The sequence below is a fragment of the Eubalaena glacialis genome, chromosome 4 (assembly GCF_028564815.1).
Source record: "Eubalaena glacialis isolate mEubGla1 chromosome 4, mEubGla1.1.hap2.+ XY, whole genome shotgun sequence".
In the NCBI taxonomy this organism is placed as follows: Eukaryota; Metazoa; Chordata; class Mammalia; order Artiodactyla; family Balaenidae; genus Eubalaena; species Eubalaena glacialis.
The window spans coordinates 167241850-167310614 of NC_083719.1; the positions used below are offsets into that span (position 1 = coordinate 167241850).

Consider the following 68765-nt stretch of genomic DNA (forward strand, 5'->3'; position numbering starts at 1 on the left):
CTTCTCAGTGCGTGACAGCAGAGGAACAAGGTTGTCCAGTCAGAGATGTGTGGTCACCCTCTCAGGCCGGAGAAGCCACCCCCTTGGATCCCAGTGGCAGCCCAGGCCCCACTTGGCCCTCACTCCAGTGCAGCAGAGGAAGCAAGGCACTGGCAGGGAGGCTACCTCCAGCCTTGCTCACTCAGTCCTGTACTCCCAGAGGCAGCAGGGTGAGCAGTGGCCAGGCATTGGGTGTCAGGCAAGTAGCCAGGACCATTAGGTATCCCCTTTTAATAGGGGCAGGCAGGGGAGGGTTCTCTGAGGGGTGACATGAGCCAGTCCTGTGTGGCAATTATGGCAAGGGAACTTCCAGGCTGAGGGAAGAGCAAGGGCCAGGACCTTGAAGATGGAAAAAGTGACTTCTTGTGATGTCCACTCCTTGTCACTAGAGAATCAAGCTCACACATCTGAGCACAGCCCTCGAGGTCTTTCATACCATCTCCTGGCCTCCAATTTGCTCTTTGTTCACACATACACATACAGACACTCATGCACACATACATATATATACACGTACACACACTCAAATACATACACAAGTTCACACACGCACGTGTGCGCACGCACACACACACACACCCCCCCCAGAACATGCTGGACCCCTCTGATAACATTCTGAACTAATGTGGGCCATGGATAGTTTTTTTTGTTTTTTGTGTTTTTTTGGCTGCTTTGAGTCTTTTGTTGCTGTGTGTGGGCTTTCTCTAGTTGCGGCGAGCTGGGGCTACTCTTCGTTGTGGTGTGCAGGCTTCTCATTGCAGTGGCTTCTCTGGTTGCGGAGCATGGGCTCTAGGCGCACAGGCTTCAGTAGTTGTGGCACACAGCCTTAGTTGCTCTGCGGGATGTGGAATCTTCCTGGACCAGGGCTTGGACCCGTGTCCCCTGCCTTGGCAGGTGGATTCTTAGCCACTGTGCCACCAGGGAAACCCCCATGGCTAGTTTGGAGGAGTGATGGAGCATGTGCCAAACCTGGGAGTGCCACCCCACCTGAAGGGCCAGTCTCAGCACCAGCCTGTGGCCACTTGAGGGCCCCCCAGCTGACAGATGACTTTGCACAATGTCCTGAGCTTCTCTGGCTCCTCTCTCCATCTGTCCAGTGGGTGGATTGGCCCAGAAGGCCTCGGAGTTCCCAAAGCCAGCCATAGCCTGACTCACCCAAACTCTGTAAACAAGCAACACACAGCTTATTTTCTTCATCTGTTAATGACAAGATGAAAATCCAAAAATCCTGTTGCTCTGGGAGGGGTGACAGAAAGCCCATCTGGCCAACACCCATCCCCATGGCCAGTGATCTTTCATTTCCCAGCTGTGTTTTTAGGAGAAAATAAATAAGACTCCAAAAGCTGCCAACAGGGTGGCTCTGCAATTGTCCTTGGCAGTGACCCCACAGAGAGCCCCCAGTGATTATGCTCCCTTGCCCTGGCTGGAGCCCCACCCATTGGTCCCTGCTGGGGCAACTTTAGTTCAGATCATGGGGCAGCAGCAGCAGTAGACCCCTTTCCATGGATGGCCCAGCCTCTGCCTGGCCTATAGCTCTCAGACCCTCTCTGGGCTTCCCCACTGTCCTCTGAGCACCTACCCTATGCTTCATGGTTTGCAGAGCCCATCCTCATCTGTCCTCATAACTGCACAGGAGCTATTATTTCTCAGCCCCTTTTTACAAATGAGAAAACCGAGGCTCAGGAAGATGAAGGGGCTTACAGGGTCACAGGCCAGCAAGAGGGAACACCAGAAGTCTGATCAAACCTCTGGATTTGGATTCCTTGGCATTCTCTCCCTTTCCCCCTACACCCTCCATCTCTTCAAATCCAGGTCCCCAGCTCCAAACTCTGTCTCCAGCATAGTCCCCTCTCTGAGCTCCAGACTCATGTCCCACAACCTATAGACCCCTCTGCTGGGTGTAGGTGTCCACAGTCACCTCAGGTTCAACAGACCCCAAACAGTTGTCCTCACCCCACTCACCCTGCTACCATCTTGTATTCCAAAGACCAGCAAATTGCTCTCCTGTTGTCTCTAGAGCTGAATACTGGGGGCCATACCAAGGGTCTCTTTCTCCCCACTATCCTCTTCTGGTAACTCTCCCTGGGCAACCTCCCAGGTCTCCCGCTCACCTCTCCTGTCACCCCAGGCCTGCACTGAACCTACCCACCCAGCCTCCTACTGCTGCAGAGATCTTTCTAAAGTGCAAAGCCCACTAGGTCACTTCTGCTTAAGGACTTCCACTGAGCCTCTGTGAAGTTCTGAACTTCTGACTGAACTTCAGAAAGCATTTTTATGATTCTCAGCTGATTGAAGATCTTATTTATATTTTTCAATTGTATACTTTTTTTCCAAGCTGAGGAAAACATTGGCCATCTAAGAAATGGCCCATCCTACAGCTTAAGTATAGTCAGGGTGTTCAACATCACTTCACCTGAAGCTGGAAGCATTTGTTTTTGAAGTTGTACATAGTAATAATATGTCATTGTAGATGTTGAAATGTTTCTATGGTACTAAAAGTTGTATTTTATCAAAAATTAAATTTTTTAAGAAAATAATTGGACAGTAAAATAAACTTTTCTTCTTGTCCCCCCCCAAAAAAAACAACAACAACAACAGAGGAAACCCCAGGCCCCTGTGCTCCACCTACTAGCCCAACTTGAGGTCTGGTTCCACCTGGGTGGGCTTCCAACATACCTCTCTTCTGCCTTACCTGTCCTACTGGTTTGTGAGAGACAAAAGGCTACCCCATTAGCCATGCCCGTAGTCTGGTAACAGCACCTCAGATTTTACTTGGGTATGTCCACCCCTGCCCTCACTCCCTCAGACACTCAGCAAGTGTGAGGGATGGATGTGGACCACCTAGCATCTTCCCCCTTTCCCATCTGGGGACCTTCCCTTTTGCCTCTCATTCCAGGTGGCTCTGGGTTGAACCCTAGTCCCCAGCTCCCAGTTCAGGTCCATGACTGGGGAAGTGAACTCACTTCTCACCCCTCACCAGGGTGGATCATTGTATAGACCCCAACCACCAGGATAGGGCACCTGCCTGAGCCCTGAGACCACCCAGAGGCAGGCTGAGTGGGAGACAGCACCGTGAAGACACTGTTCAAGCCCCTGGATCTACTTTCAGAAACAGTAAATTTCCTTTCTTTTTTGCTTAAGCTGATGTTGTAGTCAGATCAGGCTGCTATAACAAAATCACTGTAGACCAGGTGGTTTAAACAGCAGACATTTATTTTTCAGAGTTCTGGAAGCTAGAAGTCAAGATCAAGCTGCTGGCAGATTTGATTCTTCTGGTTCCTGGTGAAAACCCTATTCCTGGCATGAAGACAACTGCTTCTCAGTGCCCTCACATGGCCTTTTCTTTGGTGCATGTGCATGGAGGGAAAGAACGTTCTCTCTTCCTCTTCTTGTGAGGGCATTTATCCCTCAGGAGGATCCCACCCTCAATGACCCTTGCTAAACCTAATCACTTCTTAAGGGCCCCACCTCCAAACACCATCACTGAAGGTCAGGGCTTCAACATATGAATTTGGGGGGACACAATTCCGTCAAACGTCCAGTCTGAGGTACTTTCCTGCTCCATGAACTGAGCAGAGGCCTGAGGCTTGCACTGTGTGGGACTTCAGGGTTGGCAACAGAAGGCAGGAGGCAGGCTCAGGCAGAGCCCTGTGCTTGGCAGAGACCTCAGGGGTCCCGTTACAATGAGATGTCGAGGTGCCCAGTCAGAGGATTATAGGGATTTCCTTGTTGACAAATGAGAGAACACAGCATCACGTCCCAGTCATCTTCAGTCAGCAAGGTATGAAAGGCACCTGGCACAAAGTCACATGATAGCCAGGACCCCTGGCAGGGGCAGTCACCACAACCTGCCTGTGTGCTTAGGGAGCTAAGACAGGGTTAGCATGTCCCTTCTAGGAAAGGCTTCTGTGGTTAACTGTTATCAGTGTCTCTGCCACGATTCCACATATGCACATGGACATGCCCGGCTGGAGGCAAGGGATTCTGATGTCAACCTGTTTTCAGTTATTTTTGCTCACCTGTGTCGGCAGACCCACGAGCATTTCCAAAATATTTCACTCCACAGACTGAGCCCAGTCAGCTTCAGGACATGGGATGATTTGCACCCCTGTAGGACACAGAGGCTCTTGTTCTCCTTGCCCCAGCTTCTCTGTTTAGGCGCTGGCTGGCCAGGCAGGCTGTGCCAAGAAGGCCAAGACCTCAGCTCAGCAGAAACGCAGGTGAGGGAAGTGCCAGGGGCCACCAAGAAGAGCTGGTGGTGTAGGGGATGCTGGCCCCATCATACCCCGTGGGCACTGTCCCTCCCCAATGAGCCTCTGAGGGCCCCAGAACTCAGGGACCTGGTCCTGGAAGGCCTGCATGTGCCCCACAACCCTCAGACTCACAGCACCAGCTAGGCCTGAGTCACAGACCTGCCATCGGCCACTTTCCAGGCAGGACAGAAGACCCACACTGCTACTCCCAGGCGAGGGGCCCGCCTCTCTGCTCCCCAGGAACACCTCAGCCTTAAGGACAAGGAGCCTTTCCTGCCAGCCTTGGAGGCTCTTGATTTTATTTTTGAAGGGAATGATGAAAATGTTCTCAAATTGATTGTGGTGATGGTTGCACAACTCTGTGCATAAGCTTAAAACCATTGAATTGTACGCTTCACACTAGTGAGTTGCGTGGTGTGTGAATTATAGCTCAATAAAACTGTTACATATGAAGCAAAACACAGTGAGGATTACACACTACATAGCATCTTTGTAGCTCTCTTTTCTACTGAACCACCTAGCCTGTACCTACCTGTGTTGCCATTTCATGGTGGATACTCTCCACTCTTCATGTAACCAGTCCCCTGTCTATATATATTGCCAAATTTCTCACTAGAAAGTTGTATTCATTGACACTTTCTCAGGCAGTGTGTGAGAGTGCCTGCCGTCTTCATCTTATGGAAGAAGAGATTGCTTTGCTCAAGACCACACCATGAGGCTGCAGAAAGCCAGGGCTTATAGCTAGTCAGCCCAACTCTGGGGCCAGTGTCTTCTCTGCTGTCACAGCTGCCTCTGGTTTGCACTGGCATCTCCATTCCCTCCTGGTCTCCACATCTCCTGCTTGCTCCAGGCCCTGGGGTGCTGCTTTTCCAGTAGCACGTGGTCACCACACAGCCTACTCTGTCTGCTCTGAGCCAGGCAGGAGACAGACATCCAAAGGAGCAGTTACGCAGGGCCTGGCAGGGTGTAAAAACACTTGCCGTTTTCAGACCATCCCAAGTGGTGGAGGCAAAGGTGTGGGGGAGATTTTGTATGTTTTATGGATTACAAATTTAAAAGTCTTAGAGATGTATAACACAAAGGCACTGTGTAGACATTGTTAGTATACTGATTTGAATCAACAAGTTATAAAAAAATATTTTTGAGACAATCAAGGAATATTGACTACATTCCAACATATATCAATGTTGAAAATAAGTTAAGTGTCTGATAATATTAAGGTATTGCTATTAATTTTGCTTGGTGTAATAATGGAACTGAAGTCATAAGAGTCTTTATTTGTAAATACACATAATAAATTTTAAACAAATCAAATCATATCAGGACTTGTTCCAGCAAAACAAAACAAAAGCTGGAGGGATAGGTGAGACAAGGTCAGCTACATGTTGGTAATTCTTGACTCTGTGTGATAAGTACTTGGGGATTCATTAGACTATTTTTGAAATTTTTCGTAACGAAAATATGTGTATATATTTGTTCATATCTGCTAAGATCAAGAAGATTTTCTAAGGATAGTATTGTTAAGGAAAGGAAGTTAAAAACTGCACAATCTGGTTTCCATTTGCAGGAAAAGGAAGAGCGTTTTTTTAGACGGGTTATTTCAGAACATATGTAAGACATTGCCATGCCAGCAATGGGGAGCCCTGCTTTATTGTCCCGTTTGTCTTGTCTCTGAAGGAGGTGTTTTCACCAGTAGAGGCATCAAGGTCTTTCCTTGTGTCAGCTCAGGCTGCATAGAGTAAATCTCTGTCCCTAGCAACAGAGCCACTTCACTGATGCAAAGGTGGAGAACAGACACCCAGCCAGGGCTCCTGCATTCTCTGGCAGCTGGTTTCCTGGAGCACCGTAAGGTGTGAGACCCCCAACTCCCCATATTGCACAGAAAGTCGAAGTTTCGGTAACAGTTGGCTCACAGGCTATATAAACAGGTGGTGGTGCTACCTGCATCCTGTGAGAACCCTCAGTGCATTTCACAAAGATCAGTACTTGGAGGACCATGCCCAGTACATGGAGGACAGAAGGACCTGCCCCCACAGTGTACTGCACGGGAAGGTAGTGAATGCCTACTCAGTGAATGAGCAGGCTGCCTGGAACCCTCCAAGCAGGGGCCAAGGAGAGGGCACACAGGGCAGTAGTCCTTGTGGGCAAGGGTCAACCTCACCAGCTAAGGCAGGGCCCCTACCCAAGCAAGGACAACGTGCCTAAGAAGTCCAGGCATGCACAACTTCAGGAAGGACTGGGTCCACATGCACAGATCTGTTTTCCTCTGTTTTATTTCCACTCCTGGATCTTCCCCACCGGGGTCAAGCTGGTTACAAATGGCATCCCAGTCTTACATTCTAATACCTTAGTAAATTCACCGGAAACAAAGTCCCTCTTTTCTGATGGGTCCGGCAAAACTCCTCCAGTATGACACTCACTGGTTCTCATAGACCTGATTTAGGTCCCTTGTCCAGCCCAGACCCAACCCCTGTGTTCAGAATATGGTGCCCTCATTATCCAGGCCTGGGTCATGTGCTCACCCCAGGAGCCAGGCAGCAAGCCAGCCCCTGTGATCCAAAAGGCTGAGAGTAGAGAAGGGGTAATTCCACAGAGGAATCCAGGGTGTTGTCCCCAAAGGGGAGGGAAACAGGCCCAGACGTCTCCTCTGCCCATCGGTCACTCCAGAATGCACCTTTGCCTGCCTACCTAGTGAACACCCAGACAGTCCCTCCCTGAAGCCTTCTTCCTGCACCAGCAGGATCTGGGAAGGTCTCACATCCCACTGCCTCAACAAACATGTAAATGAGGCCACACATGGGTCAGGAGTAGCTCCAGTAATGCTCTGGGGCCCGGTCCCCTGCCTGATGGGATTGGACTGACCCTTACGTAGGATGCCCTCCATCGCCCTGCAGGGTGGCCTACCCAGAAGCACCCCCTCTCCACTGATGGAGAGGGAAACCATCAGTGAAACTCTCCATGGAGAGTCCTGGACCCTACACCTCCACCTTCTGTCCTTTCCCGGGGCTCTAAGAATCACAGCCAAATGCCGCTGCTAGACTGGATGACTTGGAGGGACACTTGCACTACCCTTGGAGAGCCCCATTCTCCACTCCCCCACCCCCACCCGGGAATCTGTAGGATATCAGCAGTGTGAAGGAGTATCTGGCCCAGTTGCCTTCGGGGCCAGGCAGGAAACCCAGGCAGGTAGGACAGGCAGCACCAGCCTAGGAGGAGAGACAGGGAGAATATGGGGGTCAAGCTCTTCTCGGGACACTGCCACACTCAGTGATGGGCAACTGTTCCTCAGCGTGGGGCCCGGATTGCCAGCTCTTCTAATTGGTCACAAAAAACTGGAAGTCCAGGGCACAGCCTGGGCCCTTTTTAATCTTGGCTTAGTAGAGGGGAAAGCAAGGAGACAAGAATGCATATCAGAGTCTCTGCAGGGATTGGTGGCAGCTAGAGTGACCAACTGTCACAGTTTGCCCAGGATTGAGGGGTTCCCAGAACGTGGCAACTTCAGTGCTAAAACCACAACAGTCCCTGGCAAACTCAGACAGCCCAGGTCACCCTGGGTTGTGCCCTTGGACGGAAGTATTCAGAGCATTTCCTGAAGGGAATGTGCAGGGTTAAGGAGATCAGTAGGGCTGGGTCAGCTTCAGGGGGTACTCAGCCCAAGCATAACCACTCTGTCAGGAGCCAGAGAGGGCAGCTATGGGAGAGGCCGCCAGACAGAACCTGAGGCCTTGGGGAGAGGATGGCTACTCTGACCGTACCCCCCACCCCAGGCCTCCTGCTGGGTTTCTCCCCCTGGCTAGAGCCAACCAGAAGTCAGAGGGCTTGGGACCCCAGATGAAGGCCAGCTTCCCAGGGCACAGAGCAGGGGGAGGGATGAAGAGTGAATCTGGTGCCTTTTTGTCTCTGAGATGCTTGCCTGAAATAATATACTGCTTGGCATGGGTTGAGCTCTGGTAGTGCCATGCAGGCGTTACCATCACCAGCTCCTGTGTCTTGGCCAGAGAGCCTCCAAGGCCTGCACTCTGTGGGGTGGGCCTGCTGCTCACCACTCACTGCCATCCCACAGCCAATGCTTGATGCAATCTCAGATTTTTGCTCATCCCACACAGAACCACACCCTCTCCTGGCCAAGCAGAGCAGAGACCCAGCTTTCTCTGGGCGCAATGGCACCAGAGGTACATCGGGTACAAAGCCAGCATTCCTGGGTCAAATCCAGTCTTCACAGGACAATATGAAATTCTTTCTAATCAGAATTCAAACATCAGCTATGAAACAATTTTTGCAGTAGGGTGTTTTGCCAAAAGCCCGCTTTTGGTTTCAATGTTCGTTGGATTTGCTGGCAAAATAACCACTCGTTTCACACAACTGAACAGATTTAATAAATTCTTTAATAGAAGATTATTAATTTATATAACTTCAATATATAGTCATTAGAAGGGGAAAAAGTATGAGAGACATAACAGAGTATAAATCACCAGATTGGGCCGACACCTACATCCAGATTCAAACAGCAGCTGGTAAGTCCCGTGTAACAGTAATCTGGAGTCCCAACTGGGAAGGATCCTGGGCGGTGCGTCCATCCCACAGGTGAGATTTCAAATTGCAGTTCTGGGGACTTCCATTTATAATCCCAGGCCGCAAACTGTTATCATCAGTTTGCGCGCAAAAACGCAGCTTTGGTTCAATCATAACAATGCTGTTGGTTTCAACGTGTGAGTCACAGGATTTTCTAGATCCGGGGGGACTGGCCAGGTCCCCAGGGCTCAAGAAATTCTAAGACCCACTCCCTTTCTTATCGTAAGTGCTGCTTGACTTGTTTATAACAATTGTGTGTGGGCAGGCACGCGGTCCAGGCAGGGTCACAGGTTGGTCAGAGGCCTACTTCTGCCTCTGAAGCCTGAACAAGACTACTTTACTACTTTTCCCAACATAGGGCCATGTTGTTGTTTAAATAATTACTATATATGCAAAAAAAAGAGCGTTTGTAGTAGAGGCAGGGGGAGGTGGCATAAAACGTTGACAGTGATTAACCCTTAAAAAATTTTTTATTCTGTATTTCCTAAAATGAATATGTATTTCTTCCGAAGAATGAAATTATAAAGATTTATAATTAGCCCTATTTTTTAAAAAATTAACTTACAATTATAAAAGAATACACAAGTTCAGCCTTGTGGCAGACCTCCTCCTCAGTACCTGCAGGAGAGAGAAGGTGAAACAAGTTCTCCAAGGAACTCCTCAGGAAGGTCAGCTCTGTGCAGCCCCAGCCTGTGCTGAAAGGGTGGTCTTCTCTTGCCTCAGAGCTGGGGTGAGGTGGGGGTGGAGTGGAACCATCTGGCGGCCAAAACTTGAGCTGCACAACCGTCCCTCTTTCCCATGCCCTAGCCAAGCTTCTGAGGCCTTCCTCCCCCAGGCCCTCCCTCTGTAGAAGGATTCCTGCCTCACTTTCCCACTAGCTCACCATTTTTGGCTGTCCTTAAACCCTGGCCCTTGGCCAGTCTCTCAGACTCTCCCTAGCCATGGGCTTTTTGTACCCCACTCATCCCCCATCCACCTACCCCAGCTCCCAGGAGGGAGGGGGTGGAGGGCTGGTGGGTGGCTTCCTGCTCCACAACCAGGTCTGGTCTCATGCTTTGCTGCTCCTTGTTCTCCCCATCTCAAGTCTGAGCCGAGGCCCAGCTGTCCTGAGTCAGGGTACTCCATCTAGGTATGCCATCTGAGGTCTGGCCCAGGCTCCCTGAACCCCATCTGCTGTGGGGACCACTCAAGGTGCCCTTAGAATCTTGTGCCTGCCCCCAGATGGACTGATCCAATACAGGGCTCCCAGCTGCAAGCACCAGTACCCTGCATCCCCAGCTCCCTGGACCCTCCCGAGGCCTGGGAAGCACTGTATTCCACAGCTCTGGGCAGGGTTGGGTCTCTGGACAAAAGGAGCCAATATCGAGGTCTGCCTGGCATTTCTGCTCCCAGAGGGGTACAAAGAGATAAAGAAGAACAGGTCATCATCCCAGGTTGCCCAGTGGCCACAGCCCAGCTGGGGCAGTTGGAGACTGGAGGCAAGGTCCCTGATGGGAGTCCTTGGGAGCTGGTAACAGCCCAGCCAGAACTCCTGCAGGAGTTAGAGAGTGGCTTCACCATACCACGACCCTGTAACACTCCCTAGGCCCCAGCAGAAACGTCACAGGGAAAACAGCTGAACAGGGCTTATATCAGCCTTCTGGGAGATAGCAGGCACCTTCTGTGTCTTCCAGAATAGCCATGGGACTCAGCTGTACTGTGTATGGGGTGCAGGAGAGCAGATCTTCAGGTTGTTTGGGAGAAACTAGATCAATGACCAAATCTTCTGACTATAAAAGTTGGCTTGAGGTTGGAAAAAATGTGCAGGTGAAGAAGCCATGTCTGTGGCAGCAGTTTGCAATCCCAGTGTGAGGTCCCACCCTGCTGGCCAGAGGGGTCAAGGTCACTCCCAGCAAGTGGGGTCAGAGCTAGCCAGGGTGATCAGTCTGGGCACTAGACACCTAGCACCCACTGGGAGTAAGCTCAGAGCCCTGCTCCACCAGGTCCTGTGGGCTTCTGGCTCCAGCTGCTCAGGCTTACCCTTCTGGAAGCACAGGTATGGGGCCAGGCTGGGGAAGGTGTCTATGCATGGTCCCACATCCTCCCTCCGCTGAGAGGGACCAAGCCTTGGTCTCCGGATCCAGACCAGCCCCCCACTTCCTGGCTTTGTGACTTTGGTCAGATTGCTTCATTTCATCAAACTTCAGGGGCCTTCTGGGCTGCATCCGGACAGGTCCCAGACAAGGCGAGAGCAGGAAGGGGCTCCAGCCAGCAAGACCTTATGGGCTGGGGCCACCAGCTGCCTAATTGCTCCCCTGGACCTCAGATCCCAGTTCCAACAGGTTGAAGGAATCAGGACTCTACTTGGTTGCAAATGATAGAAGTCACTTCAGAGTGCCTCAAGTTGAAGATGGGAATTTATTGAGCTCTGATACTGAGAAGCCTAGCGATAGATCCTGGCTTCAGGCCCGGGTGAACCCAGGGCTCCAAAAATGTGTATCTTTCTCCATCCTAGGGATCTGCTTTGCTCTGGATTCTTCACTTTCAGACAGTCTCTCCCCACCCAACCCCAAAGGTGACAAGAAGGTCCCCGGCATCACCACTCTACCCTCTAGCCAGCTGTGCCACCGGGCAAGGGACAAGCTCATCTTTTCTGCTGATTTTCCCATGTCCATAAGCAGATTGATAAGGGCCCAGCATGGGCCACACACTAATCCCTGAACCAATGCCAGGGCCAGGGGTATCTAGTGGTTATGTGGCCAGGCCCAGGCCACTGTCCTCCCAAAGGTCTCTCAGGGGCTGGTCCCAAAGGCAGGGCAGCAGCTGCAGATACCTCCACAGGGGTCCTAGCATTCACGCTCCTCCCCACCAGAGAACTGTGAACCCCCGAGGAGGATAGGGGGCAGATGTGGACCCTGCTAGGACCTCAGGGTTCCTGCTGTCTTGGTGCTAGCAGAGAGCCTAAGAATATCATCCTATCCCCACCTCAGTTACAGAGGGTAGAGGCCCTGGGGCAGAACAGCCTGATCTCCCAACTCAAGCTCTAGCTCTCAGCCATGGGACCTTTGCACATACCAGTACCTCCCTTTTCAAGTCTGTTAACTTCCTCTGGCAACTGCCCTGACTCTATACTGACCTGCACCAGCCCCAGCCTCAGGCCCAGCCAAGTTCCAGGCAGCCTGGCACCCTCCACATCAGCCAGGCCTGTCCCTCCTCCCTATATCCCACTTGGAACCATCCGGCTCTCTGTGACACTAGACTAAGTGTCTGCTGCCCACCGCTTTTTAAGTGCCACGAGGGCCCAAGCTGGATCTATTTTCACGCACTATTAGGTCCCTAGTACCAGGACAGGCATGAAGCCGGCTGCTTAGGAAAGAGGGAACGAGTAAGTGAAAGTGACAGTGCACTGTGGAGGGTGAGAAGCAAATGCGGCAGCTCCTGAACCAGCTCTGCTGTTTCCTAGCAGGATTACTCAACCAACCCGCTCCTTACTGTCGCTAAGCCTCAGTTTCCTCAAAGGTCCAATGGGTGCAATAAACGCCTACTCCTGCCAGGGCCTGCAGAGCCTTGTGAAGCTAGAGACGGATTACATTAGGAAAAATGCTCTAGAGAAGACGTAAAAAGCTTCGTTTTTTCTCTAACAACACAACTGAAGAGTATCTGTTTAGAATTTCAGGACTATTTTTTTTTTTAAGTAAAATAAAAAACACCAGATGGCTTCGAAGTACGCAAATGTTGGGCCCGTTCTCGTGACCTTCCTCGTGAGACCCAGCCCAAAGTACAGGGGGAAGGGGAGGGAACGGCCGGGAACCAGGCGGGGGAACGCAGGCCTCTGTGACTCACGGCGGGGCCAGATTAGGGCTCCCGAGATTAGGCCGGCCGAGCGCAGGCCAGCTGCGCGGAGAGGTCAACCAGCGCCCCTCTGGGAGGAGGCGGCTTCCTGGGTTCCCCCAGCTTTGCTCCATACTTGGGCAATCCCGGCCTCCGACTTCCGGCTCTGCAATAAATCCCAGGTTCGAGTTCTGACACCGCCTCGGCTGCCCAATTTTGGCAAAGTCCCTTTCCATCTCTGAGCCTACCTTGTGCTACGTCTCTGGTGCCCTGAGAGGAGTCTGGCACACAGAGGGGCGCACACCCGGAACACGTGTTATTATGCCCGACATTGTACTCTGTGACTTACACAGACTGCCTTAAACAGCATTACGACCCGGGAGGTAGGTTCCATTGTTATCCCTATTCTACAGACAGGAAGGCTGAAGCGCAGAGCGATTCAGTCCTCTGCCCAAGTTCCCACGTCTACTCACTGGTTGAGTCTGGGTCTAAACTCAGGAAGCGTGCTGCCCCCACCAGCCCGTTTCCAGAATCTAACGCCGGACGCCCACGTGCTACAGCCGGGACTTGCGCCTGGGAGCCGCCCCTAACCCGCTGCCCGGACTCCTGGGGGCCAAGTGCCCGCCGTTGTCACGACAACCGGGGGCCAATGGGAAGCGGGCAGGCAGGAGGAGGCCACGCCTCGACCCCGCCCCTAGAGGAGGGCTACGAGCTATAAGGGCCAGAGGCCGAGCGGCGGGAGCTAGAGTCCAGGAGCGCGAGGAGCGCACGGGGCTATCCAGTGTCAGCTGAGCGTAGAGGCCCGGAGCCGGGAAGGGCGCGAGGAGCGGCCAAGATGTGCGGTGAGTGCAGCGCCCACCTGCGGCCCCCTCCGTGGCGGCCGCGGGTTCCGGCGCCCCGGCCTCTCAGAGCCTGGGCCCAAGAGCCGGGCCCTGGGGACTGGAGGCGGCGCGAGATGGGGGCGTCGATTTGCCCTGGTCCCCGACAGAGGGGCTTTCACGGGCTGGGCCTGCCTCCCCTTGCCCCGGCCGCCGAGTGGGTGTCCCAGGGAGGGGTGAAGGGGAGGGTGCCCAGCCCCGTTCTCGAACCCACAGAGGGGAGGGAATTGGTCCTGTCCTAGGCCTGGACCCTCGAAACACAGAGGTGTGTCCGCACCCCATGTCCAGTGAGGAAAGCGCCCCCAAGTCGCCCACAAGGCGGCCAGGCGCAAGCTAGCGCGCATCCCGGGCGCGGGGTGCCCAACGCGGCTCTTAGCCCATCGCGAACACCGATGAGAGGCGACCACACCTGCACCGTCCTCGTGGTGTCGGGAGCAGCCCCTGGTACGCTCGGGAAGGGCCTGTGCGTCCTCCTCGCGTCCCAAAATGAACTTCTTGTCCCTAGAAGGGTTGATTCCGGATTGCCGCCTCTTCGCTGGAAAGAGCTCTCGGCGAGGCGCGGGGAAGAAGCAGCACCTACCGCCGAGCTTCGGGCGGAATCTGGGAGAGGGAGCCCTGGACTGGGAGCGGGGTCGGGCCCCGGCGTCTCGAATACCGCGGTGACTGGGCGCGGTCCCTCAAGGCTGCGGGACGGTGGGGAGGGCTGCCCGGCCCTGCGCGCACATCTGCAATTCCTTACTCTCCTTGCTGGACCGCCTCCGCTGGCTGGGGAGAGGGCCGAGAACTTCTGCTGGGACAAAAGGTCACTGTGCATTTTTTTTTTTTTTTTTTTTTCCTTGAGTGGGATTCAGTTTCCCATTCCAGCCTCCTGTGGCTGGAGGACCTGGTGGAACTTTTGAAGCCATGAAAGGCCTCTGTCTGACCGTGCTCAGCGCTGCTGGGGTCGGGTGTGCCAGCAGTGAGCCGTGGGCCAAGGTCTGTACAGGCCTTGTTTTTGAGGCCAGGCGCTCCTGAAAAAGTGAAAAAGGACCGACTGACCAAGGAGCAGGCAGCTGACTTTTGGGGTGCAGCCTCCCCCAGGCCAAGCAGACATCAATTTAAATTCCTGAACCCTCAGCAAAAATGTCAGGACTCCTGGGCGTCATTGGTAATGTACATATAGGGCTGCCTGTAGGCATTCCTGGGGAGAGAGATAAGGCAAAGGTGGCAATTTTGCCAAGAAGCTTTGGGTTCCAAACTCCTTAGTGTGGCATTCAAGGCCCTTGGCCACCTGGTGGTTTTAGAGCCAGACTGGTGCGCCAAGACCCTCCCACTGGGTCTGCCCCTCCAGCATGAGCAGCTTCCCTCCTTCCTCCTCTCAGATGCCCTTCCGCCCCTACCACCACCCTAGCCATCCTGCTTCCTATGTACATCCACCTTTCTCTGTTGTCCTTCTGAGCCTGGGGGCGCTCAGACTCTCAATTCTGAGTTTGTTCTGCTTTCTTAAAGGGCTGCTGTGTTTTTGGCCCCTAGGGAAAGGATGAGCTTCGGTTTGTAACTACCTGTGTCCTCCCAACAGGGCTCCCTGCTGGCACACCCCACCCTCCAGCCCTCAGTGAAGTCGGGGAGTCTTGTGGAGTTCCTGCATGGGAAAGTTATTTCCTTTTCAAGTAGCCAAGAGAAAGTCTCAGCTGGGTGCTAATGTGCCTTTAACATCGTTCTGACACTTGCCTGAGCACCCCTTGCACAGAGGAAGCTGTCCTGGGCTCAGAGCTCAGAGCAGCAGATGGCTAAAATTGAACCCATTGGTTTGGTTTGTTTGTGGTTTTTTTTTTTTTTTTGGATAAGATCTGTGTATATATGGCAAGTGATATTAGTTTTCCTTTATGTTTGTTTTCTTTTGTAATGAATTTATTTAAGTTTTAAAAACTTTGGTCAATTTTATAGAAAAATATTAAAGAAATGATTGTGCATTTGGTACAAGGATAGTGCAAAAACCGTGAAGGTGCTCCTGGAATAAGCCACTTACCCTCTTCACTTTACATTTGGGGAAATTGAGGCCCAGAGAGGTCTGTGCATACCTTTGTCTGAGCAGTTGTTTTAGATCTTTTCTCTGGACTGGCTGTAGCCCTGCTGGGATTTGCCACCTTGAAGCCACCTCAGAGCTCAGATCTCTGGGGCTGGTTCCGCAGTGGTCAGCAGGGGTTGAGCTGAAGGCCTTTCCTTATCAGTTCCTGATGACCGGGCTCAGAGTGCCTCCTGCTCTCCCTTGTCTTTGCTGCTTCTCCCACAGGAAGCTGGACCCAGTTCTAGTTGACCCTCCACACACTAAGCAGATCACCCTCAAAGTTTTAATGAACTGAGAGTTTATCTGAAGCGACACATAGGTACTCATGGGTGGTTTTGTTGACATCTGGGAATTGCTGGCATTTTGCTGACTTTCTGCTGATAAAAAGGCTACTATATTCCCTCTCCCTCCCTCCTTTCCCCACTCTAGAGAATAACTGCTCCTGGAGAGGCCCTGTTTTCCAGGCCCTGGAGCTCTGTGGGCATGGTCCTCCCCTCAGAGAAGGGGCAGGTAGTTGGAGGGGCAGTCCAGAGGCTGACCAGGGACGGAGTAACTCATGAGGTAAATGCTGCCATAGAGGGAAGACCTAGGGCACGAGCTGCAGCCTGGCAGCCCCATGCCAAACCGGCAGCCAGACATCTTTCTGTTTGGTGCACAGAATTTAAACTTTGTTTTTTTTTAATTATTGTAGTTACCAAATAACACAATTGGGAGATTTCACATAAATAGGTAGGATTTTGGCTTCTCTTGAAAAAATCCGAAGATGAGCAACTCTGAGTCCATGTTTCTGAATAGTTTACAGTGATCCCTGGGATGACAGGTGCAAGCTCCCCATTTCTCCCACCCTGACCCAGCTGCCGCACTCACTGATGGTACCTGATGGCCCCCATGCAGTCTGAGGTTGGGACCCCAGCACAGTGGAGGCAGAGACACTGACTTTCCCCAGAAGAGAGGGAGGGACCTGGGAGAGTGTCACAGGCCTGATTTCATGTATGAGCTCTACAGAGAGAAGAGGGTGATAGGTGTGCCAGGCTGAGGGCACAGCATATGCAAGGGCATGGCGGCATGCATGCTTGGGGATGTGACAAAAAAGATTGCATGTCCCGTCTATGAATTCTTAAATCTTCCCTGTCCTTCATTACTACACTTAGTCATCTATGAGGCGGGAAAAAAAGACTTGAAGAAGAAAAAATTCTTAGTTTTTGCTAGAAGGTAAAGCCCTTGCCTTGAATTCATCATCTTTTGTATTAGCTCCTCTGGCTGCTGTAACAAATTGCCACAAACTTGCTGATTTAAAACAACATAAATCTATTTTTCTCACAGTTCTGGAGACTAGTTGTCCAACAATCAGTTTTACTGGGCCAAAATGGAGGTGCCAACAGGGCCCCACTTCCTCCAGAAGCTCTAGGGGAGAATCTGTTCCTTGCCTCTTCCAGCTTCTGGTGGTTGCCGGCATTCCTTGGCTTGTGGCTACTCATTCCAGTCTCCTCTTCCATGGTCACATCACTTTCTCCTCTTCCATATTAAATCTCCTTCTGCTTCCCTTTTATAAGGACACTTGTTATTTCATTTAGGGCCCATCTGTATAATTCAGAATAATCTCCCATCTCAAGATCCTTAACTTAATCACATCTATAAAGACACATTTCCATTTACAGATACATTCTGGGAGTTAAGACCTAATATTTTTTTTTTAAATATAAATTTATTTATTTATTTATATTTATTTTTTGGCTGTGTTGGGTCTTCGTTTCTGTGCGAGGGCTTTCTCTAGTTGCGGCGAGCAGGGGCCACTCTTCATCGCGGTGCGCGGGCCTCTCACTGTCGCGGCCTCTCTTGTTGCGGAGCACAGGCTCCAGACGCGCAGGCTCAGTGGTTGTGGCTCACGGGCTTAGTCGCTCCGCGGCATGTGGGATCGTCCCAGACCAGGGCTCGAACCCGTGTCCCCTGCATTGGCAGGCAGATTCTTAACCACTGCGCCACCAGGGAAGCCCAAGACCTAATATTTTTGAGGACGATTATTCATCCTGCTACAGTTGGGTTCTTGCTTTCAGATGCCTTCTGCAAGAATAGTCCAGTGTTGCCAATCCCAGATGGCTACAAGAATGTTGACCAGAGGGCTACCAGCATCGCCTGCACCACACACACCCAGCTCCTCTGGTCCCAGTCATAAGGTGAATGTAGGCATCAGTTAAATACCCCTTCCTTCACTGGCATCATGCCACACACCCAGATGGACCAAATAGTGTTCATACTTTCTCTAAAAGTCAGTTCCAATGTCATATAAATATCGTGCATCTTGCTCTCCATGTGTGTACGTGATACCCTTCCCACTCATCTCTTCTCTGCAAGAAACAGGCATGGTTTTATTCCCCAGAATCAAGAGGGGCCAGGGCACACACACACACACACACACACACACACACACACACACACACACAGTGTGTTTACTGCACAGCAGTCTTTCAGGAGAACTTGTCAAATGCTTACGGGGGCTCACTTGCCTCTTGTCTTAGGTGAGGAAACAGCAATCCAGGGAGATTACTTGGCTCGGGAGAGCTCATCCTTTTGTCCCAAACTTCTTTTGGCTCTCAGAACCCTGTCATATTTGACACTCCCTTCCTCCTTATAACAGTTCAGTTCATGGATGGATGCCTCAGAAGAGACTGGACTGGAGTTGATGGGGCACAGACTCTGGGGTCAGGACGCCTGGCTTCTTGCCTCTCCAAGCCATAGGAGCCTTGAGAAACAGAGCCCCCTACACAGTAGTGTGCAGATAAATGTTTAACAACCGGCTCTTTGGTTTGCCAGTTTCTATGGTGTGAATACTCTCACCATGGCTAATTTCAGGTCACCAGCTTGAGGTCCCTGAGCATGGAGTTGGGAAGAGATGCACACAGTTGGCTCTTCGGAGCCAGTCTTAGCAGCTCTCTAACACCCCTGCCCCTACTTATGGGACTTTTGTGGCACTCTCTGGAGGGCTGCAGAGAGGCCAGCTGGGCGGCCAGCTGGGCAGGGGCTCAGCACGGCCTGCCACCCTCCTCCACATCCTCCTCCTCCTCCTCCCCATCATCATGCCATTTCCCCATCAGTCTTATTCATCAGGAGTTTCCCGAGTTCTGAGAAACCTTCTGGAGATTTTGTGATATAAGATTAGTAAATAGTGCTTTTAAATTGAGGAGTTATTTTTATATTTAGCAAAATTTGCTTATAAAGGAATAGTAACTTGAGGTTACAAACACTCTTGGGAGAACGTTCTGAAGATTCATTAGGTGCAAAGCCAAGTAATTTAATCTAGTCATCTGCCTCTTTTTAATTTTCAAAGGAAATATTTCACTGGAAAAAAAAAGTCTGGCTTTTTCATAGCTGAATTTGGCAGTTTGAACTTCTTTTTTTTTCTTGAAAGTTTTTTTTAAGTACAATTAAGAGTATTTGTATGTTGCTTCCCCTTTGTTTTGGTGAAACCCTAACGGGACAGGGACACCAGGAATTTTCTATTAAAAAGAAAAATGCCTTGCCCACATTTACTGCAAGAAGCAGAGTCCCCTGTTATCTCAGGGATTAGAGTGTTGTGGTAACTTTAACCCTTGGAGTCCCAAGGAGGCCTGAAACAGGGTAAGGCTGTCCCCAGAAGAGCCAACCCCCTCCTGACCCTGAGCCAGGCCTGGGGACTCCTCTGCCTTTGTGAGAGGACCCAGCTGTGCGATCTCCACCTTTACTCTCACTTCTGTGAGGAAGCAGCAGAAATTGTCCTTCCCACTTCATGAATAAAGTGGCCTTCCCCAGTCTGCACAAGGGAGACCTGCACATCCAGAGAGGCCATAGCTTCCTTTTGCAGCCCTTGCTCCTGGCCCAGCGGCCTCCCCTCCCTGGGGGCCTCACCTGGAAGGGTATACTGCCCACCTCCCCTGGCATGCCACACACACACTCACACACCCAACACACTCACACACACCTGACACTCAAGCACAAACTCATGCACATAAACGTACTCTCACACACATACACACTCAACACACATACCTGACACTCAAACACACACACACACACACACACACACACACACACACACACACTCAGGAATTTTATGAGGCATAAATCCAACTGGCCATGTCTTCCAATTTGGGACTTAGAATAGTATCTAATCTCTAGTAGACTCATGGACTAAGGAGGTCAACCTCTTCAGTTCTGAGAAGCATTGGATGGTGGTGGAAAGAGTGACCTAGGTCTGGAGAGGGTCCCATCCTGGCTGGGTGGTGATGTAGCTCCAGTGGAGCAAGCCCTACCCTGTATGAGGTACAGGTGGTATCTCTGCCTGGGACTGTTCACCCTCAATCACAGTGAAGGCAGTGTCTTTCATTGGGAAGCTGATCCTTGGAAGGATGGAGAAGTTTTCCAAAACGATAGGCACAGAATCATAATGTGGACCCTGGCCCACCCCCTGTAAACTTAGACCTTCTTACCTCATCCTCCAGGCCCCAAACAACCCCTCCCCCCATCCAATACCCCGAGCACCCCAGGGGTTGTAGAGAAGGTTCCAGGAGTTCAGTGATCCTAGTTCTGGCTGGGAATCCAGAGACATTGCCCATCTTGTCATTGTCATTATCTGTCACTTGAAGGTCAAAGCGCCCCTACCTGCATGGATGGACCTCTGTGGTGCTTTTGGTCCTGAGTTCCTATATGATCTCTCAAGCCATATTTGGAGGGAACATTAGAATTCCCAGACCCCCAAGGTGGGCTGGGCTAAGGGACCACAGTCCCCTCTTAAAGGGCTCGTGTCCATCCTGCATCACATCTGCAGTCTCTTCTGGAGTCCCTCTGAATTTATCTGGGTTTTTCTACCTTTGGAACCTTTTCTCACTCACTTTTCCCATCAGTTTTAAGAGTGGGACCCTGAAAAGCTGTTTCGAAGCTCTGGATGCTAGGATGGCAGTGTAGGCAAGGGATATACACTGAGCTGCAGTGGTTGGGCCAAGGCAGCCTCTGCCCCAGGGCTGGGCATCTCTCCAACCAGCTTGGAGGTATTTCGCCATCCCTCTTGGGCAAGGGAGGTGTGTAGTGGGAGCCAGCCTTGCTGTGGTTGGCTCTGCCCTGTGGGGAGGGGGCTAGATGGGAAGAGAAAGGTGGAGTTAGAAGCAGGAGTGTCCCGGGGAAGGAGTGACCTCCCAGGGGTCAGGGGAGGGTGGATCAACATGGCCTGGACCTCACCAGGGGAGCTCTGAGTGTGTCCATCAGGGGCCAGATGGGCATCTCCCCACGGGCCAGGCCCCCTCTGCAAGCTATTTCTCATCCCTTGGAGTAGGATTCTAAGACAGGTCTTATGCTAATTTGGGGGGCAGCAGTGATGAGCCCCCTGCAATCAGGGAGACCTGGTTGTGAATTACTCAACTCTTTGGACTTGGAGCCAGAGATGCCCTGTCTGTCCATGGGAACCACAGCCTGGATATAGGCATTGTGAGGATTAGACAAATGAGGTTCTGAAAGTATTGGCACATGGGAAGGCTTCATGAGTGGTGATAGTGGTGGTTGTGATTTACTTTGCAATCCCACCCAGTGGAGTTCTGGGATCCTTCCCCAGGACCTGGTTCATTTATCTAGAAGGCTCTCCACTCCAGTCCTAGGGTCCTCACCGTGCATGATGGTTGGGGGTGGGTAATGCTGGGGCATATATGCCTTTGTGCTTGAGTGTCTTAGGGTTACCCTTAGAGCAGTGCCTCACTGCCCTGGTGAAAGGAGCTAACACTCAGGGACACCAGACTCAGCACTACCCACCTCTCTGGCCTTTCTGTCCCTCGTGCTTACACTTGGGGGTTCTCTCTTTTTGTGCATGGTTGAGGGTGGCTGTCCCCAGCCCAGCTCAAAGGTCACCTTCTCTGATCAACACCTCCCCCCCAATCCATTCATTTATTCATGCATTCATTCATTCAAAAAGTAGTTACTGAGCACCTAAAATGTACCAGGCTCTGCGCTGGGTTCTGGGAATATAGCAAGGAATAAGACAGATTAAACAAGACACGTGTGGTCTCCATCCTCATGAAGGTTACAATCCAGTGGGGAGTCAGACAAAAGACAAGAAGGGAAGTGCTATATAGGAAATAAACAGGGCCATGTGACTTTTTAAAAATCGGGAGAGGAGAAGGCCTGTAATAGGCCGGGTGGGTGAGCTGTCGGCCACCTTTGCAGAGAGCCGGTCCAGGAGCCTTCTGCCCCTTTCCCACCTCTCAGCTCTCAGCCTCTCTGCCTGCAAGTCTCCTGAGGGGTCGGGTGGTCCCTGTGCATCATGTCCTCTCATGACTCGCCCTGCAAGGCCCCCTGACTGGTCCACCTCGGCACTTCACAGCACGTAGCACAGTGATGAAGCCCCTGTGGGCCAGAGAAATGTTTATGGGATGATTTACATCTTAATCAATCTGTAACCAGATCACACATTTGGTTTAATCATCATTTCCCCAAGTAGAAAGCCAAAAATAAATACCAGTAAACTGGTACTATTTTCCTTGTGGTTTTATTTAGTGATAATTTCTCAAGGGCTTCCCTTGTGCTGCATTTGTGCCGCATGCTCCCCAGGAGGAGGAAGCTCTTTGCCTGCTCCATTTTCACAGATACAGACACTTAATGTATGTGGCAGGCACTGTTCCTCTTGCTTTACAAAGACTCCCATGAATTCTCACAACAACCCTAGGAAGTAGGTGCTGCCATCACCACGCTCCACTGGGAGTTCAGTGACTTGCTCCAGGCCACACAGAAGCAAGGAGTGGGCTGGGATTTGATATTTGGCGAAGGTGGTAGGCCGTAGCTGCCACCCTCTGTGCTTCTTGCTGTCACAGACCAGTGAGCAGGCGAGGGAGGAGGAACCCAGGCGGGGTGACCCTGAGCCTGTCTTTTTACGCATTGGACCGTGTGCTCAGACTGCTTTCTGCCTTCTTGGGGCTGTTGTCCCTCCAGGTGAGCAGAGCTGGGGAGCCACGGTGAAGTTGATTGGGCTAGCTGACAATCCTGTACCCACCACTCTCTAATTCATATAGCGGCACATGGTAACATACTACATACAGGCACGTGGCAAAATATCCTGACTGTACAAAAAGGACACATGCAGTGGGAAAGGAGTTTCTGCCTTCGGTCCAGCACCCTCGTCAGTGGCAACCACTGCTCCTTGGGTCTTCCAGAAACATGCTATGTGTCTCCCTGCCCCACCTTGGGTAATTTACAGATGTTCTGCAGGCCACTTTTTTCCCTTGACACATCTTGGAGATGTAGCCTGTTTTCCAAGAGAACACACAGCTTCACCTTGTTCTCTGTATAGGGCTGCCTGCATGTGGCCCTACAGTGGCCACATGTGACCGTGCCATCACTTACCTGGGCCCTGCCAGGCATCAGGCTGTCCCCAGTCTTCAGCTACCACAGACAGCGCTGAGCAACTATCCTAATGCACGCACACTTGAATCCCTGCACAGATATCTGTTGGATACATTCCTAGAAGTGCAGAAGCTTTGTTCAACAGATGTGTACATTTTAATGTGAGGGATTGCCAAATTGCCTTCCAAAGAGAGTGTACAAATTTAAACTCTCACTTGTTGTCAAACTGGTGGATCTTTACTGATTTCATAGGTAAAAAATGGATTCTCACTGCAGCTTTTATTGCAGATGAAAGGGATTCCAGAAGGGAATTCTGATATGAATAGCAAACAAAATTCCTGGGAAAGCAGCTTTATTCTATTTCATTATTTTTTTAAATAGTAAGAGCACAGTATAGGTGCTGTTTTATTCACTTTCATCTGGTGGTGTGCAGGGAGAATCCAGCCAAGAGGAGAGAGGAGAGAGACAGTGCTTAAAAGAATTTACTGAACAGAGGTTGGTATGCAAGAGATTTCATGTTAAAAATTAGATTTATGCCTTCTTGCGCAAAGACCTTGAAAACCACCTCTTGGCAGCCCCTCTCACCACAGTAATCAACCAAACGGTGCTTGAGTGGCTGCCAAGCCTCCCAGCTGGGTGTGGACACAGCTGGTGGTCCTGATGGCAAGGACCCTTTAGCCGTTCCAGCCAGTTCCAGCCCACCAGGGGCTCTGGCAGCAGCACCTCCCACCAAGGCGGCTGTTCTGGGTCTCAGAGCCAGAGATGCATACGTGCCTGACGTGAGTTCAGAAGTGAAGTTTGGCGCAGAGGACGGGGAATTGCAGGGGAGAATCGGCAAACATACAGCGCTCTTGTAAAAGAATTTCGGATTTAAAAGAGTTGGTGTTTTTCCTTTCAAAACATTTAAAACAATTTATGCATATATTTGTTTGATGACCACCTCTCATTCTGACTATAAGGATCATATATGTTTTATTTTCCTTGATATTTGTAAGACCTAACAGAGTGAATGCCACGTAGGAAAAAGCCTCTAGATATTTTGAAAAGAATGAATAAGAGGATGAATTCTGGCCAAACAAATAAATAAAAAGAAGTTGGAGAACACAGTAGATTGTATATAAAACTATGTATTATTTTTTTAAGGCATAAAGCCAACAAAGAAGACAAGGCCACTGAACAAAATAGAATAAAAAAAAATATCTTTTATTCCATGCTTATGGGAGAAAAATAGACAATAATTTGACTTTTGGAAATATACATTGTCTCCCCTCAGCCCTCCCCCACCAAAAAAAAAGAGTTGGTGTATGGGCCTTTGTGTCATCGGCAATACCTGTTAGCTCCCCTTTGTGAGGGTGCAGGTATAATTCTAGAACAATTCCCAAGGTGCCAGGAGAGTTTTGCAGTCTAAAAGACTACAAAAATGGTTTGTGAGTTGCTCCATCCTTCATATAGCCATCTCCCATAGCTATGTGCTCTTTACATTGACTGGAATTTGACGCTATCCCTCCAGGGAACTTCCTGATTTTTTTGCAGAAAAATTAATGTTATAGAAAGTTTTACCTAAGCATAGATTATGGTGATGGCTACACAACCCTGTGAATACACTTAAAAACAATTGCATTGTACACTTTAAATGGGATAATATTATGGTATGTGATTTGTATCCCAATGAAGCTGTTAAAAATTTACATTAAAAAGTAGCTGTCTTTTTTTTAATATATATGTAAGGTGACAAAAATACATCCTCTGACCAGAAGTGTTTAGGTTTGAAGCGTAGGGTAAATTGTGAGCTCTTGAAGCACAGATGCTCAGCTGGGGAAGCGCTTCTCACCTGACCTGGAAGACAAAAATAGCTGACTGCCAAAATTACCCTTGGCCATTTTTAAAAGAAAACGTCTGTAACTGCTCAGAAACCACAGTGTGCCTGTTTTTAAATATAAACCCTGCCCCTTAATACTCGTGTGCAAATATATCCTGTGTACAGTAGCATACAGTACCTAGGAATGCAAAATATAATTTTTAGCACTGTATAATTTCATCACCTTTTTTTTTGACTGTGTCTAGACTAATTTTAGGAAGTTAAATTTCATATGATGTGACCCTACTTACTGCTTAGGAATATAATATTTACTTTAATCATTTAGTTTAAATCACTTAGTTTAATCATTCATTCAAATATACTATATTGACTTGAATATAATCTAGAGACATTACAGATATTACAGAGATATGACATGTGGTTTGCTGTATAATCGCGATCATCCCTTAGTTATCTGCAGGCAGGTTGTCCTCTCCAAGGTTTATCTCTGGCAAATTTTTTTCCCAGTTTTATTGAGATATAATTGATGTATAACATTGTATAAGTTTAAGATATACAACATAATGATTTGTATATGTATATATGTATTGGTATATGTTACATATGTATGTGTATATGTATATACATACTGCAAAATGATTACCCCAATAAGATTAGTTAACATTCATCACCTCACATAGTTAAAAGTTTTTCACTGTGATGAGAACTTTTAAGATCTACTCTCTTAGCAACTTTCAAATATACAATAGAATATTAACTATAGCCACCATGCTGTACATTACATCACCAGAATTTATCTTATAACTGGAAGTTTGTACCTTTTGACCACCTTCACCTAATTCCCTCACCGCTCATCCCCCAACTCTGGCAACCACCAATCTGATTTCTTTATATATTGAGTTAGTTTTTTTGTTAGATTCTATATAAAAGTGAGATCATACAGTATTTGTCTTTCTCTGTCTGACTTATTTCACTTAGCATATTGCCCTCAAGATTCATCCATGTTGTCACAAATGGCAGGATTTCCTCCTTTTTTATGGCTGGATGATATTCCATTAATATTACATATATAGGGCTTCCCTGGTGGCTCAGTGGTTAAGAATCCGCCTGCCAGTGCAGGGCACATGGGTTTGAGCCCTGGTCCAGGAAGATCCCACATACCGTGGAGCAACTAAGCCCATGTGCCACAACTACTAAGCCTGCACTCTAGAGCCCACGTGCCACAACTACTGAAGCCCGTGCGCCTAGAGCCCGTGCTCCGCAACAAGAGAAGCCACTGCAACGAGAAACCCGCAACCAAGAGTAGCCCCCACTCGCTGCAACTAGAGAAAGCCCGCGCACATCAACAAAGACCCAACGCAGCCAAAAATAAATAAATAAAATTAATTAATTAATAAAAAAATATTACATATATATTCCATGGCTACTTTATCCATTCATCCATCAATGGACACTTAAGTTGTTTCCATGTCTTGGCTACTGTAAATAATGCTGCAATGAACATGGGGGTGCAGGTACAGGTATCTGGCAATTTTAAAATTTTGCTCAGACCTTTCTGTCATCCCAGAAAAGTGTTGAGAAAACTTAAAAATAATAAAAATTAAAAATTAAAATTGAGAAAATAAACCTTCTTTTAACCCTATTCATCCCCGAGGCAGTGCTGCCCAGAGGTTAGGATCATTTAAGTCCTAAAATCAGGTCTCTTTGGTTCCACTCCTGACTCTGGCCCAGTTCCAGAAGGTAAGGGGAGGGTAATGGCAGGTCCAACCTCTAAGACTGCTTCGAGCTTTGATTGATACCTGTGTAGCAATGCTTAGCCCAGTGCCTGGCATATAGTGAGTTCTCAATAAGATGAGTCCCTTTTCACGATCCATACTATTGCTTCCCTGCTTAATACAGATTCATGGTCATTCTATCCACATACATTTATTGAACAAGGACCATGTGCCAAGATGCCTGTGACCTTGTCGGGGGATGTAGATGTCTCAGGATGTAAGAGCAGGTGAACACTCCTGGCCGGGGACTGGACAAGCCTGCCCTGGGAGGTGGGGTTGGAGCTGAACTTTGAGAAGGGAAGGTTTTCCCATGTAGGGCAAAAGGACAGAGGGGTAATGGGATGGGACACTCACAGAGCAGGATAGAGACAGACCAAGGGTCTGTAGTCTCAAACAGGGGAGTGGAGGAGTTTGGAAAGAACCAACATGATGACTGTTTCTTCCTATTTGGGAAAATATTATTTTAATATATGAATGCAGAAAATAAAGCCAAACAAAATCTTCTAGGCTGGTGGGCCTCCCTTGAAGATAAGGATTCTCTATGAGGCCAAGAGATGATTTTATGCTTGCTGTCGTAGAAGTAGTGCTTATTGATGGTAATGCTCCAAGCAGTAAGGCCAAGTGGAAAGTGGAGCAAAGGCCCCAGCCCCTGTTCCTACCTGTCGCAGGAGGCTGGGGTGACCTCCTTTTGACTCTTCTCAGGTGTGTTCTGTGCAAACAAAGGAGTCCACATAGCGGGGACTTCCAGATGGCCCTAGGTGGTTGCTTTGTTTTGCTGATCTTTTCTATTATAAATGTTGCCACAATGAAAGGCGTCTTCTGCGAGTATGTCCATAGGAGAAATTCTCCACGGTGGAATTGCAAGGCCATGGTGTGTGCGTGTGTTCTTCACATGCTTTGTGAGTCCTTTTGTCACTGCAGGAGGGCTGCATACAATGTCCTTCTAGAAGCAGGAAGGGAGTTCTGCTCTTCTTCCATTATGCCTGGGGAAGGCCACACCTTCCTCTGCAGGCAGCCTGGAAGCCCTTCAGTGATGCGCCTCCAGTGGTATCTGTTTCCCCAGAAGTGTTTTCTTCTAAACATGAACCAAGTGTTTTGTAAACATATGGTTTTCCCTTCTTTTAACAGGAATCTTCGCCTACATGAACTACAGAGTCCCCCGGACAAGGAAGGAGATTTTTGAAACCCTCATCAAGGGACTGCAGCGGCTTGAGTATAGAGGCTATGACTCAGCAGGTAGGCTCTGCAGGCTGCTGCCATATAAACATAATGCTTGTTCATTAAAGAAATTTGAAAATTCCTATAGAAAAGTAGAAAGAAAAAACAAGGGTAAAAAAATATCTATCAAAAGCACCCCCCATCAATATCTGTGTCCCTCCTCTGGTCGTCTGGGGTCTGGGGACGGTAGAGGTGTCATGCAGATATTTATTGTTTTATCTAATTATAATTATGCAATTCTGTAATTTTGTATTCTTCTTCTTTCACTTACCTTGTTTTTTTCCATTACCCTAAACACTTCCTAACATAATCTTTCTAAGTGGCTGCACAGTCCTCCACTGGATGCCTATCGGCTGCACAGTCCTCCACTGGATGCCTATCTCAGAGTTTACTCCTTCATCCACATAACAGGTGGATATTTAGTCTGTTTCCCATTTTTAATTAAGCAGCCTTAGGAGAAAAAGGAGAGCCAGATAATTATATATTCCTATAAATTCTTAATAGAAAGCAAGTCAGATGAAAGATTGCAGGAACACTAGTGCAATGGAAACGCCAGCTAAAGTAGCAGAATGCAAAGTGCACAAATGTCCTTAAATGAGCCCGCTGCCTTTGGTGGCAGACGTGCTGGCACCTCTCCCGCAGGCAAACTCCAAGAATTACCCTGGTTAGAAGCCAAGGTGAGGCAGCCACAGCCTGGGTTCCAGGCACATGTTCCCTGATTGCTGGTTAGCACTGTCACAGTCACAGCCTCCTCTTTCCAAGTCAATATCCTAACACTGTCTAGTTCTCTTCTGGGCAGTAAGCCTGGGGAATAAGAACTAATAAATCCACAGTTCTGTATAGCCCTCACCCAGGGTCATTCCCTGTAATGAAGCATGGGAGACAAAACTTAAATTCCAATACAAAAAATCATGTTTATGTTACAGGTGTGGCAATCGATGGAAATAATAACGAAGTCAAAGAAAGACATATCCAGCTAGTCAAGAAAAGAGGAAATGTCAAGGCTCTTGATGAAGAACTTTACAGTATGTGAAAGACATGCCAAGTCAGAGTAACAAATGCAGCCTGGGTCACTTTAAAATCTTTAATTCCAACAGCATTGGAGACTAAAAATATTAACCTACCCAAGCATGGAAAAATAGGAGGGTTAAGTCCATGTTGCAAAACTGTTTCCCAGAGTGTGGGATGGTTTATTTCAGGTGATGGTGCACTGAGAATTTTTTTTTTCAATATTTAGTACTTCTGTATTTTAATTTTTGTGGCAAATGATACTGCTTTTCCATTTATGGTAGGGACCTGTAATTTTCTTTTTAAAGTAAGTTTATTTCAGTTAAGTGAGTTAGGTTACTGATAAGTACTAATTAAAGCAGGGGTCTGGCAGAATTCTCCAGAATGGGGCCTTTGTTGTTGATGGTGGGATGTACTTTTGGTGTAGCTGATGTGTCTTCATGTAATGAAGTCACCTCATGTAACAGTACCATGTCAATGCTTAAAGTGCGGCAAACTTATTTTTCCTTCATCTAGAACAGGACAGCATGGACTTAAAAGTGGAGTTTGAGACCCACTTTGGCATTGCCCACACACGCTGGGCCACCCACGGGGTCCCCAATGCTGTCAACAGCCACCCACAGCGCTCAGACAAAGGCAACGGTATGTAGTATAGCCTTGCTCCCCTGTCCTAGTGGTTGTGCCTGGCCCTGACCTGTGCCAGGGTTGATCCACACCCACCACCAACTGGCTTCTCAGCATCCCTGTCTTCCCCGACTATCCAAACTGTTGGCACTGGGCCCTAGAAAGGAGGCAAATTCAATCTGGCCCCTGGATAGTGCTGACCCCGCAGGCATCCACAGGAAAACAGTGGCACTTCCCATGAATGCCTTTGGCTCTGGGGACCCAGCCTGAGTGGGACTTGGTGGTGTAAAGGGTTGAAGGCCTGGGCACTGTTCCTCAGTTAGGGACCAGGGTGTTCCAGAGGGCTGGGCACTTGAGGAAAGATTGGGGTTCCTTCCTCGTCCAGCTATACCCATCCCTGACCCTGAAGAGAGTGGTCCTGAGCCAGGGCAGGTGGCAGTGCTGATCTTGTTTAACACCTGAGGTGCCTGCTCCAATCCTGGTTCCTGTAACTAGGGCCACCCAGTTCTCCCAATTCCCCCCTCACCATGTCAGCCCCAGCTCATGGGTCCACATCACTTGCCTGAGCCCCGAGGACAGTTCTTTTTGTGGTGGTTCTCTTAAATGATGTCCCAGTCTCCTCTCATGGGAGAAGGACTGGTAGGTCTGGAGCTCCCACTGGAAGCTCTCAGGGACTCTGTGGTCAGCACCCAGGGGTGTCAGGGCCTCTGGCAGTAGGACACATGGGCATATGAGATGGAGAGAGGGCATAATCCCTGACTCCTCCCAGGGCTCCAAAGGCAGATGAGGGTCTAAGACATCATCTGGGCCTTCTAGTGGGTCTCCACTCTGGGTTGGGCCTGGTCAGGTCAGAAGCCCCCATGACCCACACCTGGGCATGATGTGAGAGGGTGTCCGGTGGAGAGAATGATTTCTGGAGTCAGCTGGGATCCCCCACCCCAAGCCGACTCCAGAATGTGGCATAATGCAGGTTCTTGCCAAGCCTCATATTAGAGTAGGGATCAGACACGTAAGAGTAGTTGTAGGGTATTTACTATTAGCTAAACACTTGACAAGCCTCACTGCCATTAATTGTCTTGGAAGTCAGGCCACAGGAGAGAGCAGCACCTCCCTGGTCAGTGTCCTTTGCCCCTATGGACACTGCAGTGCCTGGAGGCAGCTCACCCTGCCCGATTTGGAAAGGAAAGCCTCCCGGAGAGAACAGGAGGGCCCTATGCACCTCTCTCATCAGAGCAGCCAGAGATAGCACAGGGACCAGGCTATACATACACCTACATGGTCAGAGACTTGGGTAGTGAGGTTTCTTTGCTGGGGACCATTCCTTGCATCTGGTCCATGCCCTGAGCCATGAGACGCCTCACTACGGGGTCAGGCACCCTACACTCAGGAGGGGGACAATAGACCCCACGGTGCTGAGGACCTAGGATATACATCCAACCAAACCCCAAGCCAGATGCAGAGGCTGGTCCCTGGAGCAACAGTGTTACTGAGGTAACACACTGTACCGAGACCATGTGTCCTGAAATGTCGCCACCTCAACCCCAGCCTCCTGCCCACTGAGATGATAGGGTGAACCCCCGCTTCACTGCAGACAATGATTCTGTGTCCCCAAAGCAGCTAGGCTCCAAGGAGATTGCCCCCACACCCAAATTTGGAAATGCCTGCCATGACTCAGGATGAGTAATTGAAAATAAAACAACATGGGAAATAAGAAAAGATTTGTAAAATTTCTCTAACGACTCATCAGTGATATCTGAAGAGCATACTTTTAAGGAAGACTTACACCCAGCAACTACATTGCATACAAAAATTACACAAAGAAGTTTTCACAAAGAAAACACAGATTCTAGGAAACAAATTAATGATGAGAAGTTAAGACAATAGGCTGAGATGAAAGAAAATGTGACAGGGTTAAGAAAATAATGTGAAGAAACAAAGTCACAATAGATATGAAAAAAATGGAGGACGGGATGGTTGTAAAGACAGTTAATAGATAATGAAGGCTTAATCATCCCTTTTGACATAAATACCAAAGCCTATTTCATGCTACTGTAGGCCACAAGTCAGAGCTCAGTGAGTGGCCAGGTTGGTGGATGATTTTTATCAAAAGAGAAATGTGTTATTTCCTCGGGTTTAAATTGTAGTCATGGCAGATGTCAGCTCTAATCTCTGTAAATGAAGTTTGCTTAACACAAGTGTCTGTATGAGCAGAGTTTGTAGGTTTCAAGCTGTCAAATTGTCTTTCTTCACATCTGACTTGAACTTCATTTCTTCATAGCATTTCTCTCTTGACTAAACTTTTCTTCCAGAATTCGTGGTCATCCATAATGGGATCATTACAAATTACAAAGACCTGAGGAAATTCCTGGTAAGATACTTCCCCTGGGTGACATCTAAATCAAGTGGTATTGGTCTTTCCCAGAAATTTTCCAACCAGCTCATTTCCCTCCAGAAAAAAAAGCAGAAGCTGATTGAGGTCCACTCTTGGCCACATCACCACATTAGACACAAAACTCATCCCCAGCTCAGGCTCCTCCCCAGATCTTGCTGGAGGAGAGAGCAGGGCATTCTCATTTACCTCAAAGGCCAGTGCAGAGTCAGAGCAGAATCAAAAGAACATGAACTTCTTTTTATTAAAGTGTCTGCACTGAATAACATACCAACTCATGCACCAAATGGAATGTGGGGTGGGAAGGCAGGCGGCAAGTGCTTCAAGTATGAAGAGGTTGTGGTATTGGTTGGGAGGTGGGTGGATTTGACTCAATGTATTTGATCATTTTGACTGCTGCTATTTTGCAATGTCCAGATTAATGGCAAGGACAAGCTTCTGAGGCGGGATGATCTCAGGGAAGACTACAATGACTCAGCTGTGTTAGGCTGTGGGATTCAGGCAAACATTTCTCATCCCTTTCCCATTTTCCTTGTTCTTGCCTTAAGTCACTCCAAGGACAAGTCATAAGGGAGGAGAGGGAGCTGGCCAGGCCAGCATTGCACAACAACCATTATCTAACACTCTGTCCAACCAAATATTCCAGGAAAGCAAAGGCTATGAGTTTGAGTCAGAAACAGATACAGAGACCATCGCCAAGCTGATTAAATATGTGTTCGACAACAGAGAAACTGAGGACATTACATTTTCAACACTGGTCGAGAGAGTCATTCAGCAGCTGGTGAGTTACAAGTGTCACCTATCTAAATCATCCCTTCATTCCTTCAGTTTTTATAAACATTTATTAGGCAAACTTGCACCAAGTACCTGAGAATTAAAGATGGCTCATCTACAGTGCCTGGCCTTAAAATGTTACATCCTTGTAGAATTGGGAGAAGTTCTGAGGTTTTGGTAGTAAACATCAAATAGAAACTGCTTTGCTTCATTTTAACATCTCTGAAATGGTGATAGGCCTTCTGATCTGTGGCTTCTACCAATGGTGTGTTGCACAAGGGACCTTGATTGTGGCAGTTCATGTTGTCATCTTATCAGTTGACTTGTGTGCATTGTTGACTTGTGCGCATACATACCCAAGATGAATTTAACTGATGTTGGAGACTTAGAATTGTAGTCTTTCCTCCTGTTTCAGTAAAGCAGTTATTCGTCATGTGGGAGAAATGCCCACAAGTCCTTACTGAATGGAGTTGGAAGGAAGGAAGAGGAAATAAAGACAGCAGGTGTGGACTTTTGAGAAGTTTGGTTGTAGAAGAAGAAGGGTGCAAAGAAATGGCCCAGTGAAGGGAGAGGGTTGCAGTTCTGAGGCAGGATTGTATTTTTGTGGTAGGAGATATCAGATCATGTCTGTGTGCTGAAATGAATGATCCAGGTGGGAGAAAGAGATTGGTGATGTCCCAGAGGGTTGGACCTATGGAACAAGGTCCCTGCAAAGGGGCACATGGTGGAGGGATTGTCCAAGAGAGACACCTCCTTGGAGGAGGAGGTAGAGCAGACCCAGGCCCTCCATGGGACGGTGGAGGGAGGAGGAGAGGGCTCCAGACTTCCTAGAATCCATCCTTCTGAGCATCAGAGCTGTCCAATAGCTCCCCTGAGATGGGGACAGCTTGGAGAGAGTGTTCAGGGCCAAGAATCTAGAACATCTGGGGTCAGAGGCTGCTTTGGGTACCACACTGTGGTTTAAAATATATGACCCTTTGGTGTTTTCAGTCTTTTTTTAAAAGTAAATCAAACCCTTTGCCCTGTGACTCCCATTTTGGGGGACCTTAATTTAGAGGATATATTTATAAATAAAAGCTTGTCCCATAACTAATGTACAGTAAACCAATTTAGTTTTGCAGCGTAGTACTTCCTCTTTTCCATTTGTAATTTAAAATTTTGGAAATGTCTCTCAGTGATGGCACTTTTAAACTTCAGCGATATATCTGAAGCAACACAGGGCTCTTTTCGGCAGAGAACGGGAAGAGTTTTTCTATTTAGTCCTACTTCATTGCTGACAAAACCAGCAGGGTGAATGTCAGGCTCCTCAGGTTCTGTCTAAAGCCCCTTCATTTTGGGCAGTTTGAAAGGCCCTTAGGGACCTGGAGATGCTGGCCCTGGGGTCTCTCTGGTTGTGTGACTGAGTTGGCAAACTGGCCATAGCATGAGGCCATGAGGTCTGCCTAGGTTTCCAAACCTTGGAAATCCAGATTTATAGCTGGCTGTACATAAAGTCAAGTAGGGTCATGATTAGTACAGGATGGTCAGCATGTAGGAGAGAATTTTGCATTGAACTTTTAAATAGGAAGAGCATTTGGAGTCTTGAGTTAGGAGAACTATATTCTAACTCTGGTTTGCACAAACCAACAAGCTGAGGCACAGAGCACAAATGGCAGTCATTGCCATAGAAATAATAATTATAACAACTCATACTTCTGATGTGTCTCTATATGTCAGGCACTGTTCTAAGCACTTAAAATGCATTAGCTCACAGAAGCCATACAAGGTAGGACTATTCTCATTTCCGTTCACCATGAGGCACAAAGAAGGCTGCAGTGATTGCCCAGTTAAGGGGTGGAGCCACGATTTGAACCCAGGCACTAACGTGTGTTGAGCTAAACTTAGGTCGTGGATTAGCCCCTTTAATCCTCACAATTGCTCCCTGAGTAGGTACCATCCCTGAGGCCCAGGGCAGGACCCCTGGCTACGGTTCTCATTTCCTGAGGTTCTAACTGCAGCAGTCCACCCAGGTCATCACAGAGCTGGGAGCTGTTCCTTGTGGGCCTGGACAGGGAGGTTTATATTGCTCACAATGAAATCCACAAGTTCTGGTCTTTGATACTTGATTGTGGTACCGCCTGTTTCACTTTCCCCTCCTGACATCACCCTGCGCAAGCTGTCCTATATTCAGCACCCTGAGTGAGTGACCCCAGGACTGCCCGCAGTGAAGAGGCTCCCAGGGAGAGCTGTCTGGGGTAGTGGGCTGAGCTGCAGCAACCTAGCTTAGCCAGAGTAAGTTGTTCCTCACTCTCCTTTCCCGTCTTTTCAGGAAGGTGCATTTGCATTGGTTTTCAAGAGCATCCACTACCCCGGAGAAGCCGTGGCCACAAGGTGAGACAGAACGCATTGACATTTCCAGTAACAAATAAATAAAATAAAATCACTTAGCTTGAGGCACAAGGGAGAAGTAGGGCCCCTGGCAAAACAGAAGGTGCTCACTCTATCTAAGGGACAACTGTGGCTTAGCCACAGAGAATGTACCCCACCATCTCTGTGGCTGGAGCTTCTGATTTTTTTAAAGAGAAACTAGAAAGTTGGATTTTTATTTGAAATCTCTACACTTTTTTTTTTTAGAAATTGACAACAAATTCAAACTAAAAATAAAGTTGTATAGCAAGGGCAGGTCCAGGTTTCAGGTCAACTTCAGAGATTCCCTTTAGAAAAAGCATGCAAAATTATGAACATGAAATTAGGAACAAAAATGAATGTTGATTTGAATCCAGTAAAGAAGAGGCCTTGAAGGCCAAGAGCTCAAGCTTTATCACCTTCATGCCAGGTGTGATCCAGGAATCAGCTGAGAGGGCCTGGGTCAGCCCACATGTCCTTCTGTTAGAGCCCTGTGGCCCCCAGCAATGTGTGGATTCACACAAATGGGCATGTGAGTGCCATCCTATAATTTTATATTCAGATGGGTGGATTATCCACCCATCCATCCATCTGTCCATCCACTCATTTGTCTATCTACCCATTTATCTGTCCATCTATCTATCCATCTGTCTATCCATCCATCAATCAATCTGACCATCTACCTACCCATCTATCTATCCATCCATCCAACTAATATTTGTTGAGTATTTACTGTGTACTGGGCCCTGGCGACCTAGTGACACCCAACCTGGTCCTACCCTTAAGGTAGCAGTCCCCAACCTTTTTGGCACCAGGGACCAGTTTCATGGAAGTCAGTTTTTCCACGGACTAGTGGCAGGGGGGATGGTTTCAGGATGATTCAGGCACATTACATTTATTGTGCACTTTATTTCTATTATTATTACACTGTACAACTCACCATAATGCAGAATCAGTGGGAGCCCTGAGCTTGTTTTCACTTGCCACTCACCAATAGGGTTTATTTTATTTTATTTTTTCTAATAGCTTCTTCTTTTTTTTTTTTTTTTTAAACATCTTTATTGGAGTATAATTGCTTTACAATAGTGTGTTAGTTTCTGCTTTATAACAAAGTGAATCAGTTATACATATACATATGTTCCCATATCTCTTCCCTCAGGCGTCTCCCTCCCTCCCACCCTCCCTATCCCACCCCTCTAGGTGGTCACAAAGCACCGAGCTGATCTCCCTGTGCTATGCGGCTGCTTCCCACTAGCTATCTATTTTACATTTGGTAGTGTATATATGTCCATGCCACTCTCTCACCCTGTCACATCTTACCCCTCCCCCTCCCCATATCCTCAAGTCCATTCTCTAGTAGGTCTGTGTCTTTATTCCTGTCTTTCCACTAGGTTCTTCATGACCTTTTTTTTTTTTTCCTTAGATTCCATATATATGTGTTAGCATACTGTATTTCTTTTTCTCTTTCTGGCTTACTTCACTCTGTATGACAGACTCTACCTCCATCCACCTCACTACAAATACCTCCATTTCATTTATTTTTATGGCTGAGTAATATTCCATTGTATATATGTGCCACATCTTCTTTATCCATTTATCTGTTGATGGACACTTAGGTTGCTTCCATGTCCTGGCTATTGTAAATAGAGCTGCAATGAACATTTTGGTACATGACTCTTTTTGAATTATGGTTTTCTCAGGGTATATGCCCAGTAGTGGGGTTGCTGGGTCGTATGGTAATTCTATTTTTAGTTTTTTAAGGAACCTCCATACTGTTCTCCATAGTGGCTGTATCAATTTACATTCCCACCAACAGTGCAAGAGTGTTCCCTTTTCTCCACACCCTCTCCAGCATTTATTGTTTCTAGATTTTTTGATGATGGCCATTCTGACCGGTGTGAGATGATATCTCATTGTAGTTTTGATTTGCATTTCTCTAATGATTAATGATGTTGAGCATTCTTTCATGTGTCTGTTGGCAATCTGTATATCTTCTTTGGAGAAATGTCTATTTAGGTCTTCTGCCCATTTTTGGATTGGGTTGTTTGTTTTTTTGTTATTGAGCTGCATGAGCTGCTTGTAAATTTTGGAGATTAATCCTTTGTCAGTTGCTTCATTTGCAAATATTTTCTCCCATTCTGAGGGTTGTCTTTTGGTCTTGTTTATGGTTTCCTTTGCTGTGCAAAAGCTTTGAAGTTTCATTAGGTCCCATTTGTTTATTTGTGTTTTTATTTCCATTTCTCTAGGAGCTGGGTCAAAAAGGATCTTGCTGTGATTTATGTCATAGAGTGTTCTGCCTATGTTTTCCTCTAAGAGTTTGATAGTGTCTGGCCTTACACTTAGGTCTTTAATCCATTTTGAGTTTATTTTTGTGTATGGTGTCAGGGAGTGTTCTAATTTCATACTTTTACATGTACCTGTCCAGTTTTCCCAGCACCACTTATTGAAGAGGCTGTCTTTTCTCCACTGTATGTGCTTGCCTCCTTTATCAAAGATAAGGTGACCATATGTGCGTGGGTTTATCTCTGGGCTTTCTATCCTGTTCCATTGATCTATATTTCTGTTTTTGTGCTAGTACCATACTGTCTTGATTACTGTAGCTTTGTAGTATAGTCTGAAGTCAGGGAGCCTGATTCCTCCAGCTCCATTTTTCGTTCTCAAGATTGCTTTGGCTATTCGGGGTCTTTTGTGTTTCCATACAAATTGTGAAACTTTTTGTTCTAGTTCTGTGAAAAATGCCAGTGGTAGTTTGATAGGGATTTCATTGAATCTGTGGATTGCTTTGGGTAGTAGAGTCATTTTCACAATGTTGATTCTTCCAATCCAAGAACATGGTATATCTCTCCATCTATTTGTATCATCTTTAATTTCTTTCATCAGTGTCTTATAATTTTCTGCATACAGGTCTTTTGTCTCCTTAGGTAGGTTTATTCCTAGATATTTTATTCTTTTTGTTGCAATGATAAACGGGAGTGTTTTCTTAATTTCACTTTCAGATTTTTCATCATTAGTGTATAGGAATGCAAGAGATTTCTGAGCATTAATTTTGTATCCTGCTACTTTACCAAATTCATTGATTAGCTCTAGTAGTTTTCTGGTAGCATCTTTAGGATTCTTTATGTATAGTATCATGTCATCTGCAAACAGTGACAGCTTTACTTCTTCTTTTCCGATTTGGATTCCTTTTATTTCTTTTTCTTCTCTGATTGCTGTGGCTAACACTTCCAAAACTATGTTGAATAATAGTGGTGAGAGTGGACAACCTTGTCTTGTTCTGATCTTAGTGGAAATGGTTTCAGTTTTTCACCATTGAGGACAATGTTGGCTGTGGGTTTGTCATATATGGCCTTTATTATGTTGAGGAAAGTTCCCTCTATGCCTACTTTCTGCAGGGCTTTTATCATAAATGGGTGTTGAATTTTGTCAAAAGCTTTCTCTGCATCTATTGAGATGATCATATGGTTTTTCTCCTTCAATTTGTTAATATGATGTATCACGTTGATTGATTTGTGTATATTGAAGAATCCTTGCATTCCTGGAATAAGCCCCACTTGATCATGGTGTATGATCCTTTTAATGTGCTGTTGGATTCTGTTTGCTAGTATTTTGTTGAGGATTTTTTCATCTATGTTCATCAGTGATATTGGCCTGTAGTTTTCTTTCTTTGTGACATCTTTGTCTGGTTTTGGTATCAGGGTGACGGTGGCCTCGTAGAATGAGTTGGGGAGTGTTCCTCCCTCTGCAATATTTTGGAAGAGTTTGAGAAGGATAGGTGTTAGCTCTTCTCTAAATGTTTGATAGAATTCGCCTGTGAAGCCATCTGGTCCTGGGCTTTTGTTTGTTGGAAGATTTTTAATCACAGTTTCAATTTCAGTGCTTGTGATTGGTCTGTTCATATTTTCTATTTCTTCCTGGTTCAGCCTCGGCAGGTTGTGCATTTCTAAGAATCTGTCCATTTCTTCCAGGTTGTCCATTTTATTGGCATAGAGTTGCTTGTAGTAATCTCTCATGATCGTTTGTATTTCTGCAGTGTCAGTGGTTACTTCTCCTTTTTCATTTCTAATTCTTTTGATTTGAGTCTTCTCCCTTTTTTTGTTGATGAGTCTGGCTAATGGTTTACCAATTTTGTTTATCTTCTCAAAGAACCAGCTTTTAGTTTTATTGATGTTTGCTATTGTCTCCTTCATTTCTTTTTCATTTATTTCTGATCTGATCTTTATGATTTCTTCCCTTCTGCTAGCTTTGGGGTTTTTTTGTTCTTCTTTCTCTAATTGCTTTAGGTGCAAGGTTAGGTTGTTTATTCAAGATGTTTCCTGTTTCTTGATGTAGGCTTGTATTGCTATAAACTTCCCTCTTAGAACTGCTTTTTCTGCATCCCATAGGTTTTGGGTCGTCGTGTCTCCATTGTCATTTGTTTCTAGGTATTTTTTGATTTCCCCTTTGATTTCTTCAGTGATCACTTCGTTATTAAGTAGCATATTGTGTAGCCTCCATGTGTTTGTATTTTTTACAGATCTTTTCCTGTAATTGATATCTAGTCTCATAGCATTGTGGTCGGAAAAGATACTTGATACGATATCAATTTTCTTAAATTTACCAAGGCTTGATTTGTGACCCAAGATATGATCTATCCTGGAGAATGTTCCATGAGCAACCAATTGGGTTTTGATATGAGTCTGCAAGCAGTTGATTTATTACAGTCTCTGTGCAGTCAAACCTCTCTGCTAATGATGATCTGTATTTGCAGCCACTCCCCAGCGCTAGCGTCACCGCCTCAGCTCCATCTCAGATCATCAGGCATTAGATTCTCATAAGGAGCTGGCAACCTAGATCCCTCGCATGCGCAGTTCATAGTAGGGTTTGCACTCCTATGAGAATCTAATGCCACTGCTGATCTGACAGGAGGCAGAGCTCAGGCAGTAATGCGAGCGATGGGGAGTGGCTGTAAATATAGATGAAGCTTCACTCACTTGCCTGCCCGCCACTCACCGCCTGCTGTGTGGCCTGGTTCCTAACAGGCCACGGATCGATACTGTGGCCCGGGGGTTGGGGACCCCTGCCTTAAGGACTGGACAGTTGTGCAGGAGGACAGAGCAGGGCAGAAGATGGTGATGCTCTGTGATGGGGGTTGGGAGGCAGTGCACAGGGGGCCTAGGGGGAAGTAGGTGTCAGCCTGGGGAAGGCAGGCAGAGAAACCAGCGTGAGCAAAGGCAAGGAGCCCAGAGTGACTGTGGCGCTTTAGGGATCTGCAGTTAGGCCAGGATGGTGATGGGGAGGGGCACTGGTGGGACTTGAGGCTCTTCTAGTCTCAGTGTGTGCTTACTGACACCTTTTGTGTGCCAGGCATGGGTGACAAGAGTGAACAAGATTGTAGGGACACTGCCCTATGAAACTCAAGAGCTGGTGGGGAGTGGGGAGGTGGGCAGAGGCCCAGCTCTGCAGGATCTAGGTTGCCCTGTGGTTGCAGGCTTCATTGTGAAGGCACTGGGGAGCCACTGAGAATGCACCTGTGGACCAGACTGTCATAGAATCTAGGCAGGAAATTATGTGAATATATTATGATTTTATTTTTTTCTGGGACAGGAACTAATTTACCATTTGGAATTTAAGTCTTTCAAATCATAGAATTATAAAATGCCAGTTGGTCCCTATCAAATTTTGAAACTCCTTTTAAAATCTATTATCATGTTATTACTAGTTTGCAGAAGAAGATAGTGTGAAGAAGCAGTAAAGCTTTACTTTTCTAAATTGTCTATAATTAGTGGCTCTATAACTTCTGGGACAAACTTTGGGATGTCTTGGGAGCACTTTGCACTGGGGAGAGGGCTAGATGCGGGGACCCTCTCTTCAGTGCTCAGAGGATATCCAGCCCGGCCCAGGGTGTCAAGGCAATGGGTAACTCGATTCCCTGTTGTCCCTGCAGGAGAGGCAGCCCCCTGCTCATTGGAGTGAGGAGCAAATACAAACTCTCCACAGAACAGATCCCCATCTTATACAGGACACGTAAGTTTCTTGAGAAGGACTTGAACAGCGCAGCACTGTTCTGGTGCCGGCAGCTCCCCTCAGAGGCAGGATGCCTTCCTTCACTCTGCTAGGGCCAGGTCCAAAAGGTTTTCATGCAACTGGGACTTGGCTCCATTTTTTCAAAAGCTTTTTCTTGTGGATATTTTCAAATACATACCAAGTTGAGGGAGCTGCTGCTGTGGTTCTGTTATATAAAGGCACCTGTGCCCTGATTGGAGTGTTGATTTGGTTTGTTTTGTTAATAGCCGATTCAGTGCTCTTACTATTTGGGGATCTTTTACACAATTTGGCTGATGCAGCCAAAGCTAAAAATTGCACATTTCTCCCACACATATTCAAAGGGGAAGTTGGCTTCTTCGTGTTGTTCCAAGAAAATAGTCTAACGGGATTTGTGATCCTTTCCTTCATTTGCTAGGCAATATTGAGAATGTGAAGAATATCTGTAAAACAAGGATGAAGAGGCTGGACAGCTCGACCTGCCTTCATGCTGTAGGCGATAAAGCAGTGGAATTCTTCTTTGCTTCTGATGCAAGGTAGCTACCCCTTGTTTCCTTTCTTTCCTAGGATTATGTAATCAAGAATGACTGGCTAAACACCCCCATTTCTTACTTACTCCCCTGTTTGAGCTGTTTTCTCAAGGGTCAGCAAGGGGAAGCGGTGATGGCAGATTTCAGCTCTCGGTGGCCCTCCTGAGGGAATCCTTGCCCAGTGAGCACTTTTTACATGGCTGTCATCAGCAGCCCTGGTGGCCAAAGGCAAGGTCTACTGATCTACACAATGTTTTGGGCCTGTACAGAATAAATGAATTAGTTGCCAACATTTTAAAATTGGGAAATTTCCCATAAAAATCTGAATTTCTAGCTTTTCTAAAAAACCAGCAGATCTGAGCACACCAGACTGCTCCCCCCAGCCCTCTTTGGGGCCATTCAAAGTCTGCTCCCTTTAGATGGGGCAAGTGTCTCTAGACCTTTGGTCCTTCCTGAACCTTGCCTGCCTTTGCCAGAGTTCTGACCATTCATAAAAGACAGAGCCAAGATTGAGGGTTTTGGTCCAGTAGATTCCAAAGTCCATGTTCGCATCAATACACCAAACGGTAATTCTGAAATTTGAGAAAGTAGGCTTCATGCCCATTTTAGTACAAAAAAATGTATACACACACAGAGAAAAGACCAAAACACTTTCCTGCTAGTTGAAATAGAAAACCACCATAAACACCACAATTACTACCTCCTTTATCCAAACCTTTATTATGCCTCTTTCCCACCAGCCTCTGGTAAGGCCTTGCTGTGAAGCAGGGAGGACACCAGGTGAGGTCTCCTGGGACACATGAAGTAACGAGAACCTACAGCCCAGGCTGCAAGGCCTATTTCAGCCCACAGCCAGCATTGTACTTAATGCTGATAGGAAAGGTCAGCATTTCCCAAACTGTGTTCCTTAGGGCACCATTTCAATGAGAAGCTAATATTATTTCAGTGATTCTAAGACATGCAATTATTCTATAGATTTTAGCATCTGTAAGTGGCATCTGGCAATTATAATTTGCTACAGTTTTTATATACTTCTTAGAAGTATATAAAATAATCACGATCTTAAGATCAATGTTACCACTCTATGACATAAATCACAGCAAGATCCTTTTTGACCCACCTCCTAGAGAAATGGAAATATAAACACAAATAAACAAATTGGACCTAATGAAACTTAAAAGCTTTTGCACAGCAAAGGAAACCATAAACAAGACCAAAAGACAACCCTCAGAATGGGAGAAAATATTTGCAAATGAAGCAACTGACAAAGGATTAATCTCCAAAATTTACAAGCAGCTCATGCAGCTCAATAACAAAAAAACAAACAACCCAATCCAAAAATGGGCAGAAGACCTAAATAGACATTTCTCCAAAGAAGATATACAGATTGCCAACAGACACATGAAAGAATGCTCAACATCATTAATCATTAGAGAAATGCAAATCAAAACTACAATGAGATATCATCTCACACCGGTCAGAATGGCCATCATCAAAAAATCTAGAAACAATAAATGCTGGAGAGGGTGTGGGGAAAAGGGAACCCTCTTGCACTGTTGGTGGGAATGTAAATTGATATAGCCACTATGGAGAACAGTATGGAGGTTCCTTAAAAAACTAAAAATAGAATTACCATACGACCCAGCAATCCCACTACTGGGCATATACCCTGAGAAAACCATAATTCAAAAAGAGTCATGTACCAAAATGTTCATTGCAGCTCTATTTACAATAGCCAGGACATGGAAGCAACCTAAGTGTCCATCAACAGATAAATGGATAAAGAAGATGTGGCACATATATACAGTGGAATATTACTCAGCCATAAAAAGAAACGAAATTGAGTTATTTGTAGTGAGGTGGATGGAGTTAGAGTCTGTCATACAGAGTGAAGTAAGTCAGAAAGAGAAAAACAAATACCGTATGCTAACACATATATATGGAATCTAAGAAAAAAAGAAAAGGTCATGAAGAACCTAGGGATAAGACGGGAATAAAGACCCAGACCTACTAGAGAATGGACTTGAGGATAGGGGAGGGGGAGGGGTAAGATGTGACAGGGTGAGAGAGTGGCATGGACATATATACACTACCAAACGTAAAATAGATAGCTAGTGGGAAGCAGCCGCATAGCACAGGGAGATCAGCTCGGTGGTTTGTGACCATCTAGAGGGGTGGGATAGGGAGGGTGGGAGGGCGGGAGACGCCTGAGGGAAGAGATATGGGAACATATGTATATGTATAACTGATTCACTTTGTTATAAAGCAGAAACTAACACACCATTGTAAAGCAATCATACTCCAATAAAGCTGTTTAAAAAAAAAAAAATTCAGAGGAGAAGTCACAGAGAAACTTGTCTTTGACCTGAACTTGAGTTTCCATTAAGATTGCAATGCAGGGATATTACACATGAAGGTAATCACATAAACTTACTATACTGAAACTTGCAGAGGTTATGAGTGTTGTTCAAGATCCCAAAGCAAGTGCATTGTGGAATCAGAATTTTAAGTGAGGCCTAATGAACTAAAAACAAACAAACAAAAAAACTAGCCCTTTCTGTGATACCATGTTGCCTTTGAAGTAGTTTTTTTGGTGGGTTGGTAGAAACTGGTTCCAGTGTTTCTTGCAGGAATGACTAGTTCTGTCTCCCCACGGCCCCCCACCCCCAAGTTGATCCTCAAAGTTTCCTTTAGAATGGACTTGGTAAAATGCAGACATACAAGTATTCATGACGCCTGTGTCCAATCATTTCTCCTGCCATTGCCTACTTCACTTCTAGGATTATATGAACAATTCACTGTCTTGAATATGCTTTTCCCTCCTCCAAGAATTCCTTTCTCCCTATGGGGCATCTGGGAAACCCACTTCATTTTTCAAAACTCAATTTACATATTATGTCTTTTGTGCAGTCTTCTTTTTAGTGTTGTGATCACATGCTCCTTTTTGCTACCCTTGCACTTCTGCATGCCTGATTGTTGCACTTGCTACACTGTATTGTAATTGTATTTTTTACATATCTCTGTCTTCTCCTGGGCAATATTCCTTGGGGCCAGGGACTACCTTTTTTTCATCTATTGATGTTGCCTTAGCATATTACTTGTTGTGAAGTAGTTAGTTATAAAAATGAGATTTGATTACATTGAAAATTGTTATGTAAAAAAAAAAAAAGATCAATGTTACCGTATATTCAATGAAGTATGGTAGATGTTTCTCAAAAAAAAAAAAAGACAAATGCTTGAAAGGAGATTAAAGAATTATTTGTAGGCAATACAATTATATACTTTAAAAATCCACCTGAAAGGCTGTTAGAAGTAGTACTCGTGGCTGGTCAGAGTATAAAGGTGTAGAAATTCGACATTCCAGCAGTAGCCACTTCGCTGTCAGCTCAGTGAGGTGGGTGGTAGGGGACCACATCTATCCTGTTCCCCCTCATGTCTCCACAAGTGACTGGCACAGTGGGCTCTCAGCAAACCTTTGTTGAACTAAAAAAGTAATCTATTTACCACAGCTGAAAAAAAAGTTTTAATCCCTTAAAATAAATTTAAATAAAAATAGTCCAAGAACCTGTTTGGAGAAGACTACAGAAGTTTACCATGAGAAATAAGAAGAGATTTGAATAAAGGGAGAGATTCCACATTCCTTGGTAGGAAGCCTTAATATTACTCTGAAAACATTAATTGGTTTAAAGTTAATTTAATAATTAAAAATTATTTTTAAAGATATTGACTTCTTAATCTGTAAATTCGATGCTATAATTAAAATCCTTGACATTATTTTGTTTGTTTAGGTTTTTGGAACGTAATAAAGTGATTCTATAATGTATTGTGTGTAGATGAAAAAGCATATATTGAAAAATAAGAGTGACAAAGGTGACCCTCTCAGGTACGAAGGCACATAGAGCTCTCGTGACAACAGTGGCCAGCATTGCTGTGCACTTACGGCTGGACACTGTGCTGAGGGCTTCACCAAGACTATCCCATTTAATAATCACAACAAACCTCTGGTGAAGGCACAGTGGTCATCTCCCAGTTTAAAGCAGAGGAACCCGAGACGGGCTCAGAGGGGTCATGCCTGTGTTGCCCGAGGGCACAGGCTGGTAAGAGACAGGGATGAGGATTCCACCTCAGGTCTAATTCCTGGGCCAGTAATTTTGATGACTGCCATCCATTTTGTAAATTAAAACAGTGATTATATTTAAACATGCAGATGTACACACACATGTGAATACAAACACACGTATTAAGCACTGTCTGCAGGACAATACAATGTAAGTAGCATTTATCTGCTGGAGATTGAATCGGGCCGTTTTTACTTCTTCCTCTTGTTGCCTGTGTTTTCTGCTTTTTATTCAAAGAATGTATATTGTTTAAAATATTTTTTCCAGTGCAGTGGCTTTCCGTCCTTCTTTGTCTTTCTTCCCTAGGATCTGGAGACACCTCTCTTAGAGCCATAGAACTTGATTACTTCTCTTTTTAACTTTGCATCAGGAGTTTTAAATGCTCATTTTTCTGCACAGGACACATGTTGGTGTAGCACTTGGTAGAATGAGGGTTTTTTTCTCCCATGGTCCTTCAGGTACCACCTTCATGGTTTTTACCATATCTATGTACCACCTGTACTATTGATTACCTAACTTTCTTTTTCATTTACCAACTTTTCTAACAATTTTATTTTTAAAAGAAACTTTCCGTTTCCATCTCAAGGGAAAAATCATTATTTCCACACAGAGAAAGTTACTATAAAAATAAACACAATGACTGCACATTTCATTAGTGGATAGATCTTATAGTTTGCTTTTAAGTCCCCCCCCCCCTTTTTCTTGCTTTGTGTGTGTGTGTGTGTGTGTGTGTGTGTGTGTGTGTGTGTGTGTGTAAGAAAAGGAGTCATCTGTCCTAATGAGTTTCCCACTATACGGATTTTGTTGAGTGTCTCCTCCATGTTCTTCTGTTCACCGTATTTCCTGCAAACAGAAGTTTACAGGTGTCTAGAAGCTTGATCTTCAGGTTTGATTTTTTTTTTTTTTGGCAAGACTATTTAGTAGGTAGTGTGTCCTTCCATCAGGAGGCACTATGTCTCATTGTCTTTTTGTAGTACTGTTAAAATTGAACAGGGAATTCAAAGATTAGGAGCCTTATCCATCCATTATAAAGCTGCTCTTAGCTTTTCATTTATTCATTTCATTAGCCACTGATGGACCTTGATTAGGGCTATTAATGATTAGGAATTCATAAGTTGATTATTATAATTCTATCATTCCTTCTTTATTAGCTATATTTCACCTATAAAGAGAAACTTGCCTTCATAAACTGTGGTTATTCTGAAAGGTCATTTGGAAAGGCAAGATAAATGTTTCATTCTTTCCCTTTATGATTTAGAATGTGTTGGTTCCTGAGCATTCTCCAAAGGTGACATTGTTTGGATCCTGATTCGAGGAAAGCAATTATAAAAGGACATCTATGTGATTACTGGGGAAATTTGAACATACTGGATACTTGATGTTATGAAGGAATAACTATTACTCTTAGACGTGATAATGGTATTATAGTAGGGTGAAAAATAATCCTTGTCTTTTAGAGCTATAAGCTAAAAGGTTTACAGATGATTTGATGTCTGGGACTGGCTTCAAAATAGTTCTGGGTGGAGGGGAGGGGCGGAAGGTATGAATCAATGTTTATATGCCATATCCTAAAATGCTATTCAGTGTTACTGATATGGACCCACATCTTGTAACTGTCAAGGACAGGCCCCATCTCTGACACCCATATTTTCCTTGCTCCAGCGCTATCATAGAACACACCAACCGGGTCATCTTCCTTGAGGATGATGACATTGCTGCAGTGGCTGATGGGAAACTCTCTATTCACCGGGTCAAGCGTTCAGCTAGTGATGACCCATCTCGAGCCATACAGACCTTGCAGATGGAACTGCAGCAAATCATGAAAGGCAGGTGTCCTCTGAGGGTCCCTGTGCAGCAGCCTCATGCGGCAGGTGCTCTGTGGGGGAGCTCCTGAGACTCTCTGCCCTGTCATGGGTGGGCACTACAGCCTTCCTGCCTGCTGTGAGCACCGGAGTGGGGCTGCAGGTGGTCTGTGGTTCGTACCTCTCAGGGGATGTGGGGTGCCTGGCCTGGCTACTCCAAAGGGGGCTTCTGACCATGTCCCGGCACCAGGTCTCCCTGCTTGAACTGACCCCAGTCCATCAACTACCTCCCTTTACATATTCTCTGGGACACATTCCTACACCCCAGGCATCATTTCTTCTCTGGATGAGAGGCCTGCAGTAATGGGGGGCTGTGGACTACTTTCTCCTTGTGAGGGGAGCCTATCTTCCTGCACCCACACTTGTGTCCCTACACCCTCCTCTCCACAGGGCAGCCTGGGTAAACGTTTAAGAATGTGAATCATACCCTCTTATCCTGCTGTGTAAAGCCCTCCAGTGGCTTCCCACTGTTCTTAGCATAAAACCCACACTCCCTGCCACAGCCCACAGCCATCCACACGCAGCCTGGCCCCACCTTGCACAACCCTTCCCCACTGTGCCCCTCCCCGCCCACCCTGGCTGCCTCACTGTTACTCAGACAGGCGGAGTGCTTGCTCCCCTGGGGGTCATTGCACTCACTCAGCTTCGCACAGGACCAGCTCCTTTTGATCATCTCCCCTGAAACATCACCCCCTCAGAGAGCCCTTCCCTGATCCGTATCTGCAATGGCCCGACCCCTCCTCACTTGCTCTGTTTGCTTCATGGCACTCTTTCTACAAGTTCTCTGCCGAGGGCAGCAGACAGGGACACTGTGATGCTTGGCATCATGTGTGTGTGTATCCCAGAGGACACTCCCGCCCTGTCTGTGGACACCTGTCGACAGGCATCAGGCACAGCACCTGTCGGGGGTCTTAGATGTCATCCGGTTTCATTCACATCAGAGCCCTAGAAATATGTGGCTAAAAAGATTTTTTGTTTTTTGTTTTAATACAGAGTATAGGAGGGTATTTGGATTAAAAAAATTGCCTATTTCCTTAGGCTCGCTTAATTTGTACTTCCCTAAGTAGGTGGGTGTTAGGAAGTAAAGCATTTTACTTTCCTCTGGCCTTGCTAAGAAGAGTGTGGCCCAGAAAGGCCAGCCATGCATTTGTTACTTACATCCCTCCCTCCCTCAAGTTGCAGGATCTGATATGCACATTGAAGATAATAATCATACCTTACCTGGCTTGTCACCATGAGTATCAGGTGGGACAATACCTAGAGACACCTTTTGTAATCTGCAGTAGCCTTTACATGTGTCTCTGTGACTAACTGCATAACAACTGCTCTTGATTAAAAGCTAAGCAGTGAAAGTGTAACAAAATTAAAATTGACATCCTGTTGATGTTTGTTTGACCAGGTAACTTCAGTGCATTTATGCAGAAGGAGATATTTGAACAGCCAGAATCAGTTTTCAATACCATGAGAGGTCGGGTGAATTTTGAGACCAACACAGGTAATCCCTCGTCCGACCCCTGGGCCAATGCACAATCCCTGTGTCATGTCAGCATTAACACACTGCATGTGTCCTGCAGTGCTTCTGGGCGGCTTGAAGGACCACTTGAAGGAGATCAGACGATGCCGACGGCTCATTGTGATTGGCTGTGGAACTAGCTACCATGCTGCTGTGGCTGTAAGTGCAACATGCTGGGCCCTTGATAGTGCCTGGGAGGCAGTGTTGGCTAGGACAAGATGAGTCTTAAATGCTGTCATGCATTTGGCCTTCCAAATTTGGTGCCATGAGCCAGTATGAGAACTGGCATGGAGCCCTTTCTCCTGCAGTTTGGCCTGTGAATGCCTGAAGTTCCCTGCTCACCTGGACACAGAAGTGCCATTTCATAAACTGTCTTAGAAGCCCAGCCGCCTTTGTCCCTGTAGTGTTCATGACTGACTTTAGTCCCCATTCTTGTTGGCTTCAGACGCGGCAAGTTTTGGAGGAACTGACCGAGCTCCCGGTGATGGTTGAACTTGCTAGTGATTTTCTGGACAGGAACACACCTGTGTTCAGGGATGACGTTTGCTTTTTCATAAGCCAGTCAGGTAAGGGTTACAGGTTTTCATCAGTTCATCTCAGGGCTCTGTCCTCTCAGTGACACACCATGCAGCTCCCTCCCTCCTTCATCCCATGAAGTTCTCTGCACACAGACCATGTGCCACAATCTCTCATGCACAGGGTCATTCAACCCTCAGAGCCATCAGCTACTGTCCCATTTTATGGGGAGGGCCATGCAGCCAGGTTCTCCCTCCTCCTGCTGTTCCAAGTCCAGGACTTAAGGGACCACTCACCGAGATACTCAGAAATGTGTGCTGGGTTTAAATTAGAGGAAAGTTTAATTCTGCTGGTTGAGAGTCACTTCAAGAACTGTGTGGGCACCATACAGTGCTCACGCAACCCAACAGTGGGAGGCATGGAGAGACACTACTCAGGTGTAGAGAGCCCAGGCTACCCTCAGGTCAGGAAACCCTGCCTGGGTGGCATTCTAACACTAGGCTTGGGTGTTTGCTCCACCTCAAGGCAGGACGGAGGGTCAGGGAGATGATCCATGGCCATATGCTTGGAGTCCCCATGAGCTCTAGGAGGATTTTTATAACACTGAATTATGGAAAATCCCAAACTTTTATAAAAGAGAGACTTGCATAAAGAAGCACCTAGGCTCAGCAGTTATGTTATGGAATAACTCACCCATCTTGTGTCATCATATCCACTTTAACCCCTCCCCTTCACTGGGTTATTTTAAAGTCAGTCTCAGACATCATGTTATTTCATCCATAAATATTTCAGAACGTATCTCTAAATGATAAAAGAAAAAGTATCACACCAATGTCATTATCACAGTTGAAGCATTAACAGCAATACCCTAATATCTTTTTATACTGCTTTCATTATGAATTTTCAATACCATTTCCATTTCAGTAACAAGCTAAGAAAAACTAACACAGACACACCCACCATCTAGCTGACCACCTCATACCCAGGTGCTGCCCTCTGACTTCAGTTGCCACTGTTACCTTTGGGTTTACAATCCCGTCAGAGCCTAAAAATGTTTCATGAATTGGTGGAAGCCACTAACCAAAGAACAGAGGTGGTTTTAATGTGAAAATAATGCAGTGGCACCTCCTGAGTGACTTCATAGAAGGGGTTTAAAGTTTCATTTTGTTCAGCCCTTTACATTAAATTTTTTTTAACTGTATCAAAAATGGGGGCGTTGCCGATGAAGATAGAGCTCCCCATGAAGATAGAGCTCCCCCGCTCCCATAGGCACCGAGGAAAGGCCGTGTGGCACCCCAGTGCACTAGACGCAAGTCTGAGCAGAAACAGGAGAGGAGAATTGGGCCATAGTAGCACCAGCCTGCACTGCAGAGAAGTTAGGACAGCACAGCCAAGAGTGGTGGCTGTGTGAACACTGAATGTTTGGTTTTATGTTCTGGATCATATTTAATTTACCTTGAGTTCTTTAGGACTTACAAACATAGGAAGTTTGTGCAGGTTTATGCATGAACCTATTTAAGCTTTTTTATGAAAATAATTTGAGTACTCACTAGGACAAGAAATGTTTTCCTTTAAAACAAGATCTGTTTGAGAAACACCATTTAGGGGCATTCTTGCTTTTTAACTTAAATCTCAGCCCATTCTGAATAACGTAGTTTAGAGTCCGAGAAAGGGCACTGGGAGCCAGGCCCACTCTATCACCCACAGCTACTTGGCCTTGAGTGAGTGAGGCATTGATTTCCTCCATCTCTGAGTACCTCATCCTCAAGGGAAAATGGGGATGATGCCCCCTACAGAGTTGTCATGAGAGTTCAGTGAGACAGTGGATGAGCAAGCACTTGCCACATAAATAGTAGCAAAATCGTGAATCTGAGAATCAGCCAGGGCACAAGGCCAGACTGTAGTGTGTTGAATAGGAAATGGGAAGTGAGAAAGTGGAGGAGTATGTATAAACCACTCTGTCTTAATATTCAAGAGAAATTAGATTAGAGAAGAGCCGGGACAAGAGAATCTTGAGCCATTTTTAGAAAAAATAATCTCACATATTTTTCATGAAAACATCAATCGTAGAACTTAAATGTTCTATTCAACACTTAATCATGAACAAACTTTTAATAAATTCCTTCCAAATTAGTTCCACTTACTAATCAGCTTTCATCTTCTAGTTACATAAATGATCACAATGAACCACATTAATTGCATTACTAAACACCCAAGTGACCGAGTGACTCCCATATGCCTGTGCTGTCAGGGTCCCCACGTGGAGGCCCCATCCAGTTGAACAGTTTACCAACTTTCATGAGAAAGGTCTTAACATCCCCTAGAACATGCACTTCACACTGAGTGGTAAAATGAGAAGGGATAAATTAATTTCAACCTTCAAATTCAAATCCCTATGAATGTTTTATTTTCCTATTTACTTTTAAACCTGAAGAACTTTCCTTTTTCAAGATCTAAGTGCTAACTGTGTTTTTGGCATTCATAGCCCTTGAATAAAGAACATCTTACATAAAAAAAAAAAAAAGAATCAACCAGAATAATTGTTGAGCATGCATTTTCCTTTCTGAGCACACACCGACTGTGTCTGGACATAAATTTCTGCCTAAGGGCCAGAATTAAATGAATTGGGGGCTGGGGGTTAAGGCTGGCAGAGCCCACATACCTGTGAGCTGAAAAGAAGGATCTGTGTGGCAGGTGAGACCGCAGACACCCTCCTGGCACTGCGCTACTGTAAGGACCGCCGGGCCCTGACCGTGGGTGTCACCAACACTGTGGGCAGCTCCATCTCCCGAGAGACTGACTGCGGAGTCCACATCAATGCAGGACCGGAGATCGGCGTGGCCAGCACCAAGGTAGAAGGAGCCATGTGGGCACCCGCAGGAGGGCCTCTGCTGGGTGGGTGGACAGGGGGCCAAGAGGGGAGCCCAGGGATCTGTCTCGTCTTGAGTGGTCACCACATGCACATCACCCTGCCTCTGCTAGCACCACTGTTTTGTCCTCAGGCTTACACCAGTCAGTTCATCTCCCTGGTGATGTTTGGTTTGATGATGTCCGAAGACCGCATTTCACTACAAAACAGAAGGCGAGAGATCATCCATGGCCTGAGATCTTTACCTGGTATGTTCCAGAGCTAAACTGCTCATTATCAAATCCTGTGGACTGTTCCTGGCTGCTCTCTTACTTGACTCTCTCCCATAAACAATGCTGTTAATCATTCCCTTCTCCTCAAAACTTTTACTTACCACTGAATCCCTGAAGCAGCCCCCACTGGGCCAAGATTAAAGTCCACACTCGTCACCAGGCCATGGAGCCCTGCACTCTGGGCCCCTGTGCCTCTGACCTCATCGAGCTCCCTCCCACTCCCTGAGCTGCCTCACTGACCTTCTGATCCTCAGCAATGCCAAGCTCTTTCCACCACAGGGCTTTTGCACTGGCTCTTTCCTCTACCAAAACCCTCTTCCTCCAGCTCTTCATATGACTGACATCTCCCATCACCCAAGTCTCAGCTCAAATGTCACCTCTGGGACCCTCCCTGGCCACCCTAATAGGGGCACTAATCCCCTGCCCAGCTCTCTAAAAAACATTAGCCCATTTCTTTTCTTTATAGCACATACCATGGTCTGAAATTACCTGTTCTCCTGTGAATTGGCTTGTCTTCCCCAACCGTATCAGCTCAGTGAGCACACAACCGTGTCTGTCAGAGTCACTGCTGGATGCCAGGTGTCCAGCCAGGGCAGACATTCAGTAGTTGCTCAGGAAATACACAAGAAGGAGTGAATGGCCTCACACCTCTTCCTGGCCCAAACTGCTCCTTCACAGTCTCACCAGACTTTCTTCTGAAACCAAGGGCAAACCCCAGAGAAGGCAGTGAGGGAAAGCCACCATGTAACCATACAAGGTCTAGGGGTCTGAATCTGACCAAGACAACATGCTGAAAATTTATTGACAAGAAAAACTTTCTTAACTTTAAGCCAGATAATAATCCTGCAAAAACAGGACTCTATTCTGCTAAGTAGGCAGTTACCAAGATGTAGACCCAAAGATCCTGGGGTCCCTTTCAGTCAAAACTACTTTCTTAGTAATATGTTATTTATAGTGAATAAGATGCTTTTGCCTTTCTCTCTGTGTGAACATCTGCAAAGGCAATGGTGGCCACCGCTGGCACTTTAGCACATTTCAAGGCAGAGGCACCACACTGTTCCCATGACAGAAATGCACATAGCTTCACTTAGGAATGTCTTTGATGATACGGTAAAATGCATTAGTCTTATTAAACTGCAACACTCTTCAATATTCTATGTGACAAATGGGAGGTATGCAGCACCCTGAGGTTGTTCCAGAGAAAAGCGCCCTATGATTGATTGAGTAACAAGCTGAGTTGGTACTTGGCAGACATCTTCTCAAAAGTGAACCAAGTTATCCCAACACTTTGAGAAAAACAACTGATAACAGTTTTTGTTGCTAATGATAACCTTCGAGCTTTCAACCGAAACAGGATCTGGAATTCTTGTAGCTGTCAGCTCGAGTTTGACCTCCTCCCAGTACTCAGAAACATCTCTGATGAGATCACAGTGATTTTAACAAGTATGATTTTTTAAAAAAATACTTTATAATGAAATGTGTCCATTTTTAGAAGATTTGCGTAACTCAGTGAACCAATATTTTGCAAATGGCCAATGCAGTGTTATAAAATTATGCACATGTAAAAGACCCATTTAAGTAAGTGCAAGATAGACTAATACATTTTAATGTTAACAAGGTAGGAAAAGTTTGTTGACATGATCTCAGATTCCACATTTGCACCTAGCCTTTTAAGAAATTGTCACTTCTTAAGTTTGGTGTACTATCAAAGAACATTCACAATTATTTGAAAAAGTTATTTAAATATGCCTTCTTTCTCCAACTACAAATCTCTGTGAGGCCAGATTTTCTTCCTATACTTCAACCAAAAAACATATCACAACAGATTGAATGAGGAAGCAGATAGGAGAATCTGTCTTTTATGAAAAGGTCAGGCATTAAATATTTGCAAAAATGTAAAATAGTGCCACTCTTCTCACTGATATTTTTCATTTCATGGGTTTATTGTTATTTTTAAATAAATGAATAAGTATCTTTAATTTTCTCAGTTTCTAATCTGGTAAATATTGATAGCTATAACCCACAAAAATAAAGGCTCTTAGAAATTCACAGTAAATGTTAGGAGTGTAAGGGAGTCCTGAGACCAAAAAGTTTGAGAAGTGCTGGTCCAACCTACACTGGCTTTGTTTCCAGACATGGCATGTGGCCCAGATGAGGGGCATTAATATGGAGTGTCAGCTGTGTGGCTGGTCAGCTGGGGATTTAGCCTCTCTGAACCTCTGTTGCCTTGCCTATAAAATGGAGCTAGAAATAACACTTCCCTTCTTACCTTATGTGCTCAGGAAAGTATAAACACAAATACGAATCACCATCACAATAAAATCCTGGCCGATAACACAAGCTATTTCCCATAATCTACATTTAAAGTCCTTTTAAACTAATACAAGGAAGGCAAGTGTGCGAGTGATGTGAGTTCCAAAACCTTGTCTTATACACCATGACTTTTCTTTGTGAATCTTGTTTTATAATTGGTGTGACTGGCTCTCCCCCTCTGCTATGTGCTTGACTTAGAGCTGATCAAGGAAGTGTTGTCACTGGATGAGAAGATCCACGACCTGGCCCTGGAGCTCTACACACAGAGGTCGCTCCTGGTCATGGGGCGGGGCTATAACTATGCCACGTGCCTGGAAGGAGCCCTGGTGAGCCCCCTCTGACCAACCCCCACCTCCACTGGCCCCTGCATGATGGCAGGCATGGGAGACACCCCGAGAAACCAGCAGGAAAGAGGGCAGGGCATTGGGCTAGGGGAGGGGAGGGTGTCGCTCACTGACCAGGTGTTCTAGCCCTGGCGACACGGAGATGAGGGCTCCTGATTTCCTGAAGAGAAAGGGGCAGGGCACCCTTATGAGAGCCCCTGAGGTGTCAACCCGCACCAGGCTCCATCTGGAATAGCTCATTCTTACCTCATGAGTATCTTCTGAGAGGCTGGCAGTTATTGTTTACGTTTTACCCAGGAGGAAACTGAGCCTCCAAAAAATTCATCTTGCTCAAGATTACATAGTGGAAGTGATCAGCCTAAGATTTGAAATCAGGTCCATTTGGACTTTGCTTTTTTCCATCGCCACAAGCAGTCTGCATGGGAGGATTTGGGCAGACCAGAATTGCAGGGTCGGGTCTCTGTAGAGTGTCCCTGTTACTCCTCAAACTTCCAAGGGGAGCTGGGATCCTTCAGGAATGAGCATTGAAATTCCTGCATTTTTTGTATCAGTGACTGGCTGTTTTGCCCACTGCAGCTATAAAGATCCATACCGGCTTGAGAGAAAGCCGATGGAGTAGGGGTAAGATGCCAGGACCACAGGGCTACTGAGAGGGTGGGAATTGATGTCCAGGGACCTGAGCCTAGTGCTTACCCTTTACTCACTATCCACCTGCTGTTTATGGATCAACAAGCAAGGTAAATGGGAGACAGTGTCACAGGTGAGGCAGCATTTGGTACCCACACATGGGCATCATCTATAACTCAGCTTGGCTGCCCTCCTCTCCCTGTGGGAGCAAGTGGCTCCTCCCCACCACCACCCCCATTTGGAAGAACGATGCCAGTTGTGGGAAACATTCAGAGTATTACAGGAAGTGGGGAGTGGGTTTGGGGTACAAGCCATGAATTGCCTGACTGCAGTGGGCTTCAACTCCCACATCCTTCCAGTGGATATTCTGACCCCTGTCAAAGGAGTGAGGGGCCAGGCACACTGCTTCTCAGGGGTAATAGAGGCAATGCCTCGGTGGGGCACACTTTTGGCGCCCCAGCCCCGTGCCTCTGCCATCTGGTGTGGGGTGCTCAGCTGCAGCTCCTGAGTGTGCTGGTGAAAGATGAGTATTCAGCTGTGTCTCCAAGTTAGTCTTGGGGGAAAGAAAGAAGCTTTTACGCTGCTGCTGGCACAAGTCAGTGGCCCCTCTGTGGTGACTCGGGTACCAGCACTCCAGCTGTCTGCGGCATCCAGGATGGAGCCGCACTCCTGACAATGTTTCCCTGACCCAAATAAATAGTTCTAGGGAGTTGAGAAATGTTTTCTTCAACACTCTCACCAGTTCAATGACGTGGGTTTAATGGTATCTGAAAAAAATGTGTCTCTCTAAACATAGGGGGAAAACTCCATTAACACCCCAGTGTGTGTGTGATTTTGCTTGACAGTTAAGTTGGAGCAACCCTTTGGAAGTTATTAATGATCTAGAATTGGGGGAGTGATTAATCAGATAATTGAATGAAGGTGTAGAATAAAATGCCATCATTACAAATTATAACTGTTAGGGAGGAGGCCATGGGGCTGGCTACAGAGGGGAAGGGGGAAAGCTAGATTGACACTGACTTGTCCATCCAAGGTGGGTGGCTATGTCCCAGAGCTGGTCTGGGTTCACAGGCTGTGTGCTGGGCTTTGTGCATGCTCTGGACAGCAGCCAGCCCTCTCCCCTGGCCCTGGCCTTTTCAGCTGCCCTCAGTGCTGTTGACCGCTCCATGTGTCCATCTGCCTCGTGGCCCTCAGCTCCCTGCTTCCTGGCTCCCCTTTCTCCCCTCTGGCTGATCTGCTCCCTGTCTTCCCAGTGTGACACTGATCCCACCTCGTGTTTCCCCAGAAAATTAAAGAGATAACCTACATGCACTCAGAAGGCATCCTAGCTGGGGAGCTGAAGCACGGGCCCCTGGCGCTGATTGACAAGCAGATGCCCGTCATCATGGTCATCATGAAGGATCCTTGCTTTGCCAAATGCCAGAATGCCCTGCAGCAGGTCACGGCCCGCCAGGTGAGGGCTCTCTGCCAGGCTGGGCCACTTTTCTCCTGTTCTCTTCCACACATGCCACCTCACCCACCGTCTGCCAGCACCAGCTATGGGTGTTCCTGCTGGGGAGTAGGCATGAGCACACACTCTCTCCTGGGGCCCCTCATGCATGGTGCACATTCAGAAAGGGACTGGCCAGCCTGCGGCCATGCCCACAGAAGCACTTAGGTGAGGCCCAGTGATCCAGATTGCCCAGAGGGGTCCTGGATCCCAGGCGTGGAGACCAGAGGAGGTCTGGTGGAGAGCCCTGGGGGTAGTTCTGATATTGGCCACCCAGAGTTAGTCAGATTTCACAGGTGAAGGGCACTGTCCTCCACAAGACCGCCCTCACTTCAGCCACTAGCTGCAATCTTTGGGCTTCCTAGGCCACCCACACTTCTGACCAACTGGATCCAAATTCAGGAGTTCCCACCACCCCCTCAGTTTCAATAATTCGCTAGAACTTGTAGAACACAGGCTGCTCTCTCTGCCCCGAACATTCTTCCCACACTTCTTCGGGGAGTTGGCCTCTCATCATTCAGGTCTCAATACAAATGTCTCCTTTTTAGAGAGCTCCTCGGACCTCACCACTGTCTCCCAATCATGTTACAGGGTTTTACCGCCCTGGTGGCTTTTATCTGAAATTCATTGTTATTTATCGGTTTGCTTATTTATGTTTTTGTTTTCCTACCACTTGACTATGAGCCCCTGGAGTAAGGGGTAAGATCTCCTGCTCTTTGCAAGGCACATTGGAGCCACTCAACAAATGGGTGCTGCATGAACGCAGCAGGAGGTGACCCGCTACCAGGGAAGCATACGAACCTCACCAAAAAGCCTCCAAACTCTTTGTCCTTTACACAAATCGGATACATCGCCTCACCCATAACTCCAGCAAAAACAAAAGATCACTGTTATGATTGCAATATGTTTATCTCAGAAACTCTGCTGTGTGTGAGGGATTGCTTCTTTCAGAGATGATCTGCGTCTTGTGATCACATTTCTCTGTCTTAGGGTCGCCCCATCATACTGTGCTCCAGGGACGACACTGAAAGTTCCAAGTTTGCGTATAAAACAATCAAGCTGCCCCACACCGTGGACTGCCTCCAGGGCATCCTGAGTGTGATTCCACTACAGCTCCTCTCCTTCCACCTGGCTGTACTCCGAGGATATGACGTATGTCTAAAAATTGCACATCACCAGCAAAGGGGAGAGACATAACCCCAGAGTTCCATTTGGTTCTTAAATACTTATTTGGCATAAAAATTCATAAGAGAAATATTTTCATTTAAAATAACTCTTTTTAAAGTAACTTATACCCCCTGAAAACAAGATGGGAACTGCAAGATGTATGAAGGCCATATTAAACCATAAGCTTCTCACCCAGAGGCAATGTTAATTAGCAAATTTAATATTTTATTCCAGTCTTTTCCTTGTGCCTGTGAATTTTTAAAGATTTTTTTGAGATAATATCAAGGATGAAATTTTATAACTTTCTTTTTAATATATTACGAATATTTTCTCACATCTTGAACTTGTAAGCAACATTTGATCATTGCACAATATTCCACTGCAGTCTTACAAGATAAATTTTAACAATTACTTAACCAGTCTTCTATTATTTAAACTGTTTCTAATTTTTTCGAATATCTGCATAAATAACAATTGCAGTGAATTATCTTTGTACATACATCTTCCTCCCACATTAGAAGATTTATCCTTAGTCTAGCAAATCATTCAACATTTTGGAACTCCTATATTGTAGATTTCTGTTCCAGAAAAGAACCAATTTATGATCTCACCAGAAAGTGTGTGTGCAAAGAAATAGTTTTATTACAATTTTGAGAAGCTTTAAAAAATACATATCAATACCAAAAACAATATAACAAACATCCGATGGTATATATATCATCCAGCATTGACATTTGCCAACATTTTGTCATTTTTGTTTCTTCTCTTTTTTAATGTTATTGTAAATGAAATAAGACCCTGTAGATAAAGTTGAAGGCCACTTTATCAACCATCCTCAGTCACATTTCCTTCCCAGTCCGTACCCTTAACCAATAATTTAGTGCATCTACTTCCAAGAAAAGTGAATTTTTAACAGTACAAATTGAGCTAGCTGTTTTTAATAGCATGAATCATATCCTTTTAATAGTGTTAACACTGCATGACACATAGGTGCACCATAAATATTTATTGCATAAACTAAACATTGTACAGTTCAGTAAAGTTTCTGGAATAAGGAACCACTTCCAAGATGCAGGTCTCAAGGAGCTCATGGTTGGAGGTGCCCAGGAACACCTGTCTCCTTGTCGTCAAGTACTCTGAGAGTAGGCTTTATAAACACAGTGTGTTGCTGAGACCTGTGGGGTCCTGAGCAGCTACTTTCTGTCATTTTAGGTTGACTTCCCCAGAAATCTGGCCAAGTCTGTAACCGTGGAATGAGAACAAGAGTGTGAGGAGACCATCACCACCTTTAATCTGATTCAAGACCTGTCCCAGTGACACCAAGTGGGAAGAAAAGCTGGCATTCTGCGTGTTCTGAGTAGATTCCAGTAGAGCTTGACAGCTTTGACGTGCCTTGTACCCAAGTGCTTTGCTTACAGCAGATAGTGTTTCTCTGTGTCCTGAAGTTGCCAGAGGAGAAGGGAATCATTGTTTACACATGGGATCTGAGTGGACTTTTCCAATACCGTGCAATAGAGATACAGCTCTCTTCAGAGTAACTGTGAACCTTTTTTAACCAACACTAGTTAGTTTTAAAGACAAAATATTTATAATGACAATTGTATAGCTTTTAAGTTATTTTTCTAGTATGTGGCTTTCTATAGCCGAGGTAACGCCCAGACCATGCCCTCAGGCTACCCAGTGCACCCAGTCTCCTGGCAGGGGGCATTCATCTCAGATTTGAGCGCCAGGCATTGCCCCTCTGGACTCCTTTCTCCTTTCCCATCCTCTCTTGGCTGCTCCTGAGTCCTGTCCCCTGACTTCAGGGAAGCCCCCTCCCACCATCTTCCTATGCCTCCTATAAGTCCTGTCAAATCTCAACTCCCTTCAACAGTGTCTTCTCATCTAAATTTCTCCGACAACTTCTCTCTGATCATGGTTCTTTTTAAGATCAGGCAGCATTTTGGTCCCTGCTCCTGCCCATAGTAAAACAGCCTGAAAAATCCCATGCAAGAGAGTAGTTTCAAGAGGGCTACCTTGCCCTCTATTTAAAAGCATGCACAATCAAAGTACTATGCAATTTTAAGACAATAAATACAGTACAATTTTTTTGTCTTGTGCGTGTGGATTTTTGTTAATCTCATTCTTTTCGCATGCTTTTGAGGGCTCCTCAAAACAAACTCAGCAATGTCTCGTGGGGGCAGCCCTGTTTGTTGGTAGCCACACCCGTGACCTATGTGCTTCTAGGATGAAAATGAGGACTATTTTACAGATTGGAACAAAATGCAGGAGATTTGGGACTCTGGAATGAGAATCCACTGAACAGCTCTTGGAGGGGGTTGCCCAGAGCCTAAATGCAGCATACAGAGGTGAAACTCAAATTTGTACTTTTTTCCCCCAGTAAGCCTATAAAGTCACCAATTTTATTAATAGAATCAGGCAGGAAGATAGAAAGCCAGAGACAGAATTCTTGTGGAGTTGGAGTTTGGCTCCCTATGAAAGTGCTATCCCAGACAGCTCGAATGGTGTCTTCATGGCAACTAATTGGTATGTGTAGCTCTAGAATCCCATCAGATCTTTGTTCTGGATTACCTGTGGGCTATTCAGTGACTTTTCCATCCTCTTCTATGCTCTCCTCTGTATCACAGGGGTTGGAAACCTGGGAACTACATTTCCAGGTTAAATTCCACCAGTGAGAGACACTCCTGGGAGATTTGAAAGACAGTTTAGAAGTTATATTATTCAATGAGAAATTCGTATCACTTATTCATATAACTTATTTCTGTGCTGGCAGAGGCAGACAGGAGGTCCTGTTGTGGCCCTTGGCACCAAAATACCCTCTATGGTGGGGCTCCCTAAAACTCACCCATCACTCAGTGCTCCAGGCTGTGGTGGCCACCAGCAGAGCTTTCCTGTGGCTCCTCCAAAATCCTAATTCTGAAGAGTTGGCAGGAGCCCAAGGGGCTGCGATGGCATTCTCTGACCTTCCTCCTGCCCTTCTCACAAATTAACAAGGGTGTAAGTCTTGTTGGAAATGCCTGCTCTGGTTTCTGTCTTCCTGACCAAACAATGACCAATACAACTTCTGAGGTTAGGAGACTACAAACTAGCCAGAACATTTTTATCTGAACAAGAACCAGAAAAATGTATTTCATCCTTAACACCTGAGAGGTGATGACCATCCTGACTTCTGTGCTCATTGTTCCCTCGCTTTTCTTTATAGTTCTACCTGTGTATCTACCCCATACAATAATACTCAAACAATAATACTGCCTAGTCTTGAAATCGGAGGGCAAGCACACACCAGCCATGCAAGGAGTGGGCAGCACTGTCCCCGCTGGGCAGAGGCTCCAGGAGGAGGTGAGTGGAGCAGTCTTGGTCTGACTTCCGCTTCTCTGGGAGGTGACAAGGCCCTTTCTGGGGAACTCATGAGCAAGGTCACGAGTGAGTCTTGGGAAACACTGGGCTCTCCACAGTCGGGTGCCTGGCAAGACTGAAGTGTAGACCAGGAGCTGGACATGCAGCAGAAGTCCGGTCAGTGAGAGTGGGCTGCTCTGTCCTTTCTATATCTGAGCCCACCGTGGTCTACCTCCTGCTCTCAGGGAAAAGCTGGAAACTTCTGTGAGTGATATGCGTGTCCTCAGCAGAGCCTGAGGGGAGAGACCCTCATTAGCACATGGTCAAGACAAGCCAAGTACTGATGAGAATCTGGGCCAAGTTCTCCTGGGCTTTCTGTCCTCGGGTTAAGAAGATGGCCTGATGGAAGGGGGTCTTGGTGATAACAGTCTATGTGCCGGATCACACTGCTGCAGTGTGGCTCAGTTGCCCTCCACAGCTGCTGCAGAGCTGTCACCTTGGGATCACCTTTCACCATCCTCCAGGGGATTCTCTCCTCATCTCTCATGTCTCTTGCTTCCTGTCTCTGTGTCTTCCTTCTTCTGAGTTTCCTTTTTTGTTCTGGTGGAGCACATACTTCTTGAGTAAAGATGCTGGGAGATAAATGTTTTGAGACCTTGCATGTCTGGAAATGACTTTGTGACTCACACTTGATTGAGGGTTTAGCTAATTATAGAATTCTAGGTCAGATAAAAATGTTTCTTTCAGAATCATAAAGGTAATGCTCCCTTACCTTGTTCCCAGTATTGCAGTTGAGTCCAAAGTCACTCTGGTGTGCCTTTGTCAGTGACCTCTTTATTTCCTTCTTTTTGTTCCCTGTGTTCTGAAATATCACAACAAGGTGCCTGGGATCTCTTTTCATTTAGTGTTGATTTCAGTCTGGTTACTCATGAACTTCAAGTCTGGGATGTTTTCTTGAGTTACTGTTTTATGGATTTCTTTTTGTTTCTCTAGCCTCTCCATTATTCGGAGGTGAACCTGCTGGGGGGTATAGCTCAAGGGTAGAGCATTTGACTGCAGAGGTGAAGCTGCTGGAATGGCCTGTAATTTCTTATCCTTTCTATTGTTCATCTTATCTTTTTTCTCTACTAATTGGGAGATTTCTTCAATTTTCTCTCCCAACCTGTCTACTACCAAGATTTTTCATTTGTGCCAAATGATTTAATTTCCAAGAGCTCTTTTTTTGGCTCTGAATATATATATATATATTTTTTTTAAATACATATAATATTTTTAATTAACTAAAGCCCATAATTTATTCATATCTCCTTAATTTGTATCTAATTCCCTTTTCCTATTCAAGGACATCACATGTCTCCTTGGGCTCCTTTTGGCTGTGTCAGTTTCTCAGACTTTGCTTGTTTTCGATTACCTTGACAGTTTTGAGGACTGTTGCTGGGTATTTTGTATTGGTAGAATGTCCTGGGGCTTCCCTGGTGGCGCAGTGGTTGAGAATCTGCCTGCCAATGCAGGGGACACGGGTTCGAGCCCTGGTCTGGGAAGATCCCACATGCCGCAGAGCAATTAGGCCCGTGAGCCACAACTACTGGGCCTGCGCGTCTGGGAGCCTGTGCCCCGCAACAAGAGAGGCCGCGACAGTGAAAGGCCTGCGCACCACGATGAAGAGTGGCCCCCACTTGCCGCAACTAGAGAAAGCCCTCGCACAGAAATGAAGACCCAACACAGCCAAAATAAATAAATTAATGAAAAAAAAAATGTCCTACATTTGGATTTGCCTGGTGCTATTCTTGTGGTTAGACTGGCGCTCTGTGTTTTGGGGAGGAAGACCCCAGAAGTAAAATGCCATTCTCATCACTTCATATCAAGGGTACATACTATCAACATGTCTTATCACTGTTATGTCGGGTGACCCCTGACTGAGGTAGTGTTTGTCGGGTACTCTATTTTTCCCCCCTTTCCATACTGAATTTTTTGGAAGGAAGCCATCATGCCTATCCCACACTTAAAGAGTAGGGAGTTATGCTTCACCTCCGTGAGGGAAGTATCTACATAAATTATTTGGAACTCAGTACAGATTTGTCTGTTCTCCATTTTTTTGTTAAATCATTTATTTCTGTTACTGTGAAACTCATGGATATTTATTTTACACTTTGAGTCATAACCCAGTGCTATGTTACTTATTTTGTTGTTCGAATTGTTCCAGCTATGGCTATTGGGAGCTCTTTCAGTTGGCTCTTGTGACATGCCCCCTCGTTTGTGTGTGTACTTTGTAAGCACTTCCTTTCTTGCACTACAACTTGCTCTAGGCTCATCTTGTATATTCCCTTCCCCTGCCCTAGAATCAGCAATTGCTCCAAGGACCCCTGGTTTCCTTTATTTGAGAATGGCATTAGAAAACAAGACCTGGGCTCTGGCTGTGTTTTCACTCCTGGGATGTCATTGCTTCTAGGCCATCTCAGCTGAGAGAGCAAGACATAACTTGTGTGCTGAATTTTTTTAATGGTGGCTCTTGTTACAAGGATGCAATATTTTTTCATACTCTTTGAAGCCTGCAATGATTTTTTTTTTCCTTTGGAATTTTCTTCTCTACATAGTCTCTGTTTCTTTCAAGATGCAGTTTTCTGTTTGATCGTCTTAATTTTCTTTGCCATGTGACCTTGGGCTGTCCAGTCAGATTCAAGGTAGGTGGAAAGTCCTGAGCACACAGTGGGGCTTATTTTGATGCCGAGATTCACTGCCGGTCAATCTGGAAGGGGGCTTGTGGGGGGATGGAGGTCAAGCCTTTACTTTAGGCTTCAGGGCTGGTCAGACTTCCAGGGAAGAGCTTTCCAGTCCCTTGCCTTTGAGCAAGGGTCCAATGGCTGGTGCTCTGGGAGATACCTGGAAGAGGAGGGCTGAGGGTCACCGCATTCAGCATTCAGTCATACAGTCATGGGTCAACCCCATTTTCGTACAGCTCCCATGCCTTCAGCTGTGCCCCCAGCTCAGACATGCTTTTTTTTTTTTTAACATCTTTATTGGAGTATAATTGCTTTACATTGTTGTGTTAGTTGCTGCTGTATAACAAAGTGAATCAGCTATATGTATACATATATCCCCATATCCCCTCCCTCTTGTGTCTCCCTCCCACCCTCCCTATCCCACCCCTCCAGGTGGTCACAAAGCATGAGCTGATCTCCCTGTGCTATGTGGCTGCTTCCCACTAGCTATCTATTTTACATTTGGTAGTGTATATAAGACACCCTGTTTCTTATTACCAGAGAATAAAACCCAGACTTCTGTCTTTCCCAACTGTTTTCTGCCCTTTCGCCTGCCACGTCCTCACATGAGCCTGACTGACCAGCAAAGGGTGGGAGCCCTGCAAGGGGGAGCCATCAGAGTCCTCCTATGGGGGTTTTCAAACTTGACTTGAGACAGAGGGTCACCCCCCTTGGGTGGTGGAAGAGCAGAAGGTGACATGGGGAGAAGGAAGCTGACACAGAGGAATGGGATGGGTAGAGAGCCTGTCTCTGGCTTTCAAGGCCTCAGCCTGGCTCTCAAGCCTGCAGTACTGAAGCCAGCTCTACCCCTGCTCTCCCTCAGGTGCAACAATGCAGGAAACTCCCCCAAATTGTCCCCATTGGTTTAAGTGCAGTGTGGCTTTCTATAACACACAACTAAAACAGTCCTAACTTGAATCCTTTGGCACATCTCTGGCCCTGGTAAGGGCTGGGGAGAAGAGAGAGGAGGGGTTAATGCACTGGGGGGAGAGCAGGCAAAGTCGAGGGAGGGGGCCGAAAGCGGCCAGCAGGAGAACACTCACATACCCCGTGTGTAAGGTCGGCACCCCGCGTTTGGTACTTTGCTCCTTGAGTCCTCGCAGCACCCCCATCAGGTTGGGGTCACCACCGATGCCCACTCCCCATGGAACTGAGGCTCTCTGAGCCTAATCCCTTGCCCAGAGGAGCACAACTAAGTGGAGAGCCTGACTGGAACCCAGGTGAAGAGGCCCACATGGGGTGGGGAGGTGGGCAGTGTCTGCCAGCAGCAGCATCAAGGGCAGGGAAGGGCAGCCAGAAACGCTCTAATGAGCCTTGGCAGAAGCATGAGCAGGCCAAGGGCAGAAGTCCCCAGCCAAGAACCAAGCCAGGTTTTTCTCTCTGACTACTCCTCCTCTCTCACCCCTACATCCTACCTGTAAGACCTGACAATTCCATCTCTTGAACAGTTTTTTTTTTTCCTTTGCATCAAGTTTGTTTTGTATAATTTACACACATTAAAAGTCATCCTTTCTTAGGTGCACAATTCTGAGTTTTGACACATATATAGTCATATGAGGACCACCATAATTAAAATACAACAGAGTATGCCCATCACCCCAAAAAATTCACTCGTGGCCCCTGGGAGTCATTCCCCTCCCCACACTTGACCTTTGGCAACCACCGATGTGACTCTTTTTCCAGAAGGTCATATAAATGGAATCATGTATAGTTTTATGTTTGACTTCTTTCACTTACCATGTTTTTAGTACTTATCCATGCTGTGCTGTGCACTTGCCACCAGGCCAGTCCTTTCTGTGTCAGGTAATATCCTACTGCATGGATGTACCACAGTTTGTCTTTCCATTCACTGAATTATGGACACATGGGTTGTTTCTAGTTTTTAACTGTTTTGAGTAAAGCTGCTATGAACATTCATGTAAGCTCTTCGTGTGAACATGCTTTTATTTCTCTAGGGTATATATCGAGGAATGGGATTGCTGGGTGGTATGACAGGTATGTGTTTAATGTTATCTGAAACTATCAAACTGTTTCCAAAGTGGATAAACCATTTTGCTTTTCCACCAGCAGTGTATGGGAGTTCCATTTGTTCCACATCACCATCAACACTTGCTATTGTCTTTTTTCATACAGCCATCCTAGTGGGGTGTGTAGTGATAGTGGGTTGTAATTTAATTTGAATTTCCCTAAAGTCTTGAAACAGTTTTAAAATCAGATCCTTCCTTTTGACACCTGCTGCCTTGGCCCCAGACCAGACCTCATCTTCTCTTACAAGGACCTTTGCAATAGCTCCCTAATTGGTCTTGTGGTCTTAAGCCCCTCATCCCTGAAACTTCATGTGCCCTAGTGATCTTTCCAAAATAAACATCTAATCACACTGCTCACTTCCTTTCTTAATACTCCACAACAGCTGCCCTTTACCTCCACAGCCAGGTCTCCACCCTGCGATGCCCCAAGGCCTAGCAGGTAAGGGATAAGTGAAGTTGCAGGCAGATGTGGGTAATAGGGAGTTGTGGAGACTGTGCTGAACTAGGGGTCTCACCTAAAGGGGCAGCTGCCACTCAGTTCCAGCTGACTACTATGCGAATGTGGGCCCCACGTTGCCAGAGCTTTAACTATTCAAGAGAAACCAACAATTGTTTCCAAGGTGAAAGCTCCCAATTTTTCAATGTTGGCAACTAAAAAACTTACAACACAAAGAAACAAACAACCCTCAGGGTTAAGCAAGGCATATCAGTGAGCTGAAGCCAGCCTATGGGCCTCCGGTCAGCTGTGCCAGTCCACGCACCTCAAAGCCCTCAAAACTCTCCAGTCCCCCTTCTCCATCTCCAGCAAGACTAGGTGATACATGGTTCCCTGAACATAGCATGCATGTCCTCACTTCTGAACCTCTGGGTCTGAGTGTGCTTTCTGCCTAAAGCACTGGCCCAGAACATTCCTGCTGGTTTTCCAGCCTCAGCTGGGGCTTCCTCCTGTCCAGGAGGCCTTCCTCAACTGCTCCTCTCCACCTGGCAGGCTAGATCAGCTGTCAGTGCTCATGTGTTCCCCCTTCCCCCACCCCTGCAGTTCTCACCACACTTGTGGCAGGATCTTCTCACTTGTTGGCCTCAACCGAAATCCTGTGCACTCTTCCAAGCACAGACCAGCTCCCTGGCCCCCACCCTGTCACCTCAGCTCTGTGTTCTTAAATGTTCGTTGTACTTCATAAGCCAGAAAAAAGCAGAATCCTTTCAGAAAACTCAGCAGGAAATGCATATAGGTGTGTACGTGTGTACAATGATTTTTGGTACTCACTTTCCATGGGGTGAGTGCTGCCAAGTCAGGGCTGGAGTGTGTGTGAGAATGGGTGTTCCTTCCTAATCTGAGGAGAAGCACCCATGAGTGCTCCATTGTAAAACCACAGCTCCGACAGTTTCCCATAATCCTTGATGGTGGCAATTTTTGCTCCCTGTTTTCTGTTGTGCACCTGGGGCAGGTGGCAGTAAGGTTGAGTGTGGGCAGGAGCCTATCAGGTGGGCCCTCCTCAATCAGGCAACACTCAGGAGTTACAATTTCAAGCAGGGATGGGCCATAATCAGTTTTAGAAAACTTGTTCTGGTAGCCAAGGTGGGGGTGGCCTAAGGGGGACACCGTACCTGGATCCCTTCCTCTACCCTACCTCTCTTCTGAGGTCCTGGTGCCCCCAGCCTGGCCGTGGGTCACAGGCTTGCCACCTTCCCCCAGTTCTGCCACCCTGCTCCATGCCCCTCGGCCCCTTAACCTCCCCCCCTGCTGCAGAGTCCTGCTCCTTCCCCCAAGTTTGGCCCCTGCCCTGGCCACCCTGTGGTCCTGGCCACCCTGTGGTCCTGGCCACCCTGTGAGGGCTGTTCCTCCTTCACAGTCCACCAGTCTCCCCATCCGCAAAGTCCAATTCCCCTCACCCCATCCACGGACCTCTGAGCTTTTCCCCACTGTGTCCAGCCTCCTTGCCTCACTTCCAGCCTTGCTCATCCAAACACAGATCCGACAACACCTCCCCCATAATTTCACACGACTCCAGACATGGTGGAAACAGATCCAGAGGCTAGAGGGCTGTGGGAGAT

At 46.6% G+C, this 68765-nt stretch overlaps 1 protein-coding gene across 1 annotated transcript; it reads left to right on the top strand.

The window, feature by feature from the left end:
• Positions 1-13420: 13420 nt before the first annotated feature.
• Positions 13421-60676, top strand: GFPT2 (glutamine-fructose-6-phosphate transaminase 2). Its single transcript, XM_061190047.1, has 19 exons — positions 13421-13516; positions 27678-27785; positions 28694-28792; positions 29292-29417; positions 31709-31767; positions 32435-32569; positions 34871-34932; positions 40871-40950; positions 41387-41504; positions 47279-47442; positions 48878-48973; positions 49053-49150; positions 49437-49557; positions 52202-52359; positions 52510-52624; positions 55160-55287; positions 57218-57385; positions 58412-58573; positions 59801-60676. The coding sequence occupies exons 1-19, from the start codon at positions 13510-13512 to the stop codon at positions 59843-59845; spliced, it is 2049 nt and encodes a 682-aa protein (XP_061046030.1). The 5' UTR covers positions 13421-13509; the 3' UTR covers positions 59846-60676.
• Positions 60677-68765: the final 8089 nt, after the last annotated feature.

What these genes read in the sequence shown, in the direction of transcription:
- GFPT2 (XM_061190047.1), top strand. An exon ending in TAGAGGCTATGACTCAGCAG is followed by an intron (nt 27,786 to 28,693) that starts GTAGGCTCTGCA and finishes TTTATGTTACAG; the next exon opens with GTGTGGCAATCGATGGAAAT. An exon ending in GCGCTCAGACAAAGGCAACG is followed by an intron (nt 29,418 to 31,708) that starts GTATGTAGTATA and finishes CTTTTCTTCCAG; the next exon opens with AATTCGTGGTCATCCATAAT.